At 37.1% G+C, this 72089-nt stretch overlaps 3 protein-coding genes and 1 pseudogene across 4 annotated transcripts; 2 read left to right on the top strand and 2 right to left on the bottom strand.

Moving 5' to 3' along the window:
* The first annotated feature begins 35714 nt into the window (after window positions 1-35714).
* On the top strand, window positions 35715-38458 carry LOC143560070 (polyamine oxidase 2-like; annotated as a pseudogene). Its single transcript, XR_013140049.1, has 9 exons — window positions 35715-35819; window positions 35906-35994; window positions 36675-36786; window positions 36857-36944; window positions 37035-37120; window positions 37213-37315; window positions 37398-37495; window positions 37581-38010; window positions 38091-38458. The product of XR_013140049.1 is annotated as a polyamine oxidase 2-like (transcript).
* Window positions 38459-38534: 76 nt separating this feature from the next.
* LOC143560069 (pentatricopeptide repeat-containing protein At5g08305-like) lies at window positions 38535-40123 on the bottom strand. The gene has a single exon (XM_077048458.1). The coding sequence runs from the start codon at window positions 40098-40100 to the stop codon at window positions 38535-38537; it is 1566 nt and encodes a 521-aa protein (XP_076904573.1). The 5' UTR covers window positions 40101-40123.
* A 1090-nt stretch (window positions 40124-41213) lies between these two features.
* On the bottom strand, window positions 41214-43910 carry LOC143560066 (membrane-associated progesterone-binding protein 4-like). Its single transcript, XM_077048457.1, has 8 exons — window positions 43644-43910; window positions 43449-43525; window positions 42639-42710; window positions 42311-42348; window positions 42103-42146; window positions 41945-41991; window positions 41685-41859; window positions 41214-41433 (listed from the first exon to the last, which is right to left on the bottom strand). The coding sequence occupies exons 1-8, from the start codon at window positions 43758-43760 to the stop codon at window positions 41266-41268; spliced, it is 738 nt and encodes a 245-aa protein (XP_076904572.1). The 5' UTR covers window positions 43761-43910; the 3' UTR covers window positions 41214-41265.
* A 23233-nt stretch (window positions 43911-67143) lies between these two features.
* LOC143560071 (succinate--CoA ligase [ADP-forming] subunit alpha-1, mitochondrial-like) lies at window positions 67144-70277 on the top strand. The gene is made up of 7 exons (XM_077048459.1): window positions 67144-67450; window positions 68430-68639; window positions 68768-68938; window positions 69310-69433; window positions 69594-69655; window positions 69759-69840; window positions 69931-70277. Exons 1-7 carry the CDS (start codon window positions 67253-67255, stop codon window positions 70065-70067), a joined length of 984 nt encoding a protein of 327 aa, XP_076904574.1. The 5' UTR covers window positions 67144-67252; the 3' UTR covers window positions 70068-70277.
* The last annotated feature ends 1812 nt before the right edge of the window (window positions 70278-72089 follow it).

Raw genomic sequence — 72089 nt, forward strand, 5'->3', positions numbered from 1 at the left:
GTTTCTTATATTGTTTAAAACTCGTTTATCACTTTAGCTCTTTTTGTTTATCAAAACCAAACAACAAAATCTTTGAATTTATTTTTGCACTTAGTTTAATATAGATAAATTACTATGCTACTTAACAACACATTTTCCACAAACTCTCTGTGTTCGACACTCACTTACCGCTATCTAATTAGTTGTATTTGGTTTATTTTTGAGTGAGTCTTCGAACTCACGTCAAATTTTGGCACCGTTTCCGGGGATTAGTGCGCAACGTGTGTTAGCTTAAGTAGTTTTTGTTTGTTATTTTCGGGTTTACGCTGGTTATGTTAGTGTGCAGGTACCTACAGTGTATGCATACTAGAAGATCTAACAGGTCATCACCATTAGTAATCGATCCCGAAATTGACAGAACGCTTCGAAGAAACCGAGTCTTACTCAGGGAGAACAAGTTTCTTGGTTCTCCAACTGCATCAAACAGCAACATGGATTCACCAGTTCCCACTTCGGGTCAAAACCATTCCAACTACACCTCCACCAAATCCACCTCCACCAATCACTACTAATATACCTACATCATCAAGCGAATTGCAACCACCACCCACAAACGAACCCATCACTTCTCAATACACCTACGCAACCTCATCCACATTGCCATCTATTTCCAATCTTTTCCCTACATTTGGTGTATCATCATCTCAACAAAACCAACCACCAACCTTTCAACAATCACAATCAAGCTACCAATATCAACCCCAACCTTTCATGCAACATTCAAGATCACAAGGTGACGGATACAGGTATGGGTTTTACAATGAATTTGAAGGGTATGAAGTGGAAGGTTACTACATGGGAGGTGACGGAAGCAAAAGAGTAAATCCGGGAAATTTTAGTTATGGTCAATGGAAACAACCAGAACCGCTGCAAGAGTTTAATCGCCAACAACCACCGCCGGTTGTCCAACAAAGCGTTCAACCACCACCGGTTCAACAACAAGCTCAACAACAACCAACGATTGTTGTTCATCAACAAGTTCAACCGCCACCGATTGTTCAACAACCACAAGGGCAACCTCTAGATCAACAATTTCAACGACAAATGCCCCAACCACAGATTCAACAACAATTTGCGCAGCCAAGGCCCGTTTATAGGCAAATGGGTCAACCAAGAGTACCAATGGGGGTACCAAGAAGGCATACAAGAGAAATGGTGAGGGGGATTGAAGCCCATTTCTGACCAATAATTACCAATAATCCGTCTCCGGTGGTTATTCCTCAGAATAAATAAGGGAGGACATTTGAAGTGAGAACCAATGCACTCCAAAGTCTACCAAATTATAAGGGGTTAGCAACGGAGGAACCGTATTTTCATTTGGAGGCATATGACTCTGTGTCCAAAACAATTGGGGGTCAAGGTTTTTCGGTGGATGAGGTGAAATTTGTTCTTTTTCAATTTTCGTTGGAAGATAAAGCAAAGGGATGGTTCTACACATTGCCTTCCGCATCAATTTACACTTGGACCGAGATGCAACAACGATTTTTGGAAGAATTTTACACGGTTCAAAAGACTAACGATGCAAGAAGGGGTCTAAGATCTTTCAAACAACAATGGGGGAAATGTTTCATGTAGCGTTTGAGCGGTTTAATATGATGATTAAGAATTGTCCTCATCATGGTATTGCTCTTTTGGAGTTATTGAATGCATTTCATGAAGGGTTGAGTGCGGAAGATGAACAAAATTTAATGTCGATTACAAATGGTTCATTTGGTACTAACTATGAACAAGATGATTGGGCATATTTGGAACAAATGGCGGTCACTTCAAAGAGAAAAGCTTAAACCGAAAGAAGAGCAAGACCGGCGATTGGTAGACCGCAAGTGCAAGCTGTGGAAGAAGGAAATGTACAAACCACTAATCAGGTAATTGATGTTTGTTCAAACTATAACGAGTTGGGTCATGCTTCGGAGGTATGTGTGGTAGGTCAAGCACCGGTGGAAGAGGTGAACGCACTTCAAGGGGGAGGTGGTAGGAATTACAACATGAACTCAAACACCTACCACCCCGGGTTAAGAAATCACCCAAATTTTCGATATGGAACCCGACCACTCAATCCAACCCGAACTTTCAAGGAAATCAAGGAAATTATGTTCCTTGCCAACAATATAATAACCAAGGTAATTTTCATGGAGGGAATAATCAAGGGTTTCAAAGTCAATGAGGTGGCGGTCAAAGTGGGTCGACGGGTAAAAGTTCATCAAGTGGAAATGAAGTTATGGACATGTTGAAGTTGATGCAACAAGACATGCAACGAAGAAATCAACTTGATGAAGTGAGAATGCAAAGGGATAAAGTTAGAGATAAAGTCATCCAATCGTTAACTACACAAATGGGTCAACTTGCAACTGAAGTGTCGGACTTGAAGAAGAATAAGGGTCAATTGCCAAGCGACACAAAGGTAAATCCCTCTCTTAACTCTTCTCGTAATGTTCCTATTAACCACGTTAGTGATTTAAGAAGTGGTAAAGAATACAAAAAGGATTTGTCACCGGGTGTGGTTGATGGGGAAGTTGAGGATATTACGGGTAATGAAAGTGATGATGAAATAGTAACAAATAAACCCACTAAACATGTCACTTTTGAAAAACCGTTACAAAATCCGGATCAAACTTCAAATTTAAAAGATAAAAATACGGAAGTGGAACCAAATGCGGTTCCATTTCCCTCGGCTTTACTTGACCCGGGTAAGAAAAATATCATTTCAAGAAGAGGTCCTCAAAAAGAAGAGATGTGGGAAGTTTTTAAACAAGTAAAGTTAAATTTACCTTTACTTGAGGAAATTAAACAAGTGACCGCATATGCTAAGTTTTTAAAAGACCTATGCACTCAAAAAAGGCAACAAAAAGTGCCTAAACGAGTGGATTTAACTGAGCGGGTAAGTGCTGTTTTAAAAGGAGATCTTCCTCCTAAGCTTCAAGATCCGGGAACACCCTTAATTATCATTCAAGTAGGTGATTTTCAAATGTCTAGGGCGTTACTCGATCTTGGGGCCGGAGTAAGCATTCTTCAGGGGGGTTTACATGACCAATATGATTTTGGTCCTTTAAAACGAGTTGAGACAACGGTTGTGTTAGCCAATTTGTCTCATAAACTCCCCCGAGAAATTGTGCGGGATGTGATAGTAAAAGTTGAAGAATTTTACTATCCGGTTGACTTTTTGGTCTTGGACTACTCATCGGTTGATTCGACCCAACAACAAAATGTTATATTGGGTCGACCATTTTTAAACACCGCTCATGCTATTATTGATTGTAGATCGGGTACGATTGATATGGCTTTTGGAAATCGGAAAATGAGATTAAATGTGTTCACTAACGGATCTAATTCTTTATGTGGTGATGAGTGTTTCATGGAAGACATTGTTGACATGTGTGAACCGCATGATTATGAGGAAGATGCTTTGGAAGCATGTGTTTGTGACTTTTCTAAACAGGTACATCTTTGTGCATTGAGGATGGAAGAGAAGAATCAAGACGTGTTGGCGGTAAAATAAGGACGACCACCATGGACTCATCAAATTGAAAGTCTACCGGCCGAGATCGATTCGAGTACAAAACTGTCCTTGGAAAGCCCACCGAAATTGGATTGAAGGACTTGCCGAGTCGCTTAAATTATGCGTTTTTGGGGGATAATGACACACTGCCGGTCATTATTGCATCTAATTTGGAGGAGTCTCAAGAGCAAGAATTGTTGAAGACGTTGAAGACGAACAAGGCAGCCATAGGTTGGACAATTTCCGACTTAAAAGGCATTAGTCCATCTATAGTCATGCACAAAATCATCACCAACGAGGATGCGAAACCAACCCGAGAGACTCAAAGAAGGTTAAATCCAAATTAGAGAGAAGTTGTGAAGAAAGAGGTAATAAAATGGTTAGATGCGGGGATTATCTATCCCATCTCGGATAGCACATGGGTAAGTCCTACACAGGTGGTACCGAAAAAAACAGGTATACAGGTAATTAAAAATGAAAGCGGTGAACAAATCGCCACCCGACTGGTCACTGGGTGGCGAGTTTGCATTGATTATCGTAAACTAAATGCCGCTACATCTAAAGACCATTTTCCATTAACTTTTATTGACCAAATTATTAAAAAATTATCGGGTCAAAAGTATTACTGTTTTTTGGATGGGTATTCGGGCTATAACCAAATTTCTATTCACCCAGATGACAAACACAAGACCACCTTCACCTGTCCGTATGGCACTTTTGCTTTTCGGCGAATGCCATTTGGATTGTGTAATGCCCCGGCCACATTCCAACGTTGTATGATAAGTATTTTTTTTCGGATATGGTCGGGGATTCACTTGAGGTATTTATGGATGACTTTTCCATTTTTGGTCCAACTTATGAAACGTGTCTCAACGAATTAAAAAAAAAGTTTTAAAAATGTGTGTTGAGACAAATTTACTTTTAAGTTGGCAGAAAAGTCACTTCATGGTGCAAGAGGGTATCGTGTTGGGTCACGTTATTTCAGAAAGGGGAATGGAAGTGGATAAGTCAAAAGTCCGGGTAATATCATCTTTACCTCCACCTAAAAACATTAAAGGGGTAAGGTCATTTTTGGGGCATGCGGGTTTTTATAGACGATTTATTAAAGGCTTTAGTGTGATCACAAAGCCTTTATGTAATTAATTGTTAAAAGATGTTCCTTTTGATTTTACTAATGAGTATTTGCAAGCGTTAAATGTTTTGAATGAACAGTTGGTGAAAGATCCCATTTTACAACCATCGGATTGGTCAAATCCGTTTGAGATTATGTGTGATGCTAGTGATACGACTATCGGAGAACTTTTGGGTCAACGAATTGATAAAAAGCTGGTGGTAATTTATTATGCGAGTAAAACATTATCCGAAGCGCAACCTAATTATACAACCACCGAAAAAGAATTGCTTGCGGTGGTGTATGCTTTAAATAAGTTTCGCTCGTATATTTGGGGGAGTAAGGTGATTGTTTATTCGGACCATAGTGCGGTTTGATATTTGATGAAAAGAAGGATGCAAAAGCGCGGTTAATTCAGTGGGTATTGCTTTTGCAAGAGTTTGATTTAGAGGTTCGGGATAAAAAGGGGTGTGAAAATGTAGTGGCGGATCACCTATTCCGAATTCCATTGGAGGGTGTTGATGACCCGATGGAGATTAACGAACGATTTCCTGATGAACAATTGTTAGCCGTGTCGAGCGCACCATGGTACGCTCACTTTGTGAAGTATTTGGCAACGGGGTCTATTCCAAGTCATTGGGTGAAGAAACGAAGGCAACGGTTCATGGCTCAAGTGAAACAATATATTTGGGATGAACCAGATTTGTTCAAGATTGGTTCGGATCAAGTGATAAGGAGGTGCATTCCCGATTCCGAGGTGTTGGAAGTTTTGACTCATGCGCATGCATCCGCATGCAGGGGTCATTTTAGCGGTCAAAAGACGGGCTACCGAGTGCTTCAATGTGGGTTTTGATGGCCCACCATTTTTAAAGATGCAAGTGAGTATGCCCGACATTGCTTGAATTGCCAAAAGTTGGGTAGTATCTCGAAGCGGGATGAAATACCATTGCAACCGATTTTGGTGTTAGAGATTTTTGATGTATGGGGAATTGACTTTATGGGCTCGTTTCCAAACTCAAATGGATTTTTATATATCTTGGTTGCGGTTGATTATGTGTCCAAGTGGGTAGAAGCGGTAGCAACAAGAACCAATGACCATTCGGTAGTTTGCAAATACGTTCAATCAAATATCTTTGCTTGGTTTGGTATCCTGCGGGTTATTATTAGTGATGGTGGGTCAGATTTCAAGAATTTCAACTTTGGGAGACTTTTAAAAAGGTACAATGTAAATCACCGAATTGTTACTCCTTATCATCCACAAACAAATGGACAAGTTGAAGTGTCCAATCGCCAAATTAAAGAAATCTTGATGAAGACGGTGCGGGTCGATAGGAAGGATTGGTCATCTAAGTTAAATGATGCATTGTGGGCATATCGGACCGCCTACAAAACTCCTATTGGCACAACTCCTTATCAGTTAGTTTATGATAAAGGGTGTCATTTACCAATGGAGTTGGCACATAGGGTGTTTTGGGCGATCAAGAATGTGAATGTGGATTATAAGGAAGCGGGTGAATTGAGAAAGTTGAAGTTGAATGAGATTGAGGAAATCCGGGACGAAGCGTATGAATATTCTTCCGCATACAAAGACAAGCTAAAAAAAGGTTCATGATGCAAAGTTGAGAAAAAGGACCTTTGAAGTGGGCCAAAAGGTGTGGTTGTACAATTCAAGGTTGAAGTTGTTTCCGGGTAAGTTAAAGAGCAAGTGGATGGGCCCACATATTATCACAAGAGTGGGTAATTTTGGTGATGTGGAGAGAAAAGATGTTCAAGATCAAGTGAAACAAGTGGTGAACGGTCAAAGGCTTAAACCTTACTTGGAAGGAAAGGACATCAATATGCTCGGTATGGATAGGGTGAGTTACTTGTTAAGCTCACCGGATTATGAAACAAATTAAGAGGCCAAGGTATGTTGTATATATTAGTATAGGTTAATTAAGTTTTTATTCCAATTGGTTTTAAAAAAAAATTACCTTCCTCGCTTTGGAGTTGTTCAAATCAAGTGTGGGGAAATCTTTATGATTTTTATACCGTGTTGAGAGCAACTCGGGTTTGTCATGGGGGGTGGGTAATTTTGAAGTTTAATTTGGTAAATAAGTTTTTTAATCTTCTTGGTTATTTTTGGTTACTTTAAAAAAAAATTCAAGTCCACCGTGACCCACGGTAGAGACTGTGGGCCACGGTCAAAGCACCATAAGGAATGGTGGAGGGGAGCACCACGGTACGGTGTCCTCTGCCCAAATTAACATAAGTCCACGTGACCTACGGTTCCAACCGAGGGCCACGGTCCACCTGAGTCAAACCAACGGAATTTGGTCAACCGTGGACCACGGTTGTACCGTGTCCCACGGTTCGATCGTGACTGAAGAGGGGAGCCGGTTTTTGGCTTAATAAACAATAAAAAATCAATTTTAAACCAATTCTAAACCACATAATTCACCTACCTTCATTATTTTCACGTATTATCATCTTCTTCTTCCCAAAACCTTTCTCTACAAACCCTAACCCCCCATCTTCAAACATTCATAACTTCCTCATATCTTCACCAATTCAACAGATTTTTAAGCCTATTTAGACTAGAATTTCACAAGGGTTTCGATTATATCATTGCATTTGATAGAATCTCTTGTTTTATTGGTAGATTTTGGATAATTTAGTCCAAAAGTTTTGTGGGTTTTGGTTTATTTTGAAGCTTTCTTCATCTTCATCTTCATCTCCTACAACACCAAGGTATGGAATTATTTTCATTATTGATGGTATATTGCAATGAAGTTGTAAGTTATTCATAATTGTTCTATATACCCATTTGCTTGTTTGAGTAATTAGTATAATGATTATACATTGTGGTTGTGGATAATAGATAAATGTTACAAACTTATGGTTGTTTAATTGATAATGTGGAAATCATGTGTTGGTGAAATTCTTGAAATTTGTGGTAAAATTGATTAACGACTGATTATCCACAACCATAGTAACAAGCAAGTGTGGGGAAGTTTATGTTGACTTAACTTGGTTTGTTTGGGTTGTTTGTTGTGTGTATATGGGTAGAACCTCGGATAAGGGAAAGGAAAAGGCGTCATCTTCCAGTGGGCGAGCGGCCCAAGCAAAAAGGCAAAGATTGCATGAAGAACAAGCGCTAGTACCTTTACAAACTGTAAAACCCACTTGGAGAGGTGGGGTATTGTCAAAGTACGCTTTGGAATGGCAAGCGGAGCTATTCACTGATAAGATGGCCACGTTGCATAAAAGAATTAAAGGATACATGTGTGAGAAAGAGGTCACGGATCCCGGGTTTGAGGAGTTTGGGATAGTTGACAAATTTAAAGACTTAGGTTGGGAAGCAGCTCTTAAATGTTACGATGAAGAGAGTAACACTTTATATGATAGAGAAATTGAAGAATGGGTGTCTACATTGCGATGTCCCCCATACAAGAAGGGTACGATATGAAGTTAATTGGAATGGTTTGGGGACATGAAGTGGGGATGTCCTTTGACACATTCAATCAGATAGCTCTTTTTGACAGTAAACCAAGCAACTCATATATTTACACTTCTGTCAAAGATTTGTTTGAATATCCTGACAAGCATCCTCAATGGCACAACATGCTAGCAAAGGTTATTAAAGCAAGAGAAGGTTTGAGTGATCAGATTAGGAGGAAGGATCTGAAGATTGAAGATTTGCTTATATAATGTGGTGCCCCGTCGGGGGGACATTTCGGTAGTAAGAAACAGTGATATTCCCATCTTGTACGCGTTAATGTGCGGAAAGCCCGCTCATTTCGTTCCGATATTTAGTGATGCAAAACATTTGGATCAGTCGGGAAAGTAACAAGCGGAAGTTAATACCGCATTGTCAGCTGATCACAGCATTTTTAAAGAATCATGAGGTGATAAATGAGGATTCTGTGGGAATGACCAAGGTTTTCAAACAGTTCAAGTTATCTGATTTGCCGGGTGGGTATACACAAAAAACTGATAGACATCACGAGCTTGTGTGTGATAAAGTGAGATGGAGAGTGATTAGAGAGGATGTAGAAGTAGAGGTGGGGGAGGAAGAACAAGTGGAAGAAGTAGGTGAGACAGATTTCATGGATGTGGGTGGTGGAAGCAGTTCCCAACACGGGGGTTAGGATTATTCGGCTGGGTATGATTCGTATGGTAATAATTGGGCCCATGTGGGGTAAATTAATGAGGTGGTGGAGAGGCATAGGCCTTCCACGTATGAAAATTGGTCGGATGAGTCACACGCATTATTTGTCAATCAGACTTTCATGGGGGCCTATGCTGAACGGGATGAAAAAGAGGGGCACGACATGTTAGAGATGTGGAACCGTGCCAATGCTTATAGACGAGAGCATGAGATCAATATGAGATACTTGGATGATAGGAACCGGAGGATGCATGATCAATGGCATGCATGTGAACCGGTTGTACCGGATCCACAAATTGTAGATTACACAACTCTACCTCCGTATGATGGTTCGGTACGGTATCCTGAACCACCTCTTCATCATTCCATGTGGATCAACCCTATGCAATCAATGTCACCACCACCACCACAAGAAGAAGGAAGCAGCGGCGGCGATGGGGAGTTTAACTTTGGCCAGTTCTCAGATTTCATGACATCTATCTTTAGGCCGGCCCACCCGCCTTATAACTGATTGAGCCTCGTGATTCCAGGTGAACACCATTCTGTATACTATTGTATAATTTGTTATCTTTTGTGTTTTCATTTGTATTTTGGGTGGATGGGCGGAGGATGGAATACTTATGATTAAGTATTATGGGTTGTGTTGAAAAGACGGTTGTGTTTATGAAGTAGTTTCTTTCATTTTACTCAAAACCGTACATTGGGGACAATGTATCCCAAGTGTGGGGATGAGGAAATTTTCGTTTGTTTTGAAAAAATGTCGTAAAAAAATCAAAGAAAAATTTTTAAAAAATCAGAAAAATAGAAAAAAATTTTAAAAAAATGTGTTTAAAGAAACCGGAAAGTGGTAAGATGGCGGGGTAAAGTTTTGGTCCCTTTTCATGGTCACAATTCCCTAAATAACATGTGCATAGTTGTTTTTTAAAAGAAGATTATGTAGTTTTCTAATCAAGGTTAGCATGCTTTCGGTGTAATAACTTGCATAACACGTTCGTTTATACTTGAAAATTGAGAAAGCAAGGATTGGTGAAATGGTTGATATTCTCTGTTAGAACTTGTACAATTAGTGCATTTCGAGATCTTAGCATGGCATTAGTGCAAAAGTGATAGAGGCACTTAGGCTAAGCCTTGTCTGGATGAGCGAGAGTGTGGGTTTTGGGGGAGTTGGGCCTCATACATTACATATATGAGCGTGGATATGAGAGGGGCGGGGGGTTGGTTCCTTTAGAAAACTTTATTGGGATTATTCTTTTATTCAATCAACCCCGGTGTTATATTGCGAAATGATCCGACTTAATAGGTTTCTATGTAATTGTTTAGTATTTATTAATTAGAGATGTTAAGCATTATGTTTATCATGCTTAAAAAAAGATTGTATTAGAGTTGCAATGTTTAAGTATGCAATGTTCAAGTATTATATTAGCTCAAAAAAAATATTTGAAAAATGATGATGTTAGTGATGTATATAGTTGTTTATTTCTTTGTTTACTTAGTTTGTTTGTAATAAGTCGGATCGGATCGCTTGAGCTACTTTCAATATTCCCTTCCATACCCTTACACTTGGCCCCATTATAACCCGTTTTTAAGCCCTCTTGATTTGCATTCATATCAAAAGCATTTACATAGGTGGAGATTTGATGATTGTACAAGCGTATGCGAGGAGAATTGATTAAATATGAAATGTATGGATGATCACCAATAAAAGGTTAATGTGTAAATGTGTCTTATGTATAGGTAAAAACCGAAAGCATGTTAGGTTTGGTTAGAAATCTATGGTTTAAATGGAAAGTCAAGTGAACTAGTGCAACCGATAAAAACAAAGGAATAGGGTATGACTTGGGACCTTAACTGACCAGATTTGTGGTAGATTGGTGGATACAAGTTGAATGTAATAGAAAGTTGGTGTTGAGATGTTGCAGGGGGGCAAGCAACGATTAAGTGTGGGAATGTGACGGGTGGTCCATGGGACAACCCTTAATTGATTTTAAAGTCGTAATAATCATGTTTTGAATTGGTTTATTTTGTGGAATTAGATAACTACGGTGTTGTTGGTGAATTGCAGGTTCAAAGGAGGTTTCGGGGAGATTATGGTGTATACCGAGGCAACCGAATGAGCCAGAGACGCGCGAGGGGTCGAAAGAAGTGAAAACGGGAAGGCATGGTGGAAGTCCACCGTGGCCCACGGTGGAGACCGTGGGCCACGGTCCAGAACACTCAACAGAACAGAAGCCACAGTACCGTGGCTGGTACGGTGGCCGTGAAGCCCACCGTGGCCCACGATAGAGACCGTGGGCCATGGTCCATATGACACCAAAGACACCGTGGCCCACGGCGGAGACCGTAGGCCACGGTCCGCAACTCGTAACTGCAATTTGCTGGATTATTATTATTAGTTTTTGATGGTCTTTTCATTATCTTTTCATTAAAAACAACCTAAGGACGAATATTGGAGGGCAAGAACAATACTTTGGTGATTTGTATCATTCGATTGGGTTTGTGACTTGTATGATTACCCTAATTAAGGTGATGATGAATCAAACTATGTGTGGCTAGTACCCTTTGTGTTCTCTCCCGAATTGTAAGGTTTTCAATTAGATATTTGTTAATCGTTTATGTTATTTGTGGGATAGTATTTTGATCTTATGATTATGTTGCTATGATGATTGTGAGTTTGTTTGTAATTGTTTGTATGGTATAAATTCATTTTCTTGACTATCCGTTCATTGTCCCATAGGCAATCGAGATTTAGTAGAAGAGAATTAGGATTAATAATACTAAACTGATTATTGAGAGACAACCTTGCGTTTTTATAATCCAAGTACTTAGTTCTATTTTATCACATCCAAACGCATTTTCATGAACGATATTTTTGTAGTTCATCCCACAAGTAAACATTAACTTTATCAACATTGGAAACCTGAAATAGGGAGAGATCATTGTTTCTTATATTATTTAAAACTCGTTTATTACTTTAGCTCTTTTGTTTATCAAAACCAAACAACAAAATCTTAGAATTTATTTTTGCACTTAGTTTAATATAGATAAATTACTGTGCTACTTAACAACACATTTTCCACAAACTCTCTGTGTTCGACACCCACTTACCACTATCTAATTAGTTGTATTTGGTTTATTTTGAGTGAGTCTTCGACCTCACGTCAAGTACCTACCCGACGCATGACTTGGAGCTAGCAGTAGTATTGCATGCTCTCAAGATTTGGAGACACTATTTATATGGTACTATGTGTACTATCTACACCGATCATATGAGTTTAAAGTATTTCTTCGAGCAGAAAGAGCTGAATATGAGACAGAGTAGATGGTTAGAGCTGATAAAGGACTACGACTGTGATATCAAATACTATCCTTGTAAAGCTAATGTGGTCGCCGACGCGATAAGCCTTAAGAATGGGGAAGTTATTGCAACAGTGAAGTCTTATATATTGATCATTAACTCAGATCTCTTTGAAGAGATCATCAAGGTGCATTCGGAGGTGCTTATGGATGAAGGGCTAATGAAAAAGGAAAGAATTTTCGAACAGCAATATGATCTGATGGATAACACTCATGGTGTTAAGACTAGGTTTGATCGTATGTGGATTCCATGCCATGGAAATATAGGTCGTATCTTAGATGAAGCTCACGAGTCGAGATACTCGATTCATTCAGGATCCACCAAGATGTATCAGGATCTGAAGAGAGACTACTGGTGGCCGGGTACGAAGAGGCGATGTGGTAGGTTATGTCATTAAGTGCTTTACTTTCTTGCGAGTCAAAGCGGAACATCAGAAACCTTATGGAAAGATGCAGCCATTACTCAATTAGAGATACCATAATGGAAATAGGAACACATCACCATGGATTTCATAATAAAGCTACCTCGTACAGTTAAACATCATGATACCATTTGGGTGATTGTGTATCGTTTAACAAAAAATGCTCACTTTCTGCCTATACGAGAGCCCATCTCGTCAGAAACATTAGCAAATGTGTTCAGAAAGGAGGCTGTGGCTAAACATGGTGTGATGTTATCAATCGTGTCTGATAGAGATACTCTCTTTACTTTGAGATTTTGGAAGAAGTTCCATGAGGCTATGCGAACAAGACTGAACATTAGCATGGCGTATCATCCTCAAACATATGGGCAGTCTGAAAGGACTATCCAAACCCTTGAGGATATGCTACGGCTTATGTGTTAGACTTTGGAGTAAGTTAGGATGATCATTTGTATCTTGTCGAGTTCTCTTATAACAACAGCTACCACTCGAGTATTGATATGCCACCGTTTGAGATGTTGTTTGGTAGATGTTGTAGAAATCCTGTATGTTGGGGAGAGATTGGTCAGAAATAGATTGGAAGTCTAGAATTTTTGCGAGAAACCTCTTCAAGGTTTGATCAGATCAAAGCACGAATGAAAGCTGCTCAAGACCGTCAGAACTCGTATGTTGATAAGCGACGACCAGTCGAGTTTAACGTTGGTGAAAATATGATGCTCAAAGTCTCACCTTGGAAAGGAATTGTTAATTTCAGAAAGAGAGGGAAGTTAATTCCAAGGTACATTGGACCGCTTAAGATCATAGATCGTGTTGGTGAAGTAGCTTACAAGCTGGATTTTCATGAAGAGTTAGAAGGGATTCACTCTACTTTTCATGTTTCTCACTTGAGGAAATGTCTAGCTTATGACACCTCCCATGTGCCATTAATAAATATTGAGTTTGATGAGCAGTTAAACTATATCGAGCAGCCTATTGAGATAGTTGACTGTAAGGAAAAGCAGCTTTGACATAAGGCTATTCCTTTAGTGAAAGTGATATGGAAGCATCATAAAGGATCGTATGCCACTTGAGAAGTGGAAAAGGATATGCACAAGTTTTACGCCTTACATGCATGTGTGGCATATAAGCATGTACGCCATATATGTATATTTAGCGTATATATAGTATATGTATACGCCGTATAAGTATGTAACGTATATATATGTATACACTGTGTAAGTATGTAACGTGAATGTATGATCAGCATGTATGTATATGTTGTGTGTATGTATATGTAGTGTATATGTATATGTAACGTATATGTATATGCAGCGTATATGTATATGTAACGTATATGTATGTCGTATATGTAGGGCTTACACGCTAGAAGGACTTATACGCTAGAATGACTTACACGCCTAAAACTTATACGGGCTTGAATGATTTTACCAAATAAACGAAAGATAAATAGTGTATATGTACGTAAACGATTGAAATCGACTTATATGATATATGAGCTAAAGATAAGTAATTAATTAATTAGGAAAGGTAACGTTTAAAATGGGAAATGACCTAGAAATATGATATAATTAGGAGTAGTCAAGCTATGCTTGTTAATTGATACACAGTTAGCCATGCACAGCTCAAGAAGGGCATTACCGTAAATTTAGAAAGGAATCGTTTACAGGTGACTTTCTAGCCCCATTTTCTTGTTATGTTTTCGGAGTTGTGTGCATACTCGATGTGATTAGTTAATACACTTACCCCAAGTGGTAAGTGTATGTTATGTGAATGTTTTATAAAGTATGTATGAATGTTATAGAAGGGTATGTATGAAATTGTATGAATTTTAGTATGAAGAAATATATGTACGAAGATATGAGTAAATGGAATGGAGGGACCAGACCCTTATAATATCTAAGAGGATAGAGACCAGACCCTTAAAATATCTGAGAGGATAGGGACCAGACCCTTATAATATCTGAGAGGTTATAAGGCGAAATGCTCTATAAAACCTATAATTATATATGTAAAGTAAGATAAAATATGAAAGTATGAAAGAAGAAAGTAAGAAGGTAAGAATGAAGATATATGTACTTATGTATGTATCAAAGTAGGTAAAGCCTGAATGTATGAAGTATGTGAATGTAATGTATTTTATCTGATTAACTAGAAATCACTCAGCATAACTGACTTTTAGTATGCACGCAGTAAATAGATAAAAGCAGTTGGCTTGAGGGAGACACATGGCATGATCTGAAGAGGCTCGCATCTGAAAAATAATTGCCATGATGTTTTAATATTATGTTATGTTTAAAGACAATATTTGAATGTTTTGTATTAGATGGTTGGATTTTATTATTCCACGAAAAGTTTTTTTAATTTAACCCTGATATTTAGAACTGTGTTTATAAGTAAATCCAACGCTAAAGTAGGGAACCGGGATCGGGGCCTTACAAGAATGAATTGAGCGGGTCGTCTATGGTCTATATGGCCAAAACGGCCAAACACCACATTGACAATGAAAGCAAGGTATAAACGACCATGACGTATTAGAGGTAGAGGTGTGATTATATATCAACCGTAAAGCAGCTTATGGTAAGAGAAATTAATAGCTTCTATATTGAGGCTAATCGATTTCGTTAATGGCAAGAATGCCCTTAACGGGCCAAACGAGTTTTAATCAATAAGAAGGTTATAGAAACCATGAAATGTATAGGATATAATCCGGGAAATGGTGTGACATTCAACAAAATTTATATTTGTATTTGAATCCATTTACCCGATTCGTTTTGTAATTCAGAAATTTGTTTATCAATAAAGTGGAGTATTTATTGAATATTTATGCATGTCATGTCATGTCATGTTATGTCATATTATGTTATTATTTACAAGTTTAAATAAATGTATTTCAAACCATTCATCATCATCATCGTACTCAGTATATCCCACCAATAGCAATGCTATGGTAGGGTCTGAGGAGGGTAAGATATAGACAGCCTTACCTCTATCCCATAGGGATAGAGAGGCTGCTTCCGGTGAGACCCCCGGCTCGATAGTAGTTTTGAATCAAGCCTTGGACATAAGACACATAACACTCAATCATCGGGACACCGGCTGATTGGTGCATGTGCCCTTGTCTTTCGGCTATCAACGCCACCACATGATGCCTGATTAACCTTCCGCCACTTTTAACGTTATTTTCACGTGATTAGTAAAATAACGTCAAAATGTGTATTTCAAACCATTATTAAGTTTAAAACAAAGTTCAGGGACCAAATGTGTCAAAATCCAAAACCTGAGAAAGCTGAATGCGTCGCATAGAGCGACGGACTCATAAATCTCAACGTACACATTTGGGTCGCGCTACACGACAGAGCCACCTTGGCCCGTCGTGATACACGAAAAAAGTCGGTGCTAGAAATTTTGTTTGAAAAAAACGAGCATTCAATGCAATTTGATTTGTTTTTCTGTTTTGAGTACCTTTGTTATGAGTCCATTTACATCCGTTGATCATTTCTTCTTTGTACAACTTCAAATTTATGATTTTACTCAAATTTTAAAGACTTTTTCAACTAAATTAAGTCATTTGACTAACATAAACAAATTGAAACACCCCTTGACTAATTCTTTTATAAATTAAGCTCCATTTTCTTGCTTCATACTTTGTTGTATTCACAATTATGAAAATTCCTTGTTCTTGAGCTCTCTTTGGTGTTCTTGATTAAGTTGGACTCTAAAAGTCAAACTGTTTCAAGTTTCAAGCTTACTCTATCATCTCGTGTTCACACCTTGGGTTAGTCGTGTATTTTTCTGCATGTTTATCTTATTTAGTATGTAATACCAGGGTGAAAAATATTTAACAACGGTGTTCGGCTGACAAAAATGAACTCAACTCGCTTATGTTTTTATTTTGGTCAAAATTTGGAAATTTTAAACACATAAATTTTACAAAATAAATTATTTAAGATATAATCTAAGAATAACATGTTTATCATGACGATAACGGAGCCGTCATAAAAACCGGGTTCGGGTCCGACTAAAAACGAACCACTCGCTTAAATCCATTTTCTTACTTTTTAGGCCCGTTTGACTTTCATGATCAGACCAAACTCATAAAACTTGACTAAAAAATATCAAAACCCGATTCTTGAATATAAATTACCAACTAGAGAATTTTGCGGCAAAATATATCAAAACTAGTTATAGTGGAAATATATATTTTTCATCAAAAACTCTAAACTCCAAACTTTGAATAAAACCTATCACCATCCTTGCTATTTTAATTTCATGACCATTGTCTTGAACCTGTAACTTATTTTCTAGGACCTCTCGCCGAACCAAACTTGTCCGGTTCAATTCGCTCACGTGTTTAATTCTTCTTCACTCGCGTAACTCCGTCAAGTGAGTTTTCATAACCCCATTTTAAATATTTATTACATATTTGGGGTGTAGCATGTTACTAGTTTTTCACCCTTAATTATGTTATCAATTTCAAACCGATCTGTGCTTGTATTGAACATGTTAATATTATCTTTTCATATTGTTTATGATTATCATACGTAAATTATGTGCTATGTTTTTTTCGCTTTATACTTGGTACGTCAAACATCAAAGTGGGAGGGTCCAACAGGACGTACCCGCGTTGCCTATATTGTGTCTCGGTTGGACTAATCGGTGGTTATCATTCCCCTAATTCACGACTATGGTCTGGAGAGTGGGGCATTATTTTCATACTTGTTATCGTTTACGTTATGATTGGTATTATTATATGGGACATGTGAATCGAGCAAAGTTTTGCAATATATATATATATATATATATATATATATATATATAAACTTATGGAATCTCACCAACTTAATGTTGACAAAATATATTATTTTCAACGTGCTACATGTTGAACCGATGGCAAATTAAGGACGAAGATCGTTAGTCAACCTTAGGACATGTAAGTAAAAACGTTAGTTATTACTCTATGAAATGTTTCTTGTTTTCTTTTATTTATGAACAATTGTGTACTTGCAATCTTATGAAATAAAATAATTATAATTATTGCCACTTTAATAGTGTTACGAGTTATGAGCAATCTGTGCGTACCATTCAGGCGTATTCTTGTTGGTCCCCCCGGGGCGTCGCCGATCGATACGAGATCCGCACGAGGTCTAGGAGTGCGGAATCCTCCTAGACTCGTTTATTGGTGTAAAGATGAAGAACACAAACACGTACACGAACAAATACAAGAACGGGATAATCAAATCTGCAGATTCTTATATAATAATCAAAACACGTTACATACCGTAACCAAACAGAAAACACGACTGACCCGAGGTGAGCTCTACCTCGGGTCGTCTCACACGACTCTCCTTGTCTCTTACTCTCTCCAAACAAACTACTCAAAACACAAACTAATTTCTGGATCCCTAAACCTAAACAAGACACACGTATATATATATAAAACATTCTCGGGCCTGGGCTTCAGTAGGCGAAGTTGTGCTAACTTCGCCTATGGCGAAGTTGTTCTAACTTCGCCTGTGGCGTTCCGCTGGTCAGAATTGCATAGCGACGGTCACAAAATGCACCAACAGTCTCCCCTTTGATCGTTGCTCTCAATTCTAACAAACACAAAAGATCTTCTGTTACACGACATGCACCAACAGTCCCCCTCTTAACTGATGATCTTCTGTTTGCAGTCAACCAGCCGTGTCTGAATCTGTCATGTAGCTTCACAAATATACCAATCACCCAGCGTCTTCCATATCAGATCTTCCCTTCAGTGTAAGCTTCTCCGACTATAACGATTGAGGTCTTTGAAATGCATGCATCCTCGTGCCAATAGATCATCTCAACCAATCACGTGAGTCCATCTGACTTCACCAACACGTGAAGTTGGGCTTCCTCCACAACTTCACCAACTCGTCGGCATACGATAAGGTTTAATCTTCAACTACTCAACATCAAGTGATCAATTTCATCACAAAACCACCTTGACAGAATCTAACACATGACCATTAATTAATCCAAAGCATCTTCAATCACCAGGGATAACGATCAAGAACATAAACACTTTAGTTCCCGATTAAATCCAACTTGTTCCAGAATTTTCACTCTAATAAATAAGCATCACGTTTCAGGATCCAATTCTCGAACGCCTTGAAAATAACATAAATAATATGCTCTGACCGCAATCCAGTAATGACAAAAACCTTCAGTCCAATTTGACTTTCTTCAGTTGGTCAACCTCAAGCAACAACAATTTCATTGCCCACAAACACCCAAATATGTGTCAATATCCAGTTTCAAACAATATCCCATTCACAACCTCAACTCCAAATCCAGAGTTGACACGTATTTGTTCACACGTAAGACCAAGAGATAACAAGTTTCACTCGTTGACGGAACAACGTCTTCGGTCTCACAATAATCGTGTACACCTGGCCATAAAAACGAAAACTCCAAAACACTTTTTTTTTTTTTTTTTCTCGTTAACTTCGCCTAAAGTCAACTTCGCCTGTCCATAACTTCGCCTGGCTATAACTTCGCCTGGCTAAAACTTCGCTTGGCTGCTAACTTCGCCTGGCCAATAACATAGCCGAAACCCTACGAACAGTGACGGCAACTTCGCCTGAATCCCATAACTTCGCCTGCGGCGCTGTTCAGCCAAGAACGCATCAGATTCGTGCCAGAAACACCAAAACGCCGATCTCGAACCATAGCATAAGAGCCTAAGGCTCTGATACCACTTGTAGGTCCCCCCGGGGCGTCGCCGATCGATACGAGATACGCACGAGGTCTAGGAGTGCGGAATCCTCCTAGACTCGTTTATTGGTGTAAAGATGAAGAACACAAACACGTACACGAACAAATACAAGAACGGGATAATCAAATCTGCAGATTCTTATATAATAATCAAAACACGTTACATACCGTAACCAAACAGAAAACACGACTGACCCGAGGTGAGCTCTACCTCGGGTCGTCTCACACGACTCTCCTTGTCTCTTACTCTCTCCAAACAAACTGCTCAAAACACACACTAATTTCTGGATCCCTAAACCTAAACAAGACACACATATATATATATAAAACATTCTCGGGCCTGGGCTTCAGTAGGCGAAGTTGTGCTAACTTCGCCTGTGGCGTTCCGCTGGTCAGAATTGCATAGCGACGGTCACAAAATGCACCAACAGTCTCCCCTTTGACCGTTGCTCTCAATTCTAACAAACACAAAAGATCTTCTGTTACACGACATGCACCAACAATTCTGCTTAAATCTGGGGTGTTACAAATGGGTCACGGTAGTAAACATCGAATGCTTTCAAAAAGAAATGGTCGAGAACCTCAACACTCGGTGCAAAACCTATAACGGGTCTAATTAATCGGTTTAGAAATCCAAAATTTAGAAAGGTTGGAAAATAAGAATTCATAATTCATGTGTCGGATTATGATGAAATTATGTTAATAAACGAATGATGCAATGTGGATGTAGTAGTTTTTATGAAAAGTTTGGTAAGTTTTTCAAAGGTTTTTGTTCACACATTGTCTAGTTTTAAATTTATAAAAATGATTATTATCTTAACTAAACAACACACAAATAGGCAAGTGTACCTATCGTATATGTAGTAAAGTATAGGTAAGAACCAAGTATCGATCCACAAACACACTCGTTTGTTTTTTACTACTAAACCGTTGTATTTATATTAACCAGAAGTAAACATCGTAGCGGTTTTGGCTTGATAAGTAAGTTTTCAAAAGATATTCAAAAGCATAAATATAAAGAAAATAATTTTGGGGTTTTTATATTTTTTAGATAGAAGATCAAGGATAAAAGTGTATAATCTTGGTTCATACTCCTTTTAACTTGGTTTAACAATTGATTAGTAAACATGTGATGTAAGCTTGCTATGTTGATTAAATGTGGGAATAACACCTTATTCCTAAGTCATAGTATTCCATGATAATTAAAGAAAGAGATATGCATAACTTCATGATCTCTACTATAACATTATTTTATGTAAGAAAGTGGTTTATGATAAATATTAATAAAATAACTAACTTTAAAGATGAGACAATCGCTTAAATTACTAAGTGCATTGTCCTTGATATTTTAGTAAAAATAACCTTTGTATCATATGTAAGGCCCCGTTCCCGGTAGCCCTACTTTAGCGTCGGATTTACTCACAAACACAGTTCTACAAATCAGAGTTTATTAAAACTTTCGCGGAATCGTTAACTTAAATCATTTGTTACAAACATTAAACCTTTTTCTTTGATACCATAATACAAAACATTATTTTTAAAAAAACATTTCTTCTATCTTCAGATGCCAGACGTTCAATCCATGCCATGTGCCAACCTCATGCTAACTCTTTAATCAAAATCACCTGCGTGCATACTAAAAGTCAGCTACGCTGAGTGAGTTCTAGTTAATCAAGCAACTTATCATACAACCACTACATACATTATATACGTATCCGAAGACACATAATCCACTGTCTAACCTGTTACTGCTTCACCACTTAATTACCCCTACAGCTTAGCCACTTATGCCACTTTAATAACGATTAACATTATGCCACTTTAATAATGAAGTCACGTATAGGCTTACCCTAAAACGTACTATCGTCATGCCACTAACACTCTTACTAGACCCTTGCCACTTCTATCACACTCTACATCTACTTGTCTGTAACCCACTTACTACCAGCACATTATTTACACAATAAGCAAGTCACATCATAGCAATCATACACACTATTTACCACTTGACAGTCACTATCCTTGACGATACGTGCAATATCCGAAGATCGTTCACGCACCGACAAGCATTATATATATTAGTTACTTGTATAACATCTATAGCATACACTTACCACTTAAGGTAAGTGTATTCACACTTCACATCGAGTATGCACACAGCCCCGAAAACATAACAAGGAAATGGGGATAGAAACGGCTAACTGTATAACAATTATGCGTATTGATCACTATCATTTTCCATATCGCGTTTCTAGTTTAATTATTACCCTCAACGAACAGGGGTCCGGGGGCAGCGCCCCTGGCAACAGGGTTCTAGGGGCGCAGCCCCTAGCGGGGTCCAAGGGGCAGAGCCCCTGGCTGGGGTTAAGCTGTCAGGTCAGCTTGGAAAAATTTTATTTACATTAACTGTCTTAACACATTTCTCACTAGGATTTTAATTCATTTCTCAGCGAACTTAACTTCTGGCGAACTTAATATTAAGCGAATTTAACATTTAGCGAACTTATATATATAAGCGAAGTTATATACAAGCGAACTTATATGAGGCGAACTTAACATTCATCGAAGTTAACTTGGCGAACTTAGTGACCAGCGAAGTTGGCATAAACGAACTTATACGGCGAACTTGCTTTAGCGAACATGTTGGGCGAACTTGCTGCGGGCGAAGTTACCCAGCAGCAGCTACGGCTCAACCCAAAACCCCTATAATCAATCCGTTTTAATGTGTAATACATTGATAAGATGTTAATATTTCTCGCAAACGTTCCCGAGGCCATTTTTGGATAAAACGCAACCCAAAAGTGCATAAAGTTGGGACCTTTAAAATTAAAAACATTTAATACAAGGTCTAAGGTTTATCTTTAAACGAGCCGCACCTATTTGCAGGTCCTTTAAGTTCGTTTTAGCATCAAGTTTACAACTTTACGTTTCATTTACACCCGATCTATTCTGGTTCTAAGTTTCAAGGTTAAACGTTAAATAAAAAATGTAAACTTTAGAATCGAAACATACCTTTCTTCGGGTTTGTTGGCTTAGTTATGAACGTTAGGGCTTGTATTTATCTTGCACTACGAGGATCTATCAAGGATCGATCTTCATTTGGCTCGAATCTCGCTTCTCCTTCTCGGCCGTATATAGAGGTGTAGGATATGTGTGTGTTTGAGTGTGTAGGCAAATATGGAAGATGGAATGAGAAGTTAGGGTTTTAGGATGGTTTAAGGGGTATTTATATCCCTTAAAGCCCATGGACCTAAGGCCCATCCCACCATCTTAATCCATTTAATTACCCAAGTCCATAATTCTTTCTATATTTAATCTTAATTAAATATTGACGCTCGTTTTTAAATCAAAGAACTCTTTTATTTATTCTTATAAAATTCGGGATGTTACATCATACTTATAATACCAATTAAGATTAGTTAAGTTGTAAATGATTAATCTTGAATTACCAAGTATTAACCCACACAACTTTTGAACAATTGTAGAACTCATATAATAACCACCCAAGAGTTGTTTAAAATATGTTATGTTGCACACTCACTTAACAAGCAATTAACCAATTTTAGTGGATGAATATCAGCAATCCGTTTCCACAAACATTGTTGATAGTTACATCTTAAAATTATTAATTACTACTAATATTCCACTTGGTCCATGTCAATATTAGGATTTACGTTTTTCCACAACTAAGCCCTTACAAGAATGACAATTCCTCAGCTTATCATCAAGCACGGAACTTGGCGGCTCTTTTAAAGATTCATAATTTATTAAACAAGTTTTTACAAGAGTGGCAGTTCCCCGGCTTATCGTCAAACTTGGAACTTGCTGTCTATTTTAAGGTTCACCAAGGCCTCACAAGACTAAAACTTTCTTGGCTTATCGTCAAGCTTGGCACTTGGGGTATCTTTTAAGAGTATTTTAACATTCCTCTTTAAGTGATAATTGCAAATTACCATTACTTATTAAAATCCGATCACATGTTTAACTATAATTATTAAACTTTGATTTAGATTTATTGTAAACCAAGATGATACTATGAAAGTTTAGCCAATAATAAACATAATGTTAATCATCAAAGTAATAGATACAAACATGATCAAATTGAAACAATTTAACCAATTTGGATGACTAATCTTTGATGCTAATGACCTCTTCCAAGAGCTTAATCTCCTTAATCTTCAAGGGTTGGATTGGATGTGATAATGCCCTTATTAATTGTGGTGAAAGTGGTGGTTGAAGTAGAGTAAATGAGGTTGTAAGGTGTATTGAATGTAGAAGATGAGCACTCAAATTATAGGCTGATCGGGTGCCCAAAACATGGTATGTGCTAAGCAAAGCACGACCATGGTGACAATTTTGTCTTGCTGCATTGAATGTTCCCTGTCAGGTCATACAGCAAGGGAAAGCATGATCGTGCTAAGCAAGGCAATGCATAACACTAGCTTAAACTCGAGTTTGGAGTTTTGATTGACAAAAATTCCAAACTTGTTTATGTTTATGACTTTTATGAGCTATCTTATATATTTTATCATTAAGGAATGTCGGGCCGGAGTTTATATGTTATCAAGCCCAGAATCAACTATACCGAACACTCGTTAAATTCGTGTTTTGATGTTTACATTAGGGGGTCACGCACACTCACATTAAACCAATCCCCTTATAGAAAACTCAACAATGGATGATATAATTGAATAATTTAATCATTAAAGAATCGGCCTGATTTTTCTCTTATTTATTCGACTCATTTATTTAAATCTGTTAACTTCAAGCTATAACTTAAAAACCCCAAAACACTAAAACTTATGCCTCATCCATTTACGTTGATTATTTCATTTATACTTACTTTTCATGTATCAATATTAATTCAATGACGCTAGTTTAGGACTCACGCGCTAAACCCAACCTTCTGGTTTGTCTTCTTCTGGATTTTCTAGTCTTCACCAAAGTCATCTTTCCAAGTGAATAGTTTCACTCCCCATTTTTCATTTTATATTTTGGGTAGCTTGCATAACACTATTTAAACCATGTGATTTAAAAACATAGATCAACAAACCAAAATTATAAGTTATGTGTTACTTTAAAATAATTTGCCTGATTGTTGTTATATGCCTCATATGAACTATGTGTTTATTTTAATGTTGTTGCATAACCTCATTCTCATCCACATATAGTATGATCATACATCCCTTATACTATTTTGGGTGTTACCAATTAGAAAGGAGCCTCATTTACTTGTATTTCATATGTTTCAGTTGTTGCACTTATTTTAAGTTTCGCATATGACTTGTGTATTTTGGCCGCATATTACACACACACACACACACATATATATATATATAACAAGTGAATTGCTCACCAACATTCATGTTGATCAAAGATTATTTTTATGTAATGGTACATGTTTGATAATAGGTTGATTGAAGTTTTAAAGACATTATCACTTAGGTTTTGTTTGCTTTTGCTTAAAAGGTATGCAACGGCATATGTCTGTGGGTGTAGACATATTGTAAGGCCTCGATCCCGGTGCCCTACTTTGGTGTCGGATTACTCATAAGCACAGTTCTAATATCAGAGTTAATTAAAACTTTTCGCAAAATAGATAAAAGAAAATCATTCATTACATAAGTCTTATAATTTAAACCATATAAAACATGTCTTAAGTTCAAACATCATATAATTTAGTCTTCAAATGTCAGTTTCTTTATTCTTCTGCCATGTGACCCTCCACAAGTCAGCTTTCTCATCCTACTCACCTGCTTGCATACTAAAAGTCAGCTACGCTGAGTGAGTTCTAGTTAATCAGGAAATATACAATACATTCACATACTTACTTATACGTATCCAAAGATACATATTACTTACTTAACATGTCCGTCTTTCTTTTGTACATACATAAGTATATACCTTCATTCTTGCTTTCATTCTTTCTATCTTTCTTTCATACTTTCATATTTTAAACTAACTTTACATACATACTTATACATTTTAAAGAGTCTTTCTCCCTATAACCTCACAGATATTATTAGGGTCTACCACCCTCCTTCACAAATATTATTAGGGTCGGCCACCCTCCTTTACAGATATTATTAGGGTCTGCCACCCTCATTCACAGATATTATTAGGGTTTGTCACCCTCCTTCACGGATATTATTAGGGTCTGTCACCCTTTTACCATTGATTCATACATATCTTCCTTTTCTTTTATATTATTATATACTTTCATATATACTCTTAACATTTTCTATATCATTCGTATATATTCATATATCATACATACATCATACATAAACATTCACATAGCATACACTTACCACTTAAGGTAAGTGTATTAACTAATCATATCGAGTATGCACACAGCCCCAAAAACATAACAAGAAAATGAGGATGGAAACTCACCTGGGTCTGTTTCGTTTCACAGTTAATGGTAACTCATTTCCTTAATTCGGCGCGTCTAACTGTATAATAATTACATGTATCAATTAACTAGCCATATCCACATCATATATCTAGGTTGTTGTATCCCCTATCTATGGGGGTCGCCCCTGGCAGCGGGGTTCTAGGGGCAGCAACCCCTAGCGGGGTCCAAGGAGCAGAGTCCGTGGCTAGGGTTAAGCTACCAAAGGTATGCTTGGAAAATTTTATTTTCATTAATAAGTCTTACTAAAAACCTCATCAGAAAACTGAAGTTCAATTATTTAATCAAATCAAATCTTCATTTTAAATGTTACCTTTCATTATTAATTATTTATTTATCTTTAACTCATATATCGTGTAAGTCCATATCTATCGTTTACGTACGTATACATTGTTTATCTTTCGTTTATTTAGAAAATCACTTTAAGTTCGTATAATTCCATTGGCGTATAAGTTCTCCAACATATAAGTCATCCTTAGGCATATAAGGTGTTCCAATGTATAAGCTGTTTTGATGTATAAGTTGTTCCAACTGTAAGTCATACATATACGGCATATACATACACACTGTATATACATATACGGCATACATACTTACACGTTGCATTCATACTTACATGTTGCCTTCAAACTTACACGCTGCATGCATGCATATATGGCTAAGCACACTTATGCGCTGATTAGACTTATACGCTGCATAAACTTATACGGCGTATAAGTCTGTTCAGCTCCTTTTTACGCATTTTTTAGGTTGTTCTTCGATTCCGGCGTCGTTAGCCGCCGTTAAACACCATGGTTGATCAGAGTTTGATCGTTTATGACCCAAGTAGCTTCGGGGTGTCCAGATCTGAGCTAAGGTGGTCCTTGAGCTCGTTTTTGGTTAATTAAACACCCGAATAAAGCTAGATCTAGATCCAAAAGGCTCGTACGTCATCACGGGGTTGCGGTTTCGGGTTCTTATATGTTGGGTTAGCTGAGATAAATAATTTCTTATCTTCGGCTGGTCTTGGATCGTTGAAAGGATTAGTGTAGAGAATGTTTGGCTTAAGTGTGTTTTTGATGGTGTAGGTTATGGTGTAAAATGAAAGAGATGGATGAAAATGAAAAGGATTAGGGTTTAAGGGGTATTTATACTCATTAAGCCTATGGACCTTAGGCCCATCTTTCCTTTTTTTAGTCCGTAATTAATTTCTATTTATTAAGCCCACCATCCTTTTTTTTATTTTAATATTTCTCTACTAACTCAAATTAATTCTTCCAACTTAATTAATATATTAAATATTACTCTAAGAAATTTCGAAATGTTACACATATGCATCCTAAGACTGTTTATTTTTTTTTAACATGAGATCTAAAAAGTGCTTTTATGATCTTAAAACATAAGCTATTATTCAACTTCTTCACACCCTTTCACACCCAACTTATTCATACTTCACACCCCAGGTACAAATCACTCTACACATCCTTAAATTCAAATACCCATTTTCAATTTACAATTTCAGATCCAATTTTAATTACATTTTTGTCACACTCCGACTTAGGGCCCAGAAGTGTGACCAATAGTTGGTACATGTTTTGATATATCAGAGATGCGGGTTACTTTAACGGAAGACTTTGTTTATAATAAAATATTTTTTTTTTTGAAAACTTGTCGGATATAAATACCTAAATGTTTGATTTACGTTTCTTGTTTAAATCTGATTATAACTTAACTGCCAATATGATTTTGACCCATGACCCATGGGTAGCTAGGATAAATGAGATGAGAAATTAGAATGTTAGGAAAAAAATAGGCTAAAATTGAGTGTGGGCTTGACATTTAAGCCTCATTATTTTACGTATTAGATTTTCATAATCCCAACATTCACCTATTGGCCAACACTAAGCTTAACTTCAAAAGTAACTTTTGGCGATTCCTACTTTCAACTTATTTTCCCACAACAATCCCAAACTAACGGAACATTAATCATGTTAGTTTTTTATGACATGGCTTCTTGCGTGGACGATTACGAGAAAAATATGTTTTTTTAATATTAAAAATAATAAAACAATACACATAATACATATATACTATATATATATACATACATACTAACTAGCAAGATGTTCGTGCTATGCAGTAGCATACACGCGAACATTCCGGTAGTAGTACGCTCGTAACCACTTTTTAACCAAACCCGTTTCGACCCGACAACATGTTAACCGGAAGCCTGTTTTGGCCTTACCCCTTTCGACCTTATCTTATATCGGCCCGAACTAAATCAATCCTTTTTGTATTGACATGTTTCAACCCTAACCCGTTTCGACACCAGCAGTCGTCCGACCAGTTGCCGGTCTTAACAAGTAATCACGTAACATGGTAGTTTTCTTAAATTTAATAAACTATAGCAATATTGTACTTAAATTAAAGAGAATAAAATGTTCATTTTTACAGTATAATTGTTAAAAAAATATTAAGGTGTGTAAACGTTATGGTCATTTAAAAATCGTGGGGGTAGTTTCTTTATAATAAGGGGTAAATGTGTAATTATTATTCAAACTAACAAAATTTAACCAAAGTTAAAGGATTAAAATTGTAACTATTTTTTAAGAAATTTAAGTTAACGTATAATCTGCATAAAAACAAAATTGCCCCTAAAATCTTATATTTTAATACATTGTGTGTTGTACATTATGCATTATATTGGTTCTCTTAAAATTTAAAAGGTCATTACCATTATTTATATATATATATATATAGGGAGAGGATCAAGAGAGAACTCCATTTTATTGAGAGAACTAGAGAACTAATAATGAAGTATTTTTAATTTAATTAAAAAAAAATATTTTTAAATTTTTTTTTCTTTCATCCTTCTTATATGTTGTTATCCTTCACCACAAAAAAAATAAAAATAAAAAAAATTAACGAGTAATGCATATATGCAATACACCGACGTTTTTTATAATGCATATGTGCAATAGTGTGCATTTTGATATTTGAAATTGTGTTGAATAGCATATATATAGTTGTTTGTATTGTTTATCTGCAATAGTGTTATATTATATACAAAAATTAAAAAAAAAAATCGATATAGTGCATATGTGCATTAGTGTTGTATTACATATATGCGATAATGTGTTTTGCATACAATTATTAATGTCGTATTTGCATATATTCAATAGTGTGTATTGGATAATGCAATTGTGTTGTATTATATGCAATAAAACACTATTGTTATATGTAATAGGCATTAGTACACATATGCACTATAGTACTACACCGACAAGGTTTTTTTTTGTATCGATATCATTTTATTAGAATGAGAAAAGAAAAAAAATCACAAAATAATTTTTTTTAAAATAGTTAAAAATAATTTTTTACTAGTTCTCTAGTTCTCTCTTTAAGATGAGTTCTCTCTAGATCACACCCCTATATATATATATATGGGAGGAATATTTTGAGAACTTGATGAGTTGTAAGAACTTTGAGAACTCAATTCTTGACCACAAATTTAATTAAATGGTATGAAATATGTGGCTGAGATTAAATTTAATTAAAAAATAAATCAGGAGAGTAAATAAGTATTTTTGATGATTACACAAGTTTAAATGTTAGTTACCACATGTGTAATAAGTCGACTCGGTGTGTAAAAAAATACTGTATTTTTTTGTACATTACTTACACTTACGTATTACACATGTGTAAAAAAAATTCAAAAAAAAATTTGTTACGTTGAGTTCTTTCGAGTTCTTAAAGCTCAAAGCGGTTCTCAAAAGAAATCAATCATATATATATATATATATATATATATATATATATATATATATATATATATATTATTTATACACACATACATACACCCCACCACCAACCTCTACCCACTTCCAGCCTCCACCACCACCTGTACCACCACAGTCCAACCCGACCACCATAAACCGGCCATCACCAATGCCCCTGAATACCTAATTAATTATATATTATATATTTATCAAGCATCCTATAGATTGGTAATTCCCAATTTAACTGCCAAATCAAGAACAATTCCATTATCCAAACCAAAATACCTTACTTTTTGTAACATCCTAAAATTTATAATGTTGAATAAAGAAAGTTACGTTTAGTGAGTTCGCGTTATTAATTAATTAATATCGAGTAAAGAACGGATCATGGATTTAGATTAATGGAGATGGGTTAAATGAGAATGGGCTTAGGGTCCATGGGCTTTAAGGGATATAAATATTCCCTAAACCAACCTAAAACCCTAAACCTTCATTTCATTTCCATCATAATCTATACACACTCCAAAACACACAACCCGAACCAAGATCCAAAGGCGAGGACCCGAGCTTGTTGGTGCTAGATCCTCGTGACGAACCAAAGCAACAAGACCAGCTCGTGTTCGTAGTTCGACTCATTTACGGTACGTTTATATCGAGAACTTGTTCGTTTAGGTTTGGATTAGTATAGAAATGATAGATCTGTGTTTGTATAGTAAAAACGAATCCAACAAAGCTAAACTTACTGAAAATGGTTAAGATTTGATGGGTTAATCGATTGATAAAAGAACCCGTAACCTATATGCCTAAATCGCACCCCTTAAACATCAATGTTAGGCCGATTTGATGGTTGGGGTTTGTAGCGCTGGTTAGACGATTCCGTGGATACCTAAATCGAGTTATTTGGTTAAGAAACGAAGACGATTAAGGACGAACAGTAGCTGCAGCTGACAACTTCGCCTGCAAGCTAAGTTCGCCTGATGAACTTCGCCTGCAAGTTAAGTTCGCTTGATGACAACTTCGCCTAAAAGCTAAGTTCGCCTGATGACAACTTCGCCTAAAGCTAAGTTTGCCTAAGGTTTAACTTCGCCTAGAGTCAAGTTCGATTAGAAAATAAATTAAAACGATAAGTAAAAGTAATCTAATACTAGGCCACCAGATTAAATCAGGCGAGTATTGATACGTGTAACTTATACAGTCAGCCGAGCTCAGTTAAAGAAGGGATTTACAACTATCGGAGGAAGAAGCAGAGTTCAGGTGAGTTTCTAGCCCCATTCCTTGTTATGTTTTCGGGTTGTGTGCATACTCGATGTGTTGTTAATACATTTATCCTAAGTGATAAGTGTATGCCATATGTGATATATGTGATGGATATGAATGATTGCTTGTCAGTACGCGAACGATCTTCGGATATTGCGCGTACTGTCAGGTTAAAAATAAAGATACGAATATTATATATCGAAGATGTATGAACATTACAAATGAATACTTGTCGGGGCGTGAACGATCTTCGGATATTGCACATATCGACAAGGGGTATGGTTGTTAAATGAATGATGTAAAGAACGCCTAGAGTGTTCTTATGCTATAATGTAATTATTGTATATGTGAAGTATGTGTATACATGTACACGAATGGTATGTGAGTTCTACGTTCGACATAGTAAGTTAGGATGGCAAATCCCTCTAGCTTCTGTCGGACATAGACTCGGCTGGTGATGGCGTAGTTAAGGACTGCGGGCCTTATACGTAATGTAGATGATAGACGTAAACGTAGATAGGGACGGTGGGCCTTATACGTGTTACAGATAATAGACGACAACGTAGTTAAGGACTGCGGACCTTATACGTATTATAGATAGGCATCAGCATAGGAAAGGACTGCGGACCTCGTACGTGCTATGTATTTGTATTGTGGTAGCATAGGGGAGGACTGCGGACATCGTACGTGCTATGTATTTGTATTGTGGTAGCATAGGGGAGGACTGTGGACCTCGTACGTGCTATGAATTAGGTTGCAGTATAGGAAAGGACTGTGGACCTTATACGTGCTGTATTTGTATTATGGTAGCATAGGGGAGGACTGCGGACCTCGTACGTGCTATGTATTTTTATTGTGGTAGCATAGGGGAGGACTGCGGACCTCGTACGTGCTATGTATTTGTATTGTGGTAGCATAGGGGAGGACTGCGGACCTCGTACGTGCTATGTATTTGTATTGTGGTAGCATAGGGGAGGACTGTGGACCTCGTACGTGCTATGAATTAGGTTGCAACATAGGGAAGGACTGCGGACCTTGTACGTGTTGTGGATGTAGGATGGTATAGGGAAGGACTGCGGACCTTGCACGTACCATGAATGGTGAACATAGGTAAGGACTGCGGACCTTTTACGTGTTCACGACCTTGAGTACAGGTATAGACGGCGGACTATGAACGTACTCTCGGTAGACTGAGGTTAGTGATTGTAGATATGAATGTGTGTATGGTAGTAAGTATGTATGTAGAACAGAAGGGTAACTAGTTAAGTATGGATATGTATCTTCGGATATGTATGTATGTATATGTATTGTATGGCGTCTGATTAACTAGAACTCACTCAGCGTAGCTGACTTTTAGTATGCACGCAGGTGAGTAGGATGAGGCAGCTCGCTTGAGGAGACACGTGGCACTGAATAAGAGGCTGGCATCGGAAGACTCAAGACGTTTAAGTTTAATGTTTCGTTTATTTTGAAAGACAAAATGATGTTTTAAGACAATACGTGTTTTGTTATGAAATGTTTCATGAAAGTTTTTATATTCCGCGAAAGTTTTAATGAACTCTGATTTGTAAGAACTGTGTTTATGAGTAAATCCGACGCTAAAGTAAGGCTACCGGGTTCGGGGCCTTACACTTTTGTCGTGGGTTGGGGGTGTTTGTTAGATATGCAGAGGAACACAAATTGTTTAAATGGGGATACCCAATATGACAGTGGTGGTGAAAAGCAGTTGGGTAGTTTTTCTTACCTTGAATCATATGTGTTATCTTGGAATCGACGAAATCCCTTTCAAATGTTAGTGTTTTTTTCTTAATTTAAAACATGAATTGGTTTCTAATTATGTTGATTAAGCTCCACCACCACCTAAACCATCACCGCGTGACCGTGTATTGAAACACCAGGGACTCCATATGCGACGGCGGAGTTAACAGCGGCTTCTGCTGATGGCGTATCTTCTCTGTCTAAGTGGCTTCTTTCTTTGCCGCCATTTTTGTTAGTTTCTTGTGATGGCTCCTATTCTAGTTCCATTGGAAAAGTGCTAGGGTTTCTGTGTTCTTGGATGTGTTCCAGGGTGTCCGTTTTATTATGGTGGATCCTTCCGTTTAAAAAATGGACATTTTGTGTATTATTTAGTTTGGGTGATTAGTCAAGGAATTTATGCGGTCAAATGGGTCATGTTGGTCATTTTCTCATTAACACATAAGTAGTTACATAGACAGTCCCGTGAACAAAAATTACACATAAACAGCCACATAGGGAGTCTGGTTAGCAAAAATCTAAAGGGGTTAGTGTTCCGTTAGCTTAAGATTGATGTAGGAAAATAAGTCGAAAGTTGGGATTGCTAGAAATTATTTTTGAGATTGGGCTTAACGGTGATAAGTGAAAGTTAAGATTATTAAAATCAAATAAATCTTTATTTTATTAGTGTAAAAGAAGATAAGATAAGTGTACTTTTAAGCCGAACCCTTTTTTTGTTATCAAACATGTTAGTAGTTATGAACATATGATTCTTATCATTTATCGTGATCATGAAAGGGATATATAACTAGAAATAGAAACCACATTTACTTAATTCCGACATTTCATATACTTCAAGAGAAAAACTTAAAATCAAGTGCATGCGGGGTCCACACATGTTAAATAGGTGATAATGTTACAAAAGACTGAATGAGCACAAAGACGTAGAGTTTCATATAGAGTGATGTTTTGGCGCTACATTGATTATTCTTTATATAATCACAACCTTTTTGAACGCGTCGATGCTAATTCAGACTCACATGCTTGTCATTTTATAGTTAAGGTATGCTCATATCTCTAACGGGATTTTAATTGTTCAACATTACATTTATAAGTTTGACATTCAAGGATGGCGCCAACCCATTCCAGGAGAAAACCAATAACTGGTAAAGCCCCCTGAGTTGCCTATGCTTGAGAGCTCAATGTCAACAAGAATTTTATTCTAAAGGTGAGATTCGAACTAGTGACCAAAGTCTTATCCATCCCAGCTTAGTGTCAATAGACCAAATTCATAACTTCTGTTATAATATTTATTGCAAAGGCTACATAACTTTTTACAGGATCAAACAATTTCTTCCTTCCATATTTTTTTCTTCCATTTTTATTTTGTTTTTGAACGGCAATTTTCACTAAACAACCAGCAAGGTGTTAGAAACCAACCAAACAAAACAAGAATTACTATATGAAATTACACAAATCCTTCCATAAAATGCTATCCCTAGATGATTTATTTTTAATCTATAGGTAACCTAAGGATTTAATGTCTCCGACCGTCTTGGAGATACAAATATATCGAATATAAGTTCGTTCCTTGTCTTCCAAATAGGGGTGCTCTTCGGGTTATTTATTCGGGTTTCGGGTTGTCCGGGTCGGGTTGTTCGGGTTTGAGCTCAAAACAAATTAACCCAAGAACCGACCCAAATAAGTTCGGTTTGTTCAGGTTTCGAGTTGAACGGGTCGGGTAAATTCGGGTCGGGTTTCGGGTTTAACAAATTAGAAAAAAGTTATTCCCTTTTAACAATATTATAAATTAAAAAACCACATTCCAAACTGATATAAAACCATAATATACAACCATGTTCAACAATAACATATATTATTTTGCAAATCATGAAATTTGTCATACAAGCATGTATTAGATGGGATGAAGGAGTGTTGTAGCATGTGGATCAATACTTGTATAGATTGAATAAACATGTTCAATACATATTGGTTTAAATACTGTATTATTTAAGTTTTCGAATTAAAGATATATTCTCAATATGTTTTATGGTAATTAATACATTGGGATGTGATAGATCCAGGGCCGTCTCCGAGAAATTATATGCCTCGGCCGAGTTGAAAGAAAAAGACCCGTAGACTCTAACGAATAACGAAATAATATAAGCAAAAAAAATTTAGGTCTTATGTAGATGGTTTTTTGTTTAGTTTAAACAATTAAATTTTTAAATGGGCTTACTTAGTTATGATTTAGGTTGTGTAAAATACTTTATGTATAAAAATAAACTTAAAAATGTCTCAAGTGAGACTAGAACTTACAACCTTTTGATTGGAAGTCATACCACTTTACCACTAGACCAACCTAGTTATTGTTTAATTGGAGTAAAACATTAAATATACATATTTCTTTTTCATAAATATATATATATAAATATAAAATTTTGTGCCCCCGAAAATTAAGTGCCCCGGCCGGTCGCCCACATTGCCCTATGCCCGAGCCGCCCCTGGATAGATCCAATATTAATTGGAGTCTTGAGAACACCGAACAAGAATACCAACGCTAAACTGCCCGATAAAAATTAGGGATACATGCATCGATGTATTATGCTTTGGGTTATTCGGGTTGGGTTATTTGGGTATCGGGTCGCTTCAGATCGGGTTCGTTATTCGAGTACGGTTAAAAAACGCACCCCTACGTTCCAAATACAACAACGTATAGTGAGAATGATCGTGTATCACCTTTTCTTTTTTTCCTCCGATCAAGATTCCTATATTCATGAAGCTTAAGCAAGTTCTGGACTGAGAAAACGTAAATATGAGGGATACAATACCAACAAACAACTATTTACTTTTGTGTTAGTTGAAATCATGACTCCGAAGTTTGACCAAAACCGTTACGTTGACCATGCTTTATGATACGCTGTTTTCCTTACCACCGACCTTAATAACACCGAACACAAAACAAATAAATATAAATAAATAATTAATTACCAATCAGCATAAAGCCACGCAATTCATGTGTCTATATCACTTCTTCTTCCCTATAAAAATTAACCACATATCATACCCATCACCAGTGTCATAAAAATATATAAATCTGCATCGTCATCTTCATTCACATATCAACCAACATTTGAACCAATTTTAAGGTTTGTATGTATTAATAATTAATATTTCACATATGAAATGGGCTAACACTTTGTGTGTGTGTGTTTTTTAATGTAGCATCTTGTTGCAAACATGAAAACAAGGCATTTGGGCTCACCGTCTGTGATCGTGATCGTGATCGGTGGTGGGATTGCGGGTATAGCTGCCGCTCGTGCTCTCCATGATGCTTCATTTCAGGTATGTTATTAATTGTCTTGATCATGTGTAAAAGGGGATATGCTAGTAGTGTTAGTGTGTTACTGATGATCAGTTTACATATTCAGGTTGTTTTACTCGAGTCTCGTGACAGAATTGGTGGCCGGACGTGTACCGATTACTCGTTTGGCTTTCCTGTAGTTTTGGGGGCATCATGGTGAGTGGTCATCTTATAGATCTCTCATTTATTTACATACACTTGTTTGTAGGGGTATTGGTTCAATATAGGTTTTGAGCAAAATGGGTCGGGTCAAAATGGGTCGTTTTGAAAAAATAAACATCAATTTGGCTTGCTCTTGGAGTTGTGGTTGAAATGAGTTGTTTTAGAAATTAAGTACCAATAAAGGGTTACAAGCTATATTCTCTTATGATGGTTAGTGGTGGAGAAGGAGGTGGCAGGCGGTGGTGCCATGGTGGTGGAGATAGTGTCGGTGCCAGTGATATTGGAGTGTCGGTCATGTCGGCAACAAGTAGGTGGTGGAGACAAACAATACTTATGGGTGGCAGTAACCCATTTGGACCCTTTTAAGTTTACAATAGTTACCCGTTTTGACCTGTTGGCTAATTTTAGTAAACCAAATCGACCCGTTGACTAATTTAAGTAGACCAAATTAACTCGTTGATTGATTTGAAATGACTCAAAGGAACTCATGTACAATATGTTTTTGCCTAAATCAACTCATTTTTTGAATAATGGGTCATGATCGCCACTTATACTTGTCTGTAAGTATATACCCAAACCCTATTTATAGACAGTTACACTCTGCTATGATTGGGATTACACTGGGTATGTTTGTTGTTGTTGCTATATGTAACTATATGCTTATGTTGTTGCAGGTTGCATGGTGTTTGCAAAGAGAATCCCTTGGCCCCCCTCATCGGAAGACTTGGATTACCTTTATCGTACAAGCGGTGACAACTCGGTGTTGTATGACCATGACTTGGAGAGGTAAGTTCATTTCTAAAACTAAGTTAAGTTTTTTTTTAAAATCATTGTTTAAGATGTATTCTTTCTTCAGTTATGCCTTATTTGACAAGGATGGGAATCAAGTTCCTCAAGAACTGGTCACACGGGTCGGGGAAACATTTGAAATCATATTAGAAGAGGTATTGTAGGCTTATTTTTTTTATTAAACAAGTGCGGTATATAGTACAAGCAGTACTTTTTGTTTTACTCGTTGAGTGAATTTTGTGCAGACGAATAAAATCCGAGAAGAATTTACTGAAGACTCGTCTATACACCGGGCATTGTCAATTGTGTTTGAAAGAAACCCAAAACTAAGGTTAAATAACTTAAATTTAAACTACCATGATGACCTATGTAAAGAGAGAAATAATCATGACAAAATGTAAAAGCTTTCATTTTTTTTTACAGGCTGGAGGGGCTTGCTCATAATGTGTTACAGTGGTACTTGTGTAGAATGGAAGGCTGGTTTGCTGCTGATGCTGATACCATCTCTCTTAAATGTTGGGACAAGGTTTGTTTTGTTTTATATTTTTAATTTTTTAAGGTAGTTAGAAGTGTCGTCTAACGTCTTATTTATGTTACCTGATGTACAGGAAGTGTTGCTTCCAGGTGGGCATGGACTCATGGTCCGGGGTTACCAACCGGTCTTAAACACGCTTGCCAAAGGCCTCCACATTTGCTTGGGTCACAGGTAAAGAAAAATATTAGCATATGACTATATCATTATATGTGTTTGCGTGCATTTCTTATATGCGATATGTTAATTATTTTTAAAGGGTAAAGAAGATAACGAGGCGAACTAATAGTGTGAAGGTCACGGTTGAAAATGGTAGAACATTCTTTGCCGATGCAGCCATAGTAGCGGTCCCGTTAGGTGTTTTGAAGTCAAACACAATCAGTTTCGAGCCGAGACTACCCGAATGGAAGGAAGAAGCCATAGCCGACCTTGGAATTGGAATCGAGAACAAGATAGCTTTGCATTTTGACAAAGTGTTTTGGCCAAATGTAGAGTTTTTAGGAGTGGTGGCGGAAACCTCGTACGAATGCAGTTACTTCCTTAATCTTCACAAAGCCACGGGTCACCCGGTGCTCGTTTACATGCCTGCAGGCCAGCTGGCAAGAGACATTGAGAAAATGTCAGATGAGGCTGCAGCTAGTTTTGCTTTTATGCAACTTAAGAAAATTCTCCCTGATGCTTCCGACCCGGTAACATACATTAGAAAACCGATTTTCAAATGTGCTAGACCATTTAAGTTTTAATTCTTTTGGTGTCTTGATTTATGCAGATTCAGTATCTGGTATCTCATTGGGGCACTGATGTAAATACACTAGGTTCATATAGCTATGATAAAGTTGGGAAACCGCATGAGCTATATGACAAGCTAAGGATCCCGGTGGATAATTTATTTTTTGCAGGAGAAGCAACAAGTGCTGACTACCCAGGGTCGGTACACGGGGCCTACTCGACCGGATTAATGGCTGCAGAAGAGTGCAGAATGCGGGTTCTTGAACGATATGGCGAGTTTGATCTTTTCCAGCCCGTTATGGGTGAAGATTCCTCCGCCTCCGTACCATTGTTGATTTCTCGTATGTAAATAACTAGTTGTGTATAGTTCAATGCTAATATATATAATATAAACTTAATGTTTTTCTATTGCCAAAAGTATCCGATTACAAATCTACAATATTAAACATGTAATCATGTTGTGGCATGTCAAAATCTGCATCGGTTAATTGCTTTTAGCTATAAAATTCATCATGTCATATATTTGTTCAAACTGAGGATGAGTTTTGTCATGAGCTATGAACCTGCGGGTCGACCCGAGAATCTCCACGAAGCTCCATCCGGGTGATTTCTTCACGCCTCTTTTTTCCATTGCTTCTCTCAAAGTTCTGGCTTTATCCCATCTCTTAATAACCGCATAAACGTTTGATAAACCGACATATCTCCCGTCATGATCGGGTTCTAGTTCTAGAAGCTTCTTTCCCACTATTTCAGCAAGATCAGGATTCCTATGGTTGATGCAGCCATTGAAAAGAGCTCCTAACATGGAAGCTGTCGGTTCCATTGGCATTTGAGTTAGAAATGTGTACGCCTCCATGAGTTTTCCTGCTCGTGCTAATGCATCCATCATGCAAGCATAATGTTCAGTTTTAGGGTTCATATTGTTATCGGTAAGACACTTGAAATAGTGCCACGCTTCATTTACTAAACCGCCATGAGCACAAGCGCTTAGTATGCATAAGTACGTGATCTCATCAGGGGTGATACCAGCATTCTGCATTTCTGTAAACATGTCAAGTGACTCATGAACGAAACCGTGTGTAGCGAGTCCACCGATCATTGCATTCCATATTAAAACATCGGTTTGCTTCATGGAAGCTTCACGAAACACGGCTAGTGCCTTATCTATTGCTCCACATTTAGCATACATATCCACAAGTGCAGTTCTTAAGACCAAAGTTAAAGTTATTCGCTTATCGATAATGTAACGATGCATCATTATCCCTTGATCAAGTGCACCTAAATGAGCACAAGCACCCAACACACTCACCATGGTCACCTCATTCGCCCTGAATCCCGATCCATGCATCTTTTGGAAAATATCTAGTGCCTCATAATACTCACCGCTCTTAACATATCCATCAATCATCAAGCTCCACGACACAACATCACGCTCCGGCATTAAATCAAAAACTTCCCTTGCCAACACCACTTCCCTACACTTAACATAACAATACAACATCGAGTTCCACGAAACTAAATTCTTCTTGGGCATTTCATCGAACAGTTGGCGTGCATACTTTACGTCCTTAAAAGAACCCGCGAAATGAATCAACGAATTCTTAACGAACCTATCCGCCTCAAACCCGTCTCTAACAACCCGCCCGTGGACCGATAACCCAAGCCGGACTTCCTGTAAATGCGACGTGGCCTTCGTTAAAAACGGATAAGTTAAATGATCCGGGGCAACACCAGTTCGCAGCATATTGATGAAAACAGATATCGATTTGTTCGGGTTCCGGGTTTTTGAGTAACCCCTAATGATGGTGTTCCAGTTGAATACAGTTGGGTTAGGAAGCTGAAGAAAAATGGTGTATGCATAGTCCATGTTATTATTGGGGTAAGTGGCTGCAAAAGTTAAGAATCTTGACGTGAATGAATCTTCTGGAATCAATGGAATCCCAAATGTTATTATGATTGAATGCATTTGTTTGAATTCATAGAGTGATTTGCAGTTTTCTAGTAAGGTGATTAGATTCCCAGTTTTGCATAATAATGCAGCATTCAACATTGGATTTCTTCAGCAATAGTTGGTTTCGTTGGTATGTATAAAACCAAAACCAAAACTATATCAAAACAATTTATACATGTATGTAAATAGATAGTCAAAAGTAAGCCGAGCTTTAACATAGAAAGCACTCATGAGCCAAACTTGGGGATTTGAAATTGAGTTTAAAACGAGTAGGGGTGTAAACGAGCTGAGATGCTCATAATCTACTTGAGATCGGTTCGTTAAAAGCTTGAACTGAGCCCAGCTTAAACAAGTTTGACCCTGAGCTTGAGCTAAAAATTAAGCTTGTTTAATAAATGAACTCAAGCCTGGGCTTCACTTATCAAGCTCAAACGGCTCACGGGCCTATCGTTTATCAAACTTTATAATAATTGTTATTATATAATAACTTATGATAAAAATAGTAAATAGTATGTTTTATGTTATATACAAAACAAACGTATCCGGTATAATTTCACTCATAGCATTAACTATTGGTAGGGTTTAGAAATGACGTGATGAAAACGAATATTGTCTTGTCTCTATCCCAAAAGTTAGAGATTGCTCCTGTACCAAAAGCTTTGTAAAATAATTCATAAAAAATAATAAACATATAAAGCATGAGGTGATTAAGCTTGCAAAACTACTCATCAAACAAACTCGAGTTTAGGCATACTCGGTCTCTACCTTTTAGAACATTCTCAACCCATTCTCTAAAGTTGTCAAACTCATATAATTTAGGGTAAATTTTAAGAAAACCATCAAAATCACCTCTCCAATCCATTCTCTATTATATGGATGAGTTATATGGCAACTAAAGTAAATCCCTAAATATAGGGACTCATTTTTTATCCATGCCATATAATATATCACATATCTCCCAATCACCATTCACTATATAATAAGACAAAAGAGAAAAAAATAATAAAGAATTAATTTATGGATATGAATAAGGAATAGATAGTGGAAGAATTTTAAAAAATGATAGATAAATTTATAGAATGGTGTTTTTTAGCTAAATTATAAGGAAAATATATGAAATGGGATGTGAATGATCTTCCACCCTAGTGATGCTAGTTATAATTTAGCCATTTTACATAAGTTTTATCAACTAAAAAGTAAAAGTTCAATCAACACAAGTTGCAAAACATAAACCCTCGTCTCGTTGATAATCTTATCGCAACAATTAAAGACGACAAGCTTTGGATAAGAAATCACATCCTTCATAAACTTCTAAACCCGGTTGGTCCAAATCCGTTTCATTGTAACACGCACAACGTTTGCTCATTTTTCCTGTTATTGCTATTTCTAGTGGTCTCTGAACGAGCCGCGGGTATCCATGGTCACACCACACCTGCCACACACACATCAAGGCACAAAGTTACCACTTTTGTGACTATTGACTTTTAGAGTCAAAGAAACAAGCTATAAATTTCCTATAGCTATATCAAATTTGTATACTAAACACGTTTTTTTTACTAATATCTGCATTCGAGTTGCTAACAAAAACGAATAAGCAAACACTTCGGGATTACTGCTGTCATAAATCCATATAACTTTGAATTACGAATGAACTATGTTTGACCTCAAAAGTCAAAGAAATACCTCAGAACCTTCATCCTGGCTCCATTTGGAATTGCAGCCAGGTACTTTGGCTTCTTCCTTCTTTTGCTTTTCAATTAACTGAGCGCCTCTTGCAGCCTTTGCTTCTACTCCTTTAAGGTATTTTGTGGGCTTCCCTTCACTGTCATAATATCTGCCAACTAACTTGCCAACGGGTCTGTTGATTAGCCAATAAAATAATGACATTAATTACCGATATGTTTCACTTGTAAACCATAATACAAAAATGGTTTTGCACTTACATGTATGTTCTTATATAGAAGTCTCTCCATTCAACTACACTCTTCACCTATAAAATAAAGATGGAATGTCAAACTTTTCATTATCATGCAGATATGACTCATTATGACAATCATCAAAAAACCATTATCAGTAGATAAGGAAGCTAAACATTAATTACCTCGGTGCTAGATAAACCAACCAAAGAATCCGTAAGTCCGTCTCCTGAATCCATTAAATGATAAAAACCAACGATAATGTATGTAAGTTCACGATGGAAAATTCTTTTGGAACTTGTTACTCAGATTATGCAAAATGCATCTTTTTCTATTATATGCAAATCAGCGTCCCAAAAAAGTGGGTTGTTTGACAAGAATTGACAAATGTACCTGTGAAGTTTCCGGAGACAAATGCTCTGGAAGCATCTCTGATAAAGAAAAGATAGAAGCAATGAACGTTAGTATAAGATAAAACAGATGGATAATGTAAACTACAATTTTGTGATTAAGATCACTTTCAGTCAAATAGTCAATTAACATTTTAATCATTAGAATTTAGAACTCTTGAGTTAGGTCAATCTAGCTTAGCTTGCGAACCTTACTGACATGAGGTGACGAAAGAGTAACACGTACACAAGGTTGCTATGGTTTAATTTAAACTACTGATGTAATTTCTTAGATAGATGCATTTGAAAATAATAAGGAAAAAGAATAAAACCTTCCGGCAAAGTGATTGTAGCCACCTCCCTTGCCATAATGAGATTTCCCTTTTGTCACATCAAAAACTGACCTGATAATCCACACATGAAAGAAAAACAATACATTTAAACCTAATTCACCAGCGTTTAGCATCTATGCATACATTCCATAGACCTAATTACCAATGTCCCAGAAATAAAAAGTAAGAAAAAAAAAGTCATGATATATCATGATACCAATTCATTTAGCTAGCATTTAGAAGTTGGTCATCTACTAATCTTGGGCAGTTGGACACCAATCCTTACTTCCATTTATTTCACTACAAATATAACTGTCAAATTAACTATTTCAATCATAATTGACTTAAAATAAAATAAAAAAAAATTAAAAAAAAAGTATCCTTCAATGATTAAGGGATAAGTAACAAAAGTAAAAGTATTGTAAGCAAACTTATTACATATAAGAAATAGATATGTAATCAACAGTATCAAAATATCACACACAATAATTAAAGTAATACAGAAAACATAACGGTAGATATACAGTTGCTGCACACGTCTAGTTTTAACTTACCAATTGAACATGTTTCCATGCTCATCCACCACTGATAAGTCATTCTTTAAACATCGGTAATCAAATATACCATCCATGAAATTTAATTACCGAACATTCGACCATACATCTAGTTTCAAACTAAACAATGATATAGACAAGCTATAACATCAGAAGCATAGAATTACTAATATTCCTGCCCAAACCCAAACCGAAAGCGAGCTATAATAACAATATCCGGAATTTTAATGAAACAGATATAACTAAAGGCGAGTACCCGAGAATTCCTAAGAAGATTGGCAAGTGATCATGGGTGCCATTGTATAAAGCCAAATCTTCAAGTGTAAATAATCTCTGCAGATAAATTTGTAAGTTGAAATATATAATTGAAATGGTGAAAGTAAGAGACTTAAGTTGAAAAACAGAAAAACAAACAAGCATATGATATATAGAAAATAGAAGTTATACATACAAGGGATGAAGGTGAAACAGATGCAGGAAAACGATTGGTGAATGGATATAATGCGAAGAATAACGAAATCAGAGCGATTGTGATGGCGATTCCAACGAAAGGGGAAACCACCCTCATGCTTCTAGGGTTTAACTAACAAGTCCAATGCTTTTTGTCAGATCCAACTGCAAGACGATCGAGTTTCAGGTGACATTTGCAGCCAACAACCTTGAACTAGGCCATTCAGGGTCGGTTCATTTTGACTTCAGATCATCCAGCTAAACCATACTATTTAATCAACTTAACAGGTATCGACTGTGCGTTTGTTTGAGTCTATCAAGCTATGTGCATTGGATGGACTATAACACTCTTTTCCCGAGTTTCGGGGAGTTTGATCATGGTACGTTATTTAAGGTATAAGATATAAGTTGCAAAGTTGTACTTATACCTTATACACTTACAAAATATAACTTTACCAAACACCTTAGAGCATTCTTAACCCGTTCTCCATCTCTATATTTATAATTACACTAAACAATACTGTTTCTACCTTTATTATTACAGTTTTTTCTCTCCTCTACTCACAACCAATCCAACAAATATTAAAAAATAAATAGGACAAACAATGTTTCCCCAAATTTATAAAAAATCACTACATTTCTCTCTCCACCCTATAATTTACACTCACAACCTTACCCTATAATTTGCAAACTTCCCACACATAATTATAGGGGGTGGGATGAGAATGCTCTTATAACTTATAACCCATAAGTTATAAGCTATAAGGAGCTAAAATAAGAAATCCCAAACACCCCCCTCATTTAACAAGAGAAAAGAAAGGAAAGAAAATTAGAACAGAAAAGAAAGGAAAGGAAAAAAATGTGATTTTATTTTATGTTCCTGAGTTTAAATGAAAGGAAAGTAAACATTTTATGTGTTCTGAGATGGATGGAAAAGAAAAGAAAGTTGCATTTTTACTATTATACAATTTATAGAGAAAATTAAATAAAAAATACTCCAACATGCCAAAAAGATTATGTTTACTAGGGATGAGTTCGGAATGGTACCGGTACCGATCCCGAAAAGTTGAAATATTTGGTACCAGTACTGAAATGTTCAGTTCGGTAACGGTATTTCGTGAAAAATTCAGGAAATATCGGTACCGTACCGACCCGTACTGCTACCGGTCCTGTACCAATATCAAAAACTCAAAACTTAGTACCGATTCAGACCCGACGTTACCATATCGGTACAAAATTCGATACAAACACTCATCCCTAATGTTTACTCATGGTGTGCACCAGGTTAATAGGTGAATGGCTTTGAGCTAATTTTGGCTCTTAGCCTCTAAGCATCATAAGTCACTCATTTTTATTACGAGATTATTATCATCTTCATGTGTTAATTACTTAATTATGATCATCTCCATATGTTCAAAATATGAGACTCTCAAATGTAATATACAAATTTATATTTTGTATGACTAGCGGTCAACAGCGGTAGCAATATGTTGCTTTTAACATTGAAATTTGGCATCTTTATTTAATGAATAACTTTTATGATAAGTGAATTTCATTGTTCGAATAAGTTCATTTTAAAAAAAATTTAGCAGTTTATAACACTCAAGATATATTGTTAACAGAAAAACTAGTTGGCCCGAACCAGTTACATAATTGTTTTCAAAATACATCACCAAAACCTACCAACAAAAAAAAATAGAAATAACGTCATTTTCGTCTAAATTACAATAACATTCTATTTTGTAACTATTTTGACATATTTATTTCATTGTTTGAATACATCAAATAGTTAGTCCACATTTCATTTACAATTGAATTCCTTAGTCAGTCCACTCCGGTACTACCTCATGCGCATCCTTGTATTACGATGTTCTTCCTCTTCAGGCCCATCTAACACCTCGTGTATGACCTCATCTTCTAGATCTTTGTCATGATCTTCCTCTAGCAAAAAGTTGTGTAAAATACAACATGCCAAAAAGATGGAAGATTGTGTTTCACAAGAGTAAAATGGTTCCACCGTAATCTTAATAATAGGATCTCTCTTTTTTAGAACACCAAATGCGCGTTCAATTGCGTTACGTTATGATGCGTGATGAAGATTAAACAATTCAATTGCATTCTCAGGGGCACGAGTGGAGTACTCTTTCAAATGATACATAACACCTCTATATAGCGTCATTAAGGTACTCGTATGAGGCAAACCCGCATCTACCAAACAATATTTGCCTACAATTAATTTCTACTTAGTATTGTCATAAAGTACTACACAATTAGGTAAATTTGGTTTAGATTACATGTCGGAATAATTAGTTTATCTTCTCTAGTTAGCGCATTCTTTATAATTCTTGAGTCTGATGCAGTACCCTCCCAACCAGTTAAAACATATGTAAACTTCAAATCAAATGCACATGCAGCCAATACGTTTATTGTCGGGTATCCCTTGCGACCACGATATCTAGGGGCATCTATATTAGATACTCTGACACGAACATGTGTTCCATCAATTGCCCCTATACAATCCTTGAAAAAAGGATGAAATCCCTTCTTTTCTTGAATTTCTTTTGGGACAATGTCACCTTTAGGTTGTTGAAGATAACGATTTTCTAACGATAAAAGTGCTCACAGAACTCTATGAAGGCATCGGCTAGTTGTTGATCCTGAACGACGATATATCCAAGAGGCAAACGCGATTTCTCAAATCATTACCAACAACATGTAAAAATCTTTCAACATGTTCTTTAACAGACATGCTTTGAGTAGGTTGAAGACCATCGTCACGCTCTAAGATGTTGCACAATGTCATAAAAGCTTTCTCACTCATTCGTATAAGATCAAGACATTTACCACTATTTAAAAGGTCGTGTAACATCTCTTCTCGTACATGTCTTCTCTGTAAAATTTCATATCTAGTGGTACATTAACATGTACCGTTGAAGGCCTACGTTTTGTAATGAAAGCCACCACTACGCAAATCAGGTTAATTGCTTGCAATTGTCTAGCCCTATGCAGTCAATCTCGGTGGTATCTCGGTGGTATATCGGTGGTATCTCGGTTATCGGTCCTCTTGTGAAATATCAGTCAAAATATCGGTCTGAATCTCGGTTGCGATAATATCGGCGATACTGGCCGATATTTGGCCGATATTGACCGATATTTCACCGATATATCACCAATATTCCCGATATCAGTGTTTTAGTATTAATTTTCAACTTTTAGTATTTAATGTTGGTGGTTTGAGTCTTAAACAGTTCATACTTGCTACAATTGTAAGTGTTTTACAACTTGCAAAAGGATAATTTGTTAATATTAGGAGAGTACAGTGAATTGTTAGTGTTAAATTGCTATATATATAAATTTTGCATGATACTAAAATTACCGATATCTCTCCGTGATAACCGATATCTCAAATATCGGTCCTTGACCGATATCCGATATTTTCCCACATTAACTGCTTATCTAGCCCGCACAACATGAGCTATCTTGAGTATTTGATTATCCATAGTGAATTTATGAACTTGGAAAAGTGTTAGTTGATTAGAATATAAGACATAAGAAAGTTAAGCTTATGATTTAACTTCCGATAATTGTTTTATTAGGTGCAGTGACATAGCAGCACACAGTCTAGTGAGTTTTGTTTGCCACCACTTAATATTCTTTATTTATGACACTAAGACTTGTGTTATTTGTAATATATCATGGGACTATTGTTTTTTATTTTATTTCTTGTATTTGAATAATGAGATACATATAATCATAAACTGGTAATATACTTACATAACAAGCTTGTTTATGCATTTTTTATAACTTTTAAATTGATTAATTATGCATTTTTTATAAAGACCCGACACGTTTAATCTTTGAACCATGAAACCAAACTGTTAGTAACAGTTCAGTTTGGTTCGGTTTTAATTGTCAACAATTTGGTTTTGATTATTAAAAACTGGTACTAGTGGTTTGGTTCATGGTTTGACCTTAAAAACCGTTCAAACATAAAGCCCAACTAGATAGTGATTATTAGATAGTCTAATTAAGATCTGTGCATCATGTGTGTCGTGACCAATCACCAAAACATAAAGCAATTATAGGTTGAAGATGGATCTTTTAAGTAATATATTGTTTAAAGATATGGATCTTATTTGTTTAAATAAGTTTTCATTTTATAACCAATAACATTTTTTTGAAGGGCTTATAAGGCCAAACCCCGTGAAACAAAACCGAAACCAAACCGTTAATAATGGTTCGATTTGGTTCGGTTCGGTTTTTATTTTCAATGGTTCGTTTTTGGTTTTTGATTATAAAAAACCGTTACTAATAAAAATCGTCAAAAGTGAACCGTAAACACCCTTATTTTGTAGTGTTACCCTTGTTTTTCAAAGTCATCAGCTATTTCATCATAAAGAAGTTTCAAACGGTCAAAATTTGATCCGCCATAGTGTTGATGGAAATCAAATGGGACATATCTAAATCAATAACAATTTCACATTAAAACTGCAATTTGCCCCCGTGTGAATCAATAACAAAAAACATGCATAGCCTCTCATTTTGTCTATCAAGTTCTTATTAAAGTCAAAAACTATGAATTTCAAGTTAACAGATAACAATTATTTTACAATTAACAAAGCACATACTTAGCCCTCGACTAACTCTACTGCTTTGTTCTTGAGTTTTTTAACCAAGGAAAGAAAAGGAAATGAGAGGAAAGGATAAGAAAGGGAAGGGAAGGGAATGGAAGGAAAATTTTTTTAGTAGGTGTGTTCTTGAGTTGGAAGGAAATTATAGGAAAGGAAAGGATAACTATGTTAAAAAATAGTTATCCTTAGTAATCCTCCCATGTTTGGGAGGATAACTTATTGGGAAAATACATTAATTTAATCCCTCCTAACTCCTCCTACTCCTTTCCTTTCCATTCTAAAAAAAACTCAAGAACACCCATTTTTTAACTATCCTTAGTTTTCATTTCCTTTCCCTCCTTTAAAAAAACTCAAGAACAGGGGATACAAGAAAGAACCAAATTAATCATTCATTAATTGGTTACTAAAACCCTAAAAATGTAAAATCAAAACAAGGTGTTAAATATTAAATTAAGAATACCTAATAAAAGAGGTGTTGAAACAAGCCTTGATGAAGCAGGTGGTTTGTGGGCACGGGCATGCTTAGGTCTTCAGTCGTCGTCGTCGACGAGGTATTGTGAATTTGTGTTTATGAACTTCTGGTTATGTTTGGTTAAGATAGAAAAATGAGCAGAGTATATGAACCATTGTAGATAAGATGAGGGTAAAAATAGTAACTGCAGTCATGGCTCCTTTTCTTTCCATCTGATTCCTTCCAATTTGGAAGGAAACTAAATCATGTTAATTTTCTATCACTTTCTTTTCCTTTCTCACACATTTCCTCCCATATAAAACTCTGGAACACAAAATTTTCCTGATTTCCTTCACTTTCCTTTCTTTTCTCTTTGTAAGTAAGACTCTGGAACAGAGTGTAAAATATAAAATAGGGTGATTTGCGTAATGTGAACAGGGGACGGTGTACACTCCACTTATCGCCCACTTTTTGGTATGTTATCACACTAGTACGCTTAGCTTTATAATGTTACCACAAGAGTTTCAAGTAGACGGGCCCCGCCCCCATAGCAGGGTAGCACTCTTGGTAGCAGGATCCAAGGGTAGGTAGTCCCTTTCAAGGTGAATCGGGGGGACACATTATCAGGATTTCAAAACCTTCTATCAAGGTGCCCGAGACCACTATTCAAAAGTCCTTCATTTTGGACATTTCCCTCCTTGATCGTGTCCTTAGAGTATCTATCGTGATCGCCAAGAATATCCCTCATAGTTGTCGTCTGGCTTTCTCGTAAGCGTTGAAAAAAACACTTTATAAAGTTGTTGCCTAACCAGGATCTGTTGATGCGTGGATTAGGTTGTTACTTCTTCTTTGCTTCACTTTACAAGTGTTCATATATAAAAAAAACAACAAAGCAGGTATTGGAATAGGAAAGCTTTGCAACATCGTTCAATAATGAGTTCTCTATCCACATGTGAGAAAGATAACTGTGTTGCCATGTTAATTAAAAAATTTTAATGGTTTTGGTTCGGGTTTCTTATGCCAAGGAGGCATTGATATCCAAAAGGAGAGGAATCTTGGCAGTAAAAAAATTAGGCAGTGTCTTCGAAAAGTTGCATATGGTCATTTTACAGCAGCAATAAAAGTGTTATGCTCGTTTGGTGTCACACCATACAATAGTGATACCACAAAGGCTTTAGAGGATAAACACTATACAAGTGTGACATTCGTCAATTTCGGGTCTTAATTGTATTTGTTTTTGTATTCGTTTATCATGTAAACCGACCCGTTTTGTAAACCAAAACCTTTGATAAAATCAAAATAATTGATTTTATGTTACAATATTGTTTTACACTTGTTGGGTCTTGAAAACATCCTTTTCGGCCCTTAAAACGCGTTAAAATCACTTAAAACGAACTTCAGGGGCCAAAACTGTCATTTTTGAAACTTTGGAAAAATCTGTCACCACAGCCATAGTGTGGCGCGATGGGGGTGGCCAAGCCCCATCACGTGGCGCAATGGCCATCAGATCAGCAGCTACGGATTTTTGTTGTTTTATGTTTCGTTTTGATCCATTTTGCATGAAAACACTTGTAACTCACACCCATATTTTACCACCAACATTACCCTATATATACACCACCATTTCCCCTCATTTTCACCTGCTACAACTCCAAAATCTCTCTCAAATACAAAGATCTTAAGGTTATTTTCTTAGTGTTCTTGAAGGTTTGACTTCTAAAAGTCAAACTGAGTTAAATCTTTCATTCTAATTAGCTTATGTAGTCTTACTAAAACTTGAATATGGTGGTACAATATATATATATATATATATATATATATATATATATATATATATATATACACCCCTTTTTACCTTTGGCGGTTACTTCTCCGGTCTCGATCGGTGAGGTTTCAGACCTCGTAAGGCAAGGCTTCATGGAGGACGTCGTGTCCTTGATATATATATATATATATATATATAACTTGGTTATACATACTAACCATGCTTAACTTCTGCTCATTTTAGTTTGTTTTTCTTATTTACAAGTTCCATGGTTAAAGGTTCTAAGAGTCTAGCCTCGGTTTAACCATAAATAGCTCTAAACCGTAAACCGAACTTTGTTTACTAGTTTTGTTAAATAGTTGTTTAAACATGTTTAATATTAGATTTAAGTTTGTTAAATCATTTTTATAAGTTCTATGGTTATGGGTTTGTAGAATCTTACCTCGGTCTTAACCCGAACCAAGATCCGAACCGAAAACCGAACTTTTGTTTAAAGACTTTATTGTTAACTTTTTGGTTGTAAAAAACTCAAGTATTTTCATTTGTACATTATTATACAAGTTCTTTGATATTTGAGCATGTGGAAACCATCTATGAACTTATTATGAGATGGAAACCGAACCAAACCGAACTAAACCGATTTTCAATCGCTTAAGACACACAAGTGTGTTTTTAGCTATCAAGACTTATATATTTCTTTAAAAATAGTTTACAAACTGATTTTAATTATTTTCCTAAGTAGTTGGAAATGTTGGGTCCAACTTGATCTCATAACAAAGTTTGGACCGACAAAACCGAACACGCGCTTAACGTACGTTGTTAGTTCTAAAACAATAGAACTACATACTTGGTTAAGTCTTATTAAATTTTATTGAGTTAACTCATAACATTCATTATTTTGGAAAGTTGATTTTGGGTTTGACCAATTATCAAGACCCGAACCAACAACCCGAAACACTCGTTAAAACCCGTTTTAGTATCTATATTATAAAGGGACTTGCATTCTAGCATTTTTACCCGCCTTATTACTTAACATAGGTTGAGTAAATATTAAGGCTAGATACTTTAACCCGGTTTCGAGCAAACTTATACTTTCAAAAGACTATTATTATGTTTTCTTAAATATTTACATTTTAAACATTAAACTTTAACTTGTTTACTTTTCCTATCATTTATTTTATTTAGAGACAACCTATTTAATACAAGATTTCCTTCCACTTAGACCTTGCTCGTTAAACCTCATCCTTCTGGTTACTCGTCATTTTTACCCAATCAAGTTTGTTACTTGAACGTGAGTACTTTCATTCCCCGTTTTCCATATTTCGTTTCGGGGTGATATTGCATACTTATTCAAACTACATGTTTTATACTTGAGTCTTAAACCACAAACTTTATTGTATACATTACTTAAATAAATGGTTGATTTGGTGTTCTATGCGTACATGCCTATATGCTTATGTGTTTACCGCTTTTGGTTGGTTGATCTATAAATCCTAGGCTATTTGGCATCCCCTTATAGCAAGGTGTCGTTAGTGTATTCTTATTAACGATAACTATAAATCCTAGTCTATTTGGAAACCTCTTATAGCAAAGTGTCGTTAATGTATTCTTATTAACGATAACTATTAAATACTAGACTATTTGGCACCCCCTTATAGCAAGGTGTCTCCAATGTATTCTTATAAGCGATTTCACTATCTAAATTGTTGCTATTATTTATCGTTTGGCATACAAGATTGTGGAATTTCTTATTATATACATTGTTCAAAACTATGAAATTGCTCACCAACCTTTGTGTTGACAAAATTCTATTTTATGCAATGTTACAGGTTTGAATTTTGTTGACTCGAGGACTTGACGAAAAACGTTATCAAGACTATTAGGATATTAGCAAAACGAACAATATATATTTGGTTACTTGTATTCAATTTGTTTTGTATGAACAAGATGTGTTGTTTATTGATTTGTGAAATAAATGAGTTGATTAAATATTGTCACTTTAATAGTGTCTTGTGTTTTGGGCAATCTGTTGCACCCCGACATGTTCCGCCGCCTTTGGTCGGGGTGTGACAACAAGCAACCTCCATCTATGTCGAGCATGACATATTGTAAGCCCCCTCTATTGGCAGAGGTTGATAGTGTCCTTGGTTGAATTAAATCATTTCCTAAAGGAACTTCGTGTGGGAGGGACGGTTTGACGACGCAACATATTTTGGATGTTCTTTGTGGAGAAGGGTCCACTATTGCCACTAACCTCATTGGTGTTATCACTGCAGTGGTTAATTTATGGTTAGGAAGGAGATGCCCGTCGACTTTAGCAGAGTTTGTTGTGGTTGCTCCTCTTTCGGCGCTTTTAAAACACAACGACAAGATTCGACCGATTGTAGTGGGTACTATATGGAGGCATCTGGTTTCTAAGGTTTCTATGAAAGGTTTTGGTAAGAAATGACCAAATACCTTAATGATTTCTAGTTTGGAGTCTGCATATCGGGTGACGTTGAGGCCATATTACACAGTGCCAACAAGGTATTGAGTGAGTGCCACATTAATGGTTCACTTGCAATGCTTACAGTGGGTTTTTCAAATGCATTTAATATGGGCTTTACTTCACGAGGTAACGATCAAGTGCCCTTCTATTTCCTTGTAGGCAGAATTTTTATACGGGCAACCATCAAGATTGTATCTTGGATATGATCTCATTTGGTCCACCATGGGGTTCAACAAGGAGACCCATTAGGAAAACTTCCTTTTTCCCTTGTTTTGCACCCCTTATTGCATCAGATTTGAGACAATTGCAAGTTATTCTTCATGCTTGGTATCTTGATGATGGGACTGTCATTGGAGATTCAGAGGAGGTGGCTAGAGTGTTAGATATCATTAAGGTGACAGGTCCAACTTTGGGTATTGGGGGTGAAGTGTAACAACATGAAAATTTCGAGTTCAAAGTATCAACTTTCCAAAGTCTAGGGAATAAATTTGCCAAAATTCCAAAGTTGAGGGTTTAAATTGAAAATTCTGATTTCCTGACCCATCGCGCTACGCTATGAGTCTGAGGAGAGCCCCATCACGTATCGCGATGGGGTACCTAACACAACGTGACACGTGTGCCACGTGACACGTGTGCCACGTGGCACACGGTGGAATCATGTACTGCCACGTGTCACCACGTGGCAACACTACTGCCACGTGTTGCCACGTGTCGACGCGTGGCAGGCCTACGCTGTGAGTCAGCAGACCTATATCGCGATACGCGATAGGTCTGCTGAGGCACCCATCGCGTAGCGCGTTGGGAGCCAATTTTTCGTCTATAAATAACAGCCATGGGCTGCTCGTTTCCACATCCCAAATCAGTTGTTCACTCTCTCACTAGCCTCTCCCTAAAACCCGACAATCATATAAACGATTTCCTCGTTAAGCGTGCCTCGAATCTCTTTTGTGTACCATCGTTTCCTCAAAGTTTGTGCCACCCTCCACCCTCATTCATCAACAAGGCGTTGTTATGGCAAAGAGTCCCGAAAGACGTGCCGACGAGTGTTGAAGTTGGCATATCAAAGTTGATCGAGAAGAGTAAAGCGGCGTCTGAGTGCTACCTAATTCTCTAGAGTTTCTATACGCCATTAAGGTTAGGCGTAATGATAAATTCAATATAATTCAATATTATATTAAAGGCTTGAGCCTTAAGTCGAGGTTATACTCGATATCTCGATAAAAGAAAAGAAAGATAACATAACAAAGATATGAATAAAAGAATGAATACTGAATATTGTGATAACATATATATGTGTGTAAGTATATATGTATATATTCTTTGTTATGAAATACTATTTAATGAATAAAGAGTATTCTTAAATAATAAAAGAAAAGATTACGTTTCTTGGAGAAGAAGAAACATCGGGTTTTCAATATAAACTAAAGGTTTTCAAGTAAATAAGAATTGAACTAAAGGTTCAATCGAGGATTGAGATATAAGACTAAAGGTCTTAAGCCGGATCGTGTATCCGACAAAAAAATATTTATACTCGTACTATAGGTGCGAGATAAAGAAAAGGAAAGACCCTTGGACGGTGAGTGAAGCCGATCCTAAAGAGACAAGGTGAATACGCCCCCAAACTTTTACTTATTTTAAAATGAGTCAAACATGTTATTTGAAATTGTTTACAAGGAACTATGTGTTCCTAAAACCGTTATAAATAAAGGGTATAAACCTAGCCCTCAGGCTGTGGTATACGTATGTCTGGATCCTTACATAGGTGGTACTATGCGATATATGGACATGATCGCACCACCCTTGGTCGTAGGACGCTCTTCTGCAGGGAGTACGACCTTATGTGTATATTTACGGGTACTTAACTAAGTCGAACGCTGCGGTGTTTGCTGAGGTGACCTAGCGTAGAGGCTCATATTTATAATGTGTTATTTGACTTTGTTATTCCTAAGCCACGTTGGGCCGAGGCAGGCGTAGCCTCGAGGGGTAATAAAGTAAAAGAAATATTTTTGCGTCAGCGTGTTCACCAGCATTCGTTGCTGATATATTTTCTTACATTTTGCAGGTGAACAAAGTTAGAGCTTGGAAATGACGAAGTACTAATATCCGATGGCTCGGATTTCTTTCGTATAAAGTTTAATATGGTGGTTTGTAAAACATAAACACGTAATCTTTTGTACTTAAGTTTGGGAATCTTTTAAAATCCCAACTTTTGGTTGATGTAAATATTTACAAATTAATCCACAAGTTTTATAAGACTTCCGCTAAATTAACGTAACTCTGATTTATTTACACTTGTGGTACCAACTATTGATCATACTCCTAGGCCTAAGATGGGGGTGTGACAGGTTGGTATCAGAGCCATCGATCTTAGCGAATTAGGTATCATAAAACAATACCCAAGCTTTGATCCAAGTATAGGAAACTATTTGATTATTTGTTTTAATGATAAGATAGGTTGGTAACCTTTCTATCCCTCTCTACATTCTAAACCACCCAAATTGTTAGATGTCCTTCAAAGCTCTTATGGAGAATTTTGTTCACAAGGCCAAGGAAGCCGGTATAGCTGAACCTTATCCCGAGGATAACATGAGCGATGGATATTATGAAGCGTTCTTTGATCAAGACGGGGAACGAGACTTGTCCAAACCCTTGTATTACCCCGGAAGTAAGCATTTCCCGATAGAAATACCTGATAGTCCACCCAAGCCAAGTGTTGAGCCACCGAGACACTCCAGCTATCACCCACCAACCATACCGATGTATCAACCATCACAAGAACCACAAAACTATCCCACTGGATATTTCCCAAATGCACACCCATCCTATACCTTCCTTTCAAACGGACCCATACAGGAGGAACCACGAAGCCCGTCCTCTGACTGGATGCAGTGTCATTCCGACCTATGCCGATGGTTTACCGGAAGCTCTACTTTCAATGATGTTAGCTCCCAACCAAACAATATCGAAGAGCCGTCTCGCAAGCCCAAGATGAGGGTAATGATGCCCTACGAAACTTTCAAGATGCCCCCAATGTAGAACGAAACGGCACAACCAATGGAGGAAGATGAAAATGAACCTGAGGAAGAAGAACCCATTGAAGAGGAGGATCCCGATGAGGAAGAAGATTCCGAAGAAAATGATGAGGACCCTGTGGAGGAGTCCGAGGAAGAAATGGAAGAAGAGCATCCTGAGAACTCTAACGAGATGACAATCTCAATGAATGGATCACTCACTTCCAATACAAGCTACGGTTACGTCGATCCGTATGTTCAATATTTGGAGCAACTAAGGAACCAAGCTTCATCAAGCTTCCCACCATTTCAAGGGAGAATTCCTTCAATTCAAGAACAAGCTGATGAAATTCGTGAGCAGAACCAAGCTGCCAAGACATACCTTTACCTTGCATCTGACCAGACTTATGTTCTGTATCCTGAGCCGCAGAACCATTACGAGATGGTAACACTGGGTTATCACGACCCACCTCCGTAGTACGGATATCCCAACATAGTCCCGCAGTCATACGAAGAACATCTGGATCGTGCATTGCATGAGACCGACGACTGGAGGAAGAAGGTAGATGAGAAAGAGAAAGAAAAGAAGAAAGTTGGAAAAGCACTCCTTCGTAAATGCAACAAACTCACGAAGGTTGTGAAGAAGTTCTTAAAGGACTGAAGAAGGTGGTGTGTGATGAAAAGGACTATGTGTAAAATAGTTTTATATGTTATGTGTATGAATAAAGAACGTACGAAACGTTCTCTTGTAATGATAAGACAAGCTATATATATCGTTGAAACGATATATATACGTATGTGTAATAGAAAATATATATATCTTTTATGATATATATATATATATGTATAATAAATAAAAGTGTGTTTTAAAGAGAAATATTGTTAAAATTTCAGACTGAATTGAAAAAGATAAGGAAAATGTCTGAACAAAGCAATAATAATAAAAATGCTCGTAAAGAAAAATAAATGAAAGACAAGGGGAAAGGCCGGAGAACGAGCGAGAGGAAGAAATTCCCGAGAAATATATGAATAAAATTCAAAAGATGATAAAAGATGCCGTGAGGGAAGAATCTATGAATAGATCTCAATCTAGACAATCTAGGCATTCACGAACTGCTAACCCTTCCGTTCATCCCTCTCAAAAATCCAAAAAATCTCGACCAAAACCGTCTCATGTCGAGGAAAGCTTGCATGAGTCTAACGCCGACGGCGGAGTTAGACATGAGTTCAAGAAACTCAAAATAAGTGGTTGTTCATTCAAAGACTTCAAGTACTATGGACCAAAAGAGTTCCATGGTGACAAGGGAGCCATTTCAACCGTGAGGTGGCTCGAGGAGATGGAAACAATAGTGATTACTAGTAAGTGTTCTGAGGTTGAGAAAAATTCAGTATTCAGCCCTTATGTTTAAGGGTGAAGTGTTGGAGTGGTGGAATGCTCTGTTGATGAGCAAAGGGAGAGATGTTATGTATGGTTTAAGTTAGGAAGATTTTAAAGCCTTGTTGATGGCCAAGTTCTGTCCCATGCACGAGACCGATCAGATTCAAACGAAATTTTTGAATCTCAAGGTCAATGGGACAAACCTCCGCGAATACAATACCAAATTCCATGAGTATTGTCGCCTTGTTCCCCAGCTGGTTCACCCCGAATCCAGCAAAGTCACGAGATATATTTGGGGACTTCCGCGGGAAATCCGCGACATGGTAAGGTCCCACCTACCACAAACCGCTGACTCTGCAATGGAGTTGGCCGGTTATCTAATGGGCAGCATGGTTCGTAACAGAGAAGAAGACAAGAAGGTTACGACACAACAACTCAAGGAAGAACAAGTGGAGGAAATAATCGCTTCAAGTGTAAGGGCGTTAACCAAAGTCGATTTAATTTAAACGCCCCGCAATGTAAAACTTGTATGAGGTATCACAAAGGACGTTGCAACTTTGCCCCTCCTCCTAAGGTGTGTGAATCATGCAATTGCATGGGTCACGATGCTGCTGATTGCTGGAAGAAGAGGATGACTTGCTTTAACTGCAAGGAGATGGGCCATTTGAGTTTTGAATGCCCGAAGAACAAGCCCGCTTCTGGTGGTGCGGGTGGAAGTGGTCAAAACAAAAAGGGAAACGCTCAAGTCTTTGTACTCGACAATAAGGGCCGATGACGTACCAGAAACCATAACCGGTACGTTTCTAGTTAACGACACCTATGCTAGAGTTTTGTTTGATTCGGGTGCAAATTTGAGTTTTATAGATTATAGATTCTGTAGTCTATTAAACGAACCATTAACTAAATTAGATAAAACTCTAAGCGTCGAGACTGCTAGAGGTGAAGTCGTTAAGATCTCCGAAGCTCTTGAAAACGGAAAAATCCTTCTAGCTGGTTATTTGTTACCTATCTGTTTGTTACCCATGAGATTGGCTGGTTTTGATATTATACTTGGTATGGATTGGTTATCCGATAACCATGCCCGTATTATCTTCTATAACAAAACTGTTGAATTTCAAGCCCCCGATAAACGAACGATTCGAATTGAAGGGGACAAAGATGCTGGCCAAGTTAGCATAATCTCTATGATTAGGGCTAACAAATGTTTAAATCAAGGATGCCCCGCATTCATGGCCTACGTCACTAAAGAGTCTAAGCCAAAGGAAATTAAAGACGTTCCTATCGTTTCCGAATTTTCTGACGTCTTTCCTGAGGAACTCCCTGGTATTCCTCCCGATCGTGAAGTAGAATTTAGGATTGATCTAATTCCCGAAACTGCTCTGATCGCGAAAGCTCCGTATTGCTTAGTGCCAACCGAGATAAAGGAATTAAAGAAACAACTCGATGAACTTCTTGAAAAAGGTTTCATTCGACCGAGTTCGTCGCTTTGGGGAGCACCAATTCTATTCGTCAAGAAGAAGGACGGCTCCATGAGGATGTGTATCGACTATCGTGCGTTAAACAAAGTTACAATAAAAAATCGATATCAACTCCCTCGTATTGATGACCTTTTTGATCAACTTCAAGGTGCTAGCTTCTTTTCAAAAATAGATCTTCGTTCTGGCTATCACCAACTTAAAGTCCAATCTGAAGATATTCCAAAGACTGCTTTCCGAACAAGGTATGGACATTATGAGTTCACGGTTATGCCGTTTGGACTTACTAATGCTTCGGCCAGCGTTCATGGATATGATGAACCGTATTTGCAAGCCTTACTTAGATAAATTTGTTATCGTATTCATCGACGACATACTTATTTACTCTAAGTCTAAGGCCGATCATGAAATTCACCTTTGTACTTTGCTTGAAATTCTTAGAACCGAGAAGTTGTACGCCAAGTTCTCAAAATGCGAGTTCTGGTTGCATGAGATGCAATTTCTTGGTCATACTATCAATGTTAATGGTATTCACGTGGACCCCGCTAAGATTGAAGCTATCTCTAAGTGGGAAGTCCCAAAGTCACCAACAGAGATCCGAAGTTTCTTGGGTTCGGCTGGCTATTACCGTAGGTTTATCGAGAATTTCTCCCGTATCGCCATTCCCTTAACCTCATTAACTCGTAAGAACATCAAGTATGAATGGGGAACGAAGCAAAAAGAGGCGTTTGATATATTCAAGCAAAAACTTACCCGTACACCTATCTTGGCTTTGCCAGAAGGTACTGAGGATTTTGTGGTATTTAGTGACGCATCCCACTCCGGTTTGGGATGTGTACTATTGCAACGAAAGAAAGTAATCACCTACGCCTCTCGACAACTCAAAGTACACGAAGAGAATCACACGACTCACGATCTAGAGTTAGGCGCCATAATCTTTGCACTTAAGATTTGGAGGCACTACCTCTATGGAGTACGATTTACTGTGTACACCGATTATAAGAGTCAAGCGATAAAAAAAAACCAAATCTCTGACGAAAAACGAAATGGCACCATTGACTCGCTAGTCAAGGGTGATAATGGTATCCTAAGACTTGGCAATAGAATTTGGGTACCAATCGTTGGAGGATTGCGAGAGAAAATCTTGAACGAAGCTCACAAGTCTAAATACATGATGCATCCCGGAAGTGATAAAATGTACCACAACTTAAAGGCGAACTATTGGTGGAATGGGATGAAAAAGGATATCGCTTCGCATGTTGCGAAATGTTTGACTTGTTTGAAAGTCAAGGCTGAACACCAAAGGCCTTCGGGATTGCTTCAGCAACCCGAGCTTCCAGTATGGAAGTGGGAGTTATTTACCATGGACTTTATTACAAAACTCCCGAAGACGACTCAACAACACAATGCGATATGGGTAATTGTGGATCATTTGACCAAATCCGCACACTTCATACCCATCAATGAGTCGTACTCTATGGATAGATTAGCGCGTATTTATGTAAACAACATCGTTGCTTTGCATGGAGTACCGCTGTCTATAATATCTGATCGAGACAGTAGTTTTACGTCTCACTTTTGGAAAAGCTTCCAACAAGCCCTCGGTACAAAGTTGAACCTTAGCACTGCATATCATCCACAAACCGATGGGCAAAGCGAAAGGACGATTCAAACGTTGGAAGACATGTTCCGCGCTTGTGTGATCGATCTAGGTGGAAGTTGGGATGACCACTTACCCCTAATGAAATTCTCGTACAATAAAATAGCTATCATGCAAGTATTCAAACCGCACCGTTCGAGGCGTTGTATGGAAGAAAGTGTAAAACGCCCGTGTGTTGGTCTGAAACTGGAGACAGTCAGTTATCTGAACCCGAGATAGTCCAAGAAACTACCGACAAGGTTATCCAAATCCGAGAACGACTTAAGACGGCACGTGATCGCCAAAAGAGTTACGCCGATGTTCTTCGTAAGCCGTTAGAGTTCAATATCGGTGACAAAGTGTTATTGAAGGTCTCGCCTTGGAAAGGCGTCGTTCGCTTCGGTAAGAAAGGAAAATTGAGTCGTCGATTCGTTGGATCTTTTGTGGTACTCGAACGAATCGGCACTATTGCATACCGTTTGCGACTGCATAAGGAAATGCAAGGGATACATGATGTATTCCATGTTTCGAATCTGTGTAAGCCTTTGACAGATGAATCATTGGCTATGCCATTAAAAGACGTTGAAATAAATGAGAACTTAAAATTTGTAGAACGTCCAATTCAAATTAAAGATCGAAAACAAAGAAATTAAAGAAAAGAACTTTGAAAATAGTGAAAGTTAAATGGGACTCGCGTAGAGGGCCCGAATATACTTGGGAACTCAAATCGGAAATGAGAAAGAAATACCACCAACTATTCTTGTAAAAGCAATCTCGAGGACGAGATTTGTTTCAAGGTGGGGAGGATGTAACAACATGAAAATTTCGAGTTCAAAGTATCAACTTTCCAAAGTCTAGGGACTAAATTTGCCAAAATTCCAAAGCTGAGGGTTTAAATTGAAAATTCTGATTTCCTGACACATCGCGCTACGCGATGAGTCAGAGGAGAGCCACATCGCGTATCGCGATGGGGTACCTGACACAACGTGATACGTGTGCCACGTGGTACACGGTGGCATCATGTACTGCCACGTGTCACCACGTTGCAACACTACTGCCACGTGTTGCCACGTGGAGCGGTGCCTGCCACGTGTCGACGCGTGGCAGGCCTACGCTGTGAGTCAGCAGCCTATATCGCGATACGCGATAGGTATGCTGAGGCACCCATCGCGTAGCGCGATGGGAGCCAATTTTTCGTCTATAAATAGCAGCCATGGGCTGCTCATTCCACATCCCAAATCAGTTGTTCACTCTCTCACTAGCCTCTCTCTAAAACCCGACAATCATATAAACAATTTCCTCGTTAAGAGTGCCTCGAATCTCTTTTGTGTACCATCGTTTCCTCGAAGTTTATGCCACCCTCCACCCTCATTCGTCAAGAAGGCGTTGTTATGGCAAAGAGTCCCGAAAGACGTGCTGACGAGTGTTGAAGTTGGCATATCAAAGTTGATCGAGAAGAGTAAAGCGGCGTCTGAGTGCTACCCAATTCTCTAGAGTTTCTATATGCCATTAAGGTTAGGCGTAATGATAAATTCAATATAAATTTAATATTATATTAAAGGCTTGAGCCTTAAGTCGAGGTTATACTCGATACCTCGATAAAAGAAAAGAAAGATAACATAACAAAGATATGAATAAAAGAATGAATATTGAATATTGTGATAACATATATATGTGTGTAAGTATATATGTATATATTCTTTGTTATGAAATACTATTTAATGAATAAAGAGTATTCTTAAATAATAAAAGAAAAGATTACGTTTCTTGGAGAAGAAGAAACATCGGGTTTTTAATATAAACTAAAGGTTTTCAAGTAATAAGAATTGAACTAAAGGTTCAATCGAGGATTGAGATATAAGACTAAAGGTCTTAAGCCGGATCGTGTATCCGACTAACAAATATTTATACTCGTACTATAGGTGCGAGATAAAGAAAGGGAAAGACCATTGGACGGTGAGTGAATCGATCCTAAAGAGACAAGGTGAATACGCCCCCAAACTTTTACTTATTTTAAAATGAGTCAAACATGTTATTTGAAATTGTTTACAAGGAACTATGTGTTCCTAAAACCGTTATAAATAAAGGGTATAAACCTAGCCCTCAGGCTGTGGTATACGTATGTCTGGATCCTTACATAGGTGGTACTATGCGATGTATGGACATGATCGCACCACCCTTGGTCGTAGGACGCTCTTCTGCAGGGAGTACGACCTTAAGTGTATATTTACGGGTACTTAACTAAGTCGAACGTTGCGGTGTTTGCTGAGGTGACCTATCGTAGAGGCTCATATTTATAATGTGTTATTTGACTTTGTTATTCCTAAGCCACGTTGGGCCGAGGCAGGCGTAGTCTCGAGGGGTAATAAAGTAAAAGAAATATTTTTGCGTCAGCGTGTTCACCAGCATTCGTTGCTGACATATTTTCTTACATTTTGCAGGTGAACAAAGTTAGAGCTGGGAAATGGCGAAGTACTAATATCCGATGGCTAGGATTTCTTTTGTATAAAGTTTAATATGGTGGTTTGTAAAACATAAACAAGTAATCTTTTGTACTTAAGTTTGGGAATCTTTTAAAATCCCAACTTTTGGTTAATGTAAATATTTACAAATTAAACCCACAAGTTTTATAAGACTTCCGCTAAATTAACGAAACTCTGATTTATTTACACTTGTGGTACCAACTATTGATCATACTCCTAGGCCTAAGATGGGGGTGTGACATGAAGCCTTTTGGGGGAGCTGTTAACAAAGACACCTAGTTATTAGGGGGTTGGCAAAGAAGATAACTACTAATTATGTTGATTTGATGCATCTTCTCCTAACACTTGGTGACCCACAGAGTGAGCTACTTTTACTTCGATCATGTATGAGCATTACCAAACTTTTCTTTGTCTTAAGGACATGTTAACCCATACATATGATGGAGGAAATGTTGTTTATTGACATAGGATTGGGTGAGGCGATTAAGCACATTGTAGTTTGTGGAGGTCCATTTTTGGAGACCCCCAATGGCAACTTGCTTCCTTACCCATTAAGAATGGGGTTTGGAGTTGTATTCGACAATAGAGGCTTCATCATATGCTTGTGTAGCCTCTAAGGCCCAATCGTGGGTGCTTTAGTACCACATCCTATGAGATAATGGTATTTGTGGTATGGATTATGATTATTCTTATGAATTGACTTGTCTTCGTGATATGATTCCAAGCTTTGATTTTAGCGTTTTTGCTAATAAGCAAACCACCCCCTAAAGCCCAACATGCATTGGCGAGTGCTTTTTTTTTGGAAAATTGATTTTGCTTAAGTAAGTCGAACGTTTCTTGTTGTTTTGCTCCCCACTCATAGTTAACATGTTTACGAGTTAACGAGGTTAGGGGAACGACTATACGTGAGAAGTTTCAATGAATCTTCTGCAATATCCAGCCAAACCTAGGAAGCTTCGAACCTCGGTGGGCGAACCTCCCACCTATTGATTGCTTCAATCTTGGTTGGATCTACTTGAATTCCATTAGCATTGATAACATGACCAAAAAATTGTACTTCATGAAGCCAGAATTCACACTTAGAAAACTTAGCGTACAATTTCTCGTTCCTATGTAATTCAAGTAAAATTCTAAGATGAACTTTATGATCTTCTGAATTAGAATAAATAAGTATATCATCGATGAATAGGATTAAAAATTTATCTAAATAGGATTTGCAAACTCTGTTCATCATGTCCATAAAAGCGGCTGGAGTATTAGTAAGCCCGAATGTCATGACAGTGAACTCATAATGTTCATACTTTGTGCGAAATGTCGTATGCAGGATGTCTTCTTCTTGAACCTTCAATTAATGATACCCTGAACATAAGTCTATTTTAGAAATTTAGCTCGCTCCTTGCAATTGATCGAATAGGTCGTCAATTCTATGTAACAGATATCGATTCTTAATAGTTACTTTGTTCAAGGATCTATAATCAATACACATTCTCATGGATCCGTATTTCTTCTTGACGAATAATATCGGAGCTCCCCAAGGAGACAGACTTGGATGAATGAATCTTTTTTCCAGTAGCTCATCCAATTGTTTCTTCAACTCTTTCATTTCTGTCGGAGCTAAGCGATATGGGGCTTTGGCCATGGGTGCAGTTCCAGGTATTAAGTCAATTCTAAATTCGACCTCTCGATTAGGCAGAATACCTGATAACTCGTCGGGAAAGATGTCCGGAAATTCAACAACTATAGGTACATCTTTTATCTCTTTTGGTTTTGATTCTTCGGTAACGTAGACCATAAATGCTAAACAACTTTGGTTAGACATTTGTTAGCCTTAATCATGGAAATTAGGTTAACTTGACCAGCATCTTTGTCACCGGCAATTTGTATTGTTCGTTTATCAGGAGCTTGTAATTCTATGGTTTTTTTGTTACAAATGATACGACCATTGTTTCCAACAAGCGTTCAGAACTCAATTGAATCTTAGCACTGCTTATCATCATCAAACTGATGGGCAGAGTGAAAGAACGATCCAAATGCTTGAGGATATGCTACGAGCTTGTGTAATCGACTTAGGAGGAAGTTGGGACGATCATCTTCCCCTAATGGAATTTTCGTATAACAATAGTTATCAAACAAGTATTCAAGCTGCGTTGTTCGAATCTTTGTATGGACGAAAATGTTGAACGCCTGTATGTTGGTCTAAAACTGGAGATAACCAAATATCTGGGCATGAAATAGTCCAAGAAACCACGTACAAAGTGTTGCAAATCCGTGAGCAACTTAAGACGCCAAGAGATCAACAAAAGAGTTATTCTGATGTCCGTCGTAAATCATTAGAATTTCAAGTAGGCGATAAGGTGTTATTAACAGTATCACCTTGGAAATTTGTTGTCAAAGAGTAATGTCACGCATAGTAATGTCATGACATAGTAATGTCAAAGAATATGAATTATTTTCGTAGAAGTTAACCAGCAAATCAACAACGATGTATTTGAACATTCTAAATCAAATTCTTTTGGAAACTACGCTTAATTTTATATTTTTGTTAGAAAAAAAAGATACAGCTAGAACCAAACATAATAATTCTTGAGAGAAACCATTAACAAATTTGAAATTACAATTGTTCGACTACTATATATATATATTTTTTTCATTTTGCTTTATATTTCTCCCACAAGTAACCCAATGCGTTGATCCCCACAATAACCCAGTGTGTTGATCTCACCATAAGTCTTATATATCACTTGATATTCAAACGTTTAGTTGTTTCTTTATCAAAAATTACACCAGTATCAGATCACACAAGAAACGTTCGTGTAAGGGTTTTTTCATCACAAATAATTTCAGTTGTTTAGAAATGTCCAATAATTCTACAATCCATGGACATTTAACCACTAGTAGTCCAGTAGTTTGCTCAAGCCCAAATAAAAAACATAATCGCAAGTAAAGGTGTTCAAAGAGGGATCTAAAAGAACCGGGTTCTAGGCCCAAACCGGTTTTTGTGAAAAATATTCAACCTAAAAGAATCGTTTTGGGTGGCATTAAAAATCGACTCAGGTATACAAAATGACGGTTTTATCGGTTTGAAACGAGCTTTGTGTTATATGGACGTTTTGGGCCATGAGAGTGGGCATTATTATATATATTAAAAGGGGGATATTTGAATGTGAGTTAATTTTACTATTCATATTTACAATCACAACCCTTCTTTTATATGTTCAGTTACACTTTTGTTTTTTTAGGTTATAAAATAAATATATAAACTGTCAAAACTGGACCCTCGATCCGGATGAATATTATCTAAAGATTAAAACATGATTTTTGTGTCGCAAGACCTTGATTGGGCCACGTGACAGCGCCTTATTGATCCACGCAATTTGTTGTTTTTTTACTTTACTTCTGGTATCATAATGAATGCAACGAAAATCGACTAAACGCCAATTTTTTGTGTGTTTTAGTTCTGGTATCATACCAAATGTTTTTACTTCCGGTACCGTAACGAATGTAATAGAAACCAACCGAATGCTATTTTATTTTTAGTTCCGGTTCCTTAATGAATCCAAATTTGTGTAGGCTGACCTCCTCAATGTCCGAGACCGACAACGCTTGGAGTTTTACCAACAACCGAGTTTAAACGACCCTACCCCATTGGTCTGCCTAACTTTCTCATTTTTTTTCTTTTTGATTTTGTTTTGTTTTTAATTTAGTTCCAGTTTCGTAATGAACATAACCGAATTCACGTCGAGTTACCTTTCCAACGCATGAGAACAACGCCGCTTGTTTTTTTTACCTCCGCATGGGTTTTTAACAACCAAATAAATGTCGTTTTAAATATTTTAGTTTTTTATATGCTAATCTTTTTATATGCTAGATCAAAGAATATAATTTTTAGAATGTTCGGGCCTTACCTACATTGTTTATACCGCAAAGAACATAACCAATACCGAACGAATTCGTATTGACTCGCTGCTGCAACACCTGGATTTTACCGACCAATTTCACCGCGCAACGCGCGCGTAAATTACTAGTTAGCATCTACACTGATGCTCAGGGTTGGGACTTGGGTAGAAATCGATTTGAGTCAACCGGTTTACTGGGCTTAAACCCGACCCGTTAAAAAAACACATCGGTAGTACATCCCTTAGAAAAAACTCGACCCGATCCGGATTGATAATAATAAACTTATTGCAGCAGCATCTTCCTTAAAATAAACTAATAATCGTCGTCTTTCCTCCGTTAGGTCTTTGCAGACAGAAAAGAGATTTGAAGCAGCCAATAATAATAATAATAATATGTCTCGACAAGCCGCTAGGTTGATCGCTAATCTCTCATCAAAACTCTCGATCTCTCAGTCTTCACGTTCATTCGCCACAGCTCCTCCGCCACCGGCTGTCTTCGTCGACAAGAACACTCGCGTCATATGTCAAGGAATCACCGGCAAAAATGGCACCTTCCACACCGAGCAAGCCATCGAATACGGCACTAAGATGGTAAATATGTACCTGATTTTATCTCGTTTTTACTCTTTATTGCCCGATCTAGGGTTTACCTTGTTTGCTCATCTCTAAAATGATTTCATTTGTGTTAAAAGCAATACGTCTAAACAGAGACAACTTGTGGAACAAGTCAATTTACATATATTTTGTATGAAATGTTGCTTTTATTATGATCCTGCAAATGTGTGTTAATTAATATCAGTCAGGAATTATGGAAGAGTGTTCAACTTTCGGTTATTATTTTAATTAACTTATTTTGAACGTGTGTCTTTTAAGGTGATGCTCTGCAGCTCACTGCAATCTGTAGTGCTTAGAAAGTCATGAATTTAGGGATGAGCAAACGTAGGCTCGGTTCCGTTTTTGCCTATAACCAAAACCGATAAACAATTTTTGGTTTTCGCAGATACACAACCGAAATTGGTTAGGTTATATCAGTTAGTATTTTAGTTTTCGGTTCGGTTAATAGATTGGTTAAGGTTAAATGGTTAATAACCAAATCCAAACTTGGGTCAACATTTTAAGCTTAAGATAATGTGCCAACCAACTATTTACTTATAAATACATGAAATGGATGTATAAAAGCTAGAAATATGTGAACATGGAGATATAAAAGCTAGAAATATATGAAAATATGTATGGATCGGTTTTGGTTAACCGTTAATCAAGGTACACAAAAAAAGAAAAATAGTCAAAAACGATAACCGATTTTTGGTTAATCTTATTTCGGTTAAAAGTTCGGTTATTGCTTACCTTAGTTATGATGCACTTATCTACGTCACTTGAAAAGCTATATCTGCACTTCCAATTGATATTGCAAGTGTCTCTTAACATAAATCATTTATTGATTTGTTTTATTTTTGGCATCTTGTTTTGTTATTTTTATTTTGGTGTGTTGTATGCTGTGGCCACACTTTTTCTATATGACTTTTGCAAGGACCAAATTACATTCTTTCAAATTGTTGTTATTTTATAGGTTGGTGGAGTTACCCCAAAGAAAGGTGGGACAGAGCATTTGGGGCTCCCTGTTTTCAACTCGGTTGCAGATGCTAAAGCTGAAACCAAGGCTAATGCTTCAGTAATATATGTACCTCCACCGTTTGCTGCAGCTGCAATCATGGAGGCATTGGAGGCTGAACTGGATTTAATCGTTTGCATTACAGAAGGAATACCACAACATGATATGGTAACCTGCATTTCTTTTATCTGATGGATTAATCTCTGTGATGCATGTATTACTATTTAGTATTTACTTGTGCTTTCACTGTAAGAATGATATTAACTCTTTCTATCTTTATAACTATACGCATACAGGTTAAGGTAAAGGCTGCTCTTCTTCAGCAATCAAAAACTCGGTTAATTGGTCCTAACTGCCCTGGTATCATTAAGCCTGGAGAATGCAAGATCGGAATTATGCCTGGTTACATTCACAAACCAGGGCGCATTGGCATTGTATCTCGTTCAGGCACACTTACATATGAAGCGGTGAGATAGTTTTAGAGTTGTTATTAGTCCTTTAAGTTCTGATTTTTTTTATTCTTATGAGGTTCATGATAGCACTAGAGAGATCTATAATTCTATATGCTTGAAGATTGTTTAGGCAGTTCAGCAATCCTTTTTGAGTAGTTTCTTCTACTTCTTTGTGTAATATATTTACATAAGCAGCATGCACCAACATTTGTGTATCTGTATGACTATATCAACATATCATTGATATCATGACTATATCAACTTTGTTCAGAACCAAATTTGTGTATCTATGCTCTTAAAAGTTACATTAGTTTAACTATTTGTTACTTATTTTGAATTATTTTTTTTAATGAAATTTCTGAATGTCATGTTTCACTTTGTTACAGGTTTATCAAACCACTGTTGTCGGTCTAGGGCAATCCACTTGTGTAGGCATTGGTGGAGATCCTTTCAACGGGACCAACTTTGTTGACTGCATGAAAAAATTCATTGATGATCCTCAGACAGAAGGTAACTTAAGTTTGAATTATATTGATACTAAGTAGTTGACTAGTCATTTTGTCTCTAGCAGTCACCTTAAGGCACTCATGTTCTGTAATTATATGAATATATAGCCAAATTGCTCTTTGAAACTATTTTGCCCCATATTTTGTAACCTTTTGCTATTCAGGTATTGTTCTGATTGGTGAGATAGGTGGTACCGCAGAAGAAGATGCTGCTGCACTCATTAAGGTTAGATATGCCACACTTGTATAGAATCAAGTGAATTGATCTTAATAATGTTATAATGATGACTTCAAGTGAAATTAATTGCCATTTGTTTATATGGAAACAGGAAAGTGGGACAGAAAAGCCTATTGTTGGCTTTATTGCTGGACTCACCGCGCCACCTGGTCGACGTATGGGTCACGCTGGAGGTATTTTTTCATTGACAATTGTACAATTATATCCGTTTGATGTAAAAAAGTTGTTTTTTAGCTCAAGTAATATCTGTTTTGAACTTGCAGCCATAGTATCAGGCGGAAAGGGTACGGCACAAGATAAAATCAAGACCCTAAAGGAAGCTGGTGTGACAGTTGTGGAATCACCAGCAAAGATTGGATCTGCAATGTTTGAGGTGTTCAAACAGAGGGGTCTTGTGTGATTGTTCTACTCGTGTATCAAGAACTTATTTTCAGTTCACAATAAATACCCACCCAGGCGAGTTTAAGCGATTCTTGAGTATTTTAGCAATATTTTGTTTCTCTTTTATGAAAAGCCAAAGTGTTATGGCATTGTTTTTGCAAATTCGAAGTTGGAAAAACTTAACACGTATTTGGATTCAGATTAAACTCACCGAACCGAACCAAACAGACTTTTTTCTGGCTATTTTTATTTTTTAGAACCTGAGTGCAAATTTTTTTTACATACATGTCATTGACCATGTTCTTGGAAAATTAGATGGTTTAGTTTCTTGTAGTAAGGGATTATTATGTAGCTTTTGTTATTGAAACTTTATTTAACGTAATTAGACAAATTGCACAAACCTCCAAGAACATTGGTAGACATCTGGCAAAGTGTATTGGTTTTATTCTATGATAGTCAAAGCCAATGTTGGAGGCTGATGTTGATGTTCCTCGTTCAATAAGCAAACAGCATACGTGGTCAACTTATAAACTAATTGATACTTTGCGTACGCACATATAGCATTTTTAAGAATGAAGTTTAATTATTAGATATTAAGTTTAATAACATGTATAATCAAATAATGCTTCAGTGACCTTTAGTCAGTCTCAGATGCAGCCATAAACCTCTATGGGCTGCTGACCCAGGCCCAAATTTTATACTTCTTTGTGGATATATATTGATGATGTAAAATTAATGCGAAGTCTTGGATAAAAACTATGATATGATGATCATGATCTCTTACTGATTAAATGGTGACTCGTGTAATTAGTTCTTTTACTTGTTACCAAAGTGCATCCACGAGATTGGTTCGATATAAACTTTATTGCCAGTTACTGTTGAGAACTAAAACGAGTGGGAAACCATAAGTAGAATTTTTGAAAACTTGATCAGAACCATATTAATTATCGATGTAATTAGCTACTTTAACCGTTAACTAAGTGTATGTGTGAAATTCTTTTGTATCGTGTACGTGTCTTCTCTAATTAGGGCTGTAACGAAATGAATTGAACTAAACAAGACATTGTTCATGTTCATCCGTTGAGCTTTTATTAAATGAACGAATGGTATGTACACGAACGCCTAATCGTACAAAATTTCTTGCCCATCTTCGTTAAATATGAATTTGTTCATGAAAGGTTCATGGATACAAATGAACACAAACAATGTTTTAATGAACACCATAAACAGACAAACGAACACTGTAGGGGTAGGGGTAGGGGTACTAAACCCACTCCAAAATCATATATCGTCCCGCTGAGTGGAGAGGCCAAGCGCCATGCGGATAGCATGACGGTAGAAAACACGGCTGCGCACGGCCATATATAATAAACATTCCCTGACACATCGGGAATGGTAGCCAAGATCACCACCAGCATGGGACAAAAAGGAATAATATCCATCGTAAATGACGCCCAACCAATAAGGGATAAACAACACATAAATGACAGTACGACCTAGTAAATCATGTCAACATCAAACAACCACGATGCCCACCAACTCCCAAGAACACACGTGCATGGAATATAATTGGCGGAAAGCCTGACAAGGCAGTTGGCCATACTCTCTCTCTCTCTCCCAACGGCTATAAATACCAAAGTAACTCCAAATGGTAAAGGATTCAGAATCCAATATTCTAAACTCTCTCTATATACTTTTAACCATAGATCATATACTCATTTTCACGCCGGAGGGTGGTTACGAGAGAATCCCCCCCCCCCCCAATATTCCTCGTAGGGAGGTTACGGTGTTTTGTTTTGTAGGAAGCATTCATCTGCACCAAGAAGGATCTCAACCCCTCGTGGGAAATAACTGATCATCACCCTTGGACCACAATTGAATGAACATGGACTTTGTTCATCTTCATTCATTTAATTGATCGAACGAAATTCATTTTTCATGTTCATTCTTTTATTAAACGAAGTAACGAAAATGAATTTTCTTTAAAACCATACTACTATATTTTAAACTTGCTTGAATGAATATCCATAAAAATGATTTT

The sequence above is a fragment of the Bidens hawaiensis genome, unplaced genomic scaffold (genome assembly GCF_021521415.1).
Source record: "Bidens hawaiensis isolate Kalapana, Puna unplaced genomic scaffold, B.hawaiensis_p1.1 tig00020218_1, whole genome shotgun sequence".
Lineage (NCBI taxonomy): Eukaryota > Viridiplantae > Streptophyta > Magnoliopsida > Asterales > Asteraceae > Bidens > Bidens hawaiensis.

What these genes read in the sequence shown, in the direction of transcription:
- LOC143560069 (XM_077048458.1), bottom strand. Translation starts at nt 40,100, where the DNA reads ATGTTGAATGCTGCATTATTATGCAAAACTGGGAATCTAATCACCTTA.
- LOC143560071 (XM_077048459.1), top strand. Translation starts at nt 67,253, where the DNA reads ATGTCTCGACAAGCCGCTAGGTTGATCGCTAATCTCTCATCAAAACTC. An exon ending in GAATACCACAACATGATATG is followed by an intron (nt 68,640 to 68,767) that starts GTAACCTGCATT and finishes ATACGCATACAG; the next exon opens with GTTAAGGTAAAGGCTGCTCT. An exon ending in ACGTATGGGTCACGCTGGAG is followed by an intron (nt 69,841 to 69,930) that starts GTATTTTTTCAT and finishes TTGAACTTGCAG; the next exon opens with CCATAGTATCAGGCGGAAAG.
- LOC143560066 (XM_077048457.1), bottom strand. Translation starts at nt 43,760, where the DNA reads ATGAGGGTGGTTTCCCCTTTCGTTGGAATCGCCATCACAATCGCTCTG. An exon ending in TTCTATATAAGAACATACAT is followed by an intron (nt 41,860 to 41,944) that starts GTAAGTGCAAAA and finishes GCTAATCAACAG; the next exon opens with ACCCGTTGGCAAGTTAGTTG. An exon ending in GCCAGGATGAAGGTTCTGAG is followed by an intron (nt 41,434 to 41,684) that starts GTATTTCTTTGA and finishes TGTGTGTGGCAG; the next exon opens with GTGTGGTGTGACCATGGATA.